Source organism: Meles meles, chromosome 4 (genome assembly GCF_922984935.1).
Source record: "Meles meles chromosome 4, mMelMel3.1 paternal haplotype, whole genome shotgun sequence".
NCBI lineage: Eukaryota > Metazoa > Chordata > Mammalia > Carnivora > Mustelidae > Meles > Meles meles.
In genome coordinates, this window is record NC_060069.1 from 103342399 (window position 1) to 103403808 (window position 61410).

Here is a 61410-nt window from a genome sequence, read left to right on the forward strand (position 1 = left end):
TGAAAACTTTCCAAAATCCTAAACAGCTCAGGGTGGGGAAGGGAAACAAAAATAGAGGAAAAAAATGAATCTCCAAACATGTAAAGATTTTGTTTGATGTTCTTTGAATGAGAACTGGAGTTAGAGTAAAGACAGTAGTCACTGGCCTTTCCCCACCCCTTCCACCTCTTGCCCCTCACCCCAACACCATAGATTTGTTTTAGGGGAGGGAGGAGTCTTAGGCATCTCCGATGTCCACTAATTTTTTTTTCTTTCCAGGAATCTTGTCTGCTGGTGTCTTCATCTAAGGGCTCTCTACCCCGTCAAATGAGATCGTTGTTTTGCTAACAAGTTTTGGGGTGGAAAAAAGTCTTGTGGATTTGTTTGTCATGTTAGTGTTTTTCCTCAACCTGAAACAAAACCAACTTCCCCATTCTGCCATACCCCTCTTTTCTCCTCTCTTTTTTACCAGAAGCAAGGTTCTGTAACCACACTGGGAGGAAGTGAGCTGGTCCAGGGTTCCCACTTCAGCAGAACACTAATGAGCGAGCATGAACTGACTCTGTTCAGGATGCTCGTGGCCTCACCCACTGTCTTTTACCTGTGGCAGAGGGAAGAAGGTCAAAGAAACATGTTGCTGGGGAGAAGGATAAATTAAGAGGCCAAACATAAAGAGCACTCATGAATGTAATTAAAAATTGGGTTTATACGTGTATCAATCCTATAAATACAAATTTTAGGAAAAAATTCTACATTTGCACATTTTCCCATCTGAAGACCATGTTAATATTCATGTCTGTAGTCACGTAATATGCTACTTTGCCTAGTTTTCCATTCAACCCTAATATTACTGCAGACTGAGATTATTTAAGATTATACCATTTGAGTTTTGACTTTTGAAATTAGGTATGTTTGCAAATGTGAAATAAACTGCCTTTTAAAATCCAGAAGTGAGGGGTGCCTGTATGGCTCAGTCAGTTGAGTGGCTGACTCTTGATTTCAGCTCAGGTCAGATCAGGATGTCAGGGTCATGAGATAGAGCCCCCATCAGGCTCTGCATTCAGCAGGGAGTCTGCCTGGGATTCTCTCCCTCTCTGTCTGCTCCTTCCTCCCCCTACAAAAAATATTAAATTAAAATACAATAAAATCCAGAAGTGAATGCCTTTCAGTCTGACACCCACATTGAGTATATCAAGGTTTCTGGGGGCACTTCTGAATAAGCCTCCACTCTCATCAGATTTCACCCCCGTCACATGGATATACTTGCCCACCTCTGTTCTCACCTGCTGCCCCTGGATGAAGCCCGACTGCTGTTTATACAATCTAGGGTGTGTTAATGGTAAGACCACATTCTGAAGGCTGACTGCCTGAGGTCATGGCATGGCTTTGCCACTTCCTGGCTGTGTGAATTTGGGCAAGTCACTTAGTTTCTCTGTGCACATTGCCTCATCTTTAATATAGGGTGTAATTTAGTCCTTATGTCATAAGGTTATTGTAAAGAATAAAATCAATTTATATGTGTAAAGTAACTAGAACAATGCCTGACAATGTTATGTGAATGTTAGCCACAATTACTCTTCAGTACTAGAGTTCATATTGTCTCTCTGTGAGCTCCTTCTGGGTCATTCCTCTCTGTGATAATCGGAACCCTTCCTGTTCCTTTTAATCTCAGATAAATCTCCTCTTTCCTATGAAACCATTGTGAGTACCATGTACTTAATCCATAGCATGTCTGTCTTTATTGTATAATGATTTTTTCCTTATGTACCTTTTATATGCCTCAATTAGACTAAAGTACTTAAGGACAATCATGCTCTTATATGAGTTTTTTAATTTCTTGTGTCCTGTACAGTCTTTTGCCCACATTAATCCTTAAGTACTTTTTGTTGCTTGTTCACTGGGACTAGTGAAAACAGTAACAAAGATTTGAAGAGAATATGGCATAAAAAATAAAAAAACTCTATTTTGGATATGCCAGCTCCTATTCTGACACTGAAGAATGCAGAATTTTCATCCTTTCTGAGTCGGAGAGCTGGGATGATCATAGTTTTCTTTGTCGATACCATGTGGGTTTTCTTTGAAATGTTATCTCTGAAACAGCATAGGAATTTTCATTTGTCTTCAAATTTATCTAATAAGAAAAAGATGCTGACATGCATTAGCCAATGCCATTCCAGTTTAACTTTTCTCTCAAAATAGTCTACACATCCCTCTGCAGAAAGTTCTGCCGGGCTTTGGCAGGAGTGTTGCCCAGCACCTGTCACCCCCCGTGATTATGTAGCGGGGAGGCACTCAACCTGGGCCAGTGTTCCTGCGGCTGGCCTCCTGCTGAGATTCTGGTAGCCAGATGGATGCATGCAGGTAGTGCAGAGGGAGGGCAGAGAGAGAGAGAGAAGCATGAAGGCGGTCTCATACTTTCTCAGGCTCAGGTGGAAGAGCCTGTCTAGGCTGGCTTAGCTTAAAGGATGTGGGTTTGTCCTGGGGTGAACTTGATGGGAAAAGTTTGCTCTAGTTCTGAACTCAGCTCTTAGAAACTCTTGCCAAATTAAACTCTGCTGAATGAAGAAATGAGTCAGTGAGTGACAGAGTGGACTTAAGAAAACCGATCTTGGTATAAGCCCTCAAACTGAAAATGTGAAAAAGAGTACGTTGGTCTGTGCAGCTATCCTAGTGGCCCTGGCCATACTTTGATATCCCCTGAGTTCTAGAATAAAATGGCATAAAAAATTATACAATCTTTCCACCTGGGTCTCTAAGCCTTATATCATCCTCTAACCCATTTCTAGAGTTATCTAAGGTGCAAACATGATCATGTGATATTCGCACTTTCAGTGGCTTTTTACCACACTCTGAAAATGTCCAAAGCCCTTGGCCCATCATGCAAAGTGCTCCGTGTTTTTCCCTCTGAATTTTTTTGTCATTTTGTCTATTGCTCTTCAATTCAATATTTAAAGCTCCATTTCTTTTTTTTTTTAGATTTTATTTTATTTATTTGACAGAGAGAGAGATCACAAGTAGGCAGAGAGGCAGGCAGAGAGAGAAGAGGACGCAGGCTCCCTGCAGAGCAGAGAGCCCGACGCGGGGCTCGATCCTAGGACCCTGAGATCATGACCTGAGCCGAAGGCAGTGGCTTAATCCACTGAGCCACCCAGGCGCTCCTAAAGCTCCATTTCTTGTCCTTTGACTACGGGAAGCTATTTGCTATCCTCCAATGTGTAAGACACTCTCAAGCCTCCTCACCTTTTCATAATTTGTTTCTCTGCCAGGCATGTCCACCAGCCTTTTCTCCCTGGCTACCATCGACTCATTCTTCAAGGACTAACTCAAGAGTTTCAAGAGTTCCCTCTTGAATGAATCTTTCTCTGATCCCCTTCTAAAGTATTTAGGGACTCTGCATATTCTCCCGCAACTTTTACCAATTTCTATTTTAACACATTTTATCTCTCTCCACACTGTGACCCACTCAAGGAAAAATATTTCATTGCACACATGAACATAATTCTGGCAGAAAGCTATTGTTGTTCCTACGTATAATTATGTGATTATAATATAGTATAATGATGATATTATGGATATTGAGTTAGTATTGCCTGAGCTTCCATTATAGACACCCCCCATTTTCTGAATTGTGCTGGTTTTGTAAACTCTTTAAGCCTCAATGTCTCCATCTATGAAAAAGAGAAAATAATCAGCCTCCTGTGAGTATTAAAAAGAAATTTGACTGTCAATGTCTTATCACAGCGCCTTGAACACAGTGTATATTCAATATTGTAGTGCAGACACAGATGAAGATAAAATTTTTGTTTTCTCTGCTTCAGCAAAAAAGAAGCTAGAAAAGCACTTTGAACTCAGGGAGGCCAACCTTATTTAGAAGGAGGTTGGGTGAGGGATGTTCTTTAGAATTACTGTGAATTCCTACCCTTAGAAGGGTAAAGGGATGGAGAAAAGGACAGAGGAAGACTGTACTGAAGCCCACACCCTGGGCTTAAAAGAAGGAAAAGGAGAATGGGGTTCTGGGTACTGGCAGACAGCTCAGCCAAACCTAACTCTGTGCTCCAGGTCTGCTATGCAGTTAGAGTGGGGTGAATCTGTACAAGGGAGAATAACTTATGTAAAAATGCTGGAATGGAGAACTAGCCCTATAACAAAATGCTGGGTGCATTCTGTCACAGCCAGCTTCTCCTCAGCTCTCAGTGTCTCACTACCCAGAGCTAGTGCAGCCAAGTGGGAGTGTTAGGCTGAAATGTACCTCACAGCCCAAAATACTCTTTTTTTTTTCTTGAATGAGAGAGAGTGCAAGCCAGGGGAGAGGCAAAGGGAGAGGGAGAGACTCTTAAGAAGGCTCATGCCCAGTGCACAGCCCTACATAGGCTTGATCTCACCACCCTGAGATCATAACCTGTGTCAAAATCAAGAGTTGGGCACTTAACCAGCTGAGCCACCCAGGTGCCCCTCAGGCCAAGAAACTATTTTACTGAACAAAATAGAGTCCAGGGTCTTGGATTGACTCCTATTACTGGTAGGTAGAAGGATGGGCTTCTTTATCAGGTCTCAGGATTGAAACTGGGTCATATTAGTTGTGTAAGGACACTTAAGGACACTTAGGAAGGGGTTGGGGACACTCCTATTATGATGTTGCCATTAGTTGTTAAATGAATGGACTCTATAAGGTGAGGTTGATTTTCAGTTCCCTGAGAGTATCCAAAATTGATGGATATACCACAGGCTATGCAGGACAGTCCACTGAAGTGTGGGAAGAAAATATTAGAACTTCTATTTGTAATTTTTAATATATTATAAAAATATATAGTGTTCACTTTAACATAGACAAGCCTCACAAAATGAATAAGTAGCATAAAAAAGATTTCTGCAAAAAACCCTCAAATCCCAAGAAAACAAAAGCGAAAATGAACTTTTGGGTCTTCATCAAGATCAAAAGCTTCTGCACAGCAAAGGAAACAGTCAACAAAACTAAAAGGCAACCCACAGAATGGGAGAAGATATTTGCAAATGACAGTACAGACAAAAGGTTGATATTCAGGATCTATAAAGAACTTTTCAAACTCAACACACACAAAACAGATAATCATATCAAAAAATGGGCAGAAGATATGAACAGACACTTCTCCAACGAAGACATACAAATGGCTATCAGACACATGAAAAAATGTTCATCATCACTAGCCATCAGGGAGATTCAAATTAAAACCACATTGAGATACCACCTGACACCAGTTAGAATGGCCAAAATTAGTAAGACAGGAAACAACGTGTGTTGGAGAGGATGTGGAGAAAGGGGAACCCTCTTACACTGTTGGTGGGAATGCAAGTTAGTGCAGCCACTTTGGAGAACAGTGTGGAGATTCCCGAAGAAATTAAGAATAGAGCTTCCCTATGACCCTGCAATTGCACTGCTGGGTATTTACCCCAAAGATACAGATGTAGTGAAAAGAAGGGCCATCTGTACCCCAGTGTTTATTGCAGCAATGGCTACGGTCGCCAAACTGTGGAAAGAACCAAGATGCCCTTCAATGGATGAATGGATAAGGAAGATGTGGTACATATACACAATGGAGTATTATGCCTCCATCAGAAAGGATGAATATCCAACTTTTGTAACAACATGGACGGGACTGGAAGAGATTATGCTGAGCGAAATATGTCAAGCAGAGAGAGTCAAGTATCATATGGTCTCATTTGTGGAGCATAACAAATAACATGAAGGACATGGGGAGATGGAGAGGAGAGGGAGTTGAGGGAAACTGGAAGGGGAGATGAACCATGAGAGACTATGGACTCTGAAAAACAACCAGAGGGTTTTGAAGGGGTGGGGGGGGTGGGAGGTTGAGGAACCAGGTGGTGGGTAATAGGGAGGGCACGTACTGCATGGAGCACTGGGTGTGATGCCAAAACAATGAACACTGTTATGCTGTAAATAAACAAATTAAAAAAAAAAAACCCAAATCCCCGAATCTCCACAATACTCCACATCTTAAAGATAATACTAACAGTATAAAAATAAACACGTCAAAACCGACACTCTTCTTATTTTTAGTTGTTAGAAGATAAACTGAAGGCATAGTAAAAATCTTTAGTTTATTTGAGCAGAACTTGATTTGAATCTGGCAGCATCTAATCTAGCAGACAGAAAGGAGATCTGAAGAGCAGTACAAAATGGGAGACTTTTGTAGGGAGAACAGAACAGGAACTAGGAAGTTGTACTGGCAAAAAGAGGGTTGGTTATTGCAGTTATTTTCCCTCAGGAAGTGGTGGGGGTCTATCAGGCAGATGACCTAACTGCGGCTAATCAAGAGATTCCAGATCCATTGGTTTAGATTCCATTCTGGGAAAGCTGAAACTGGAATTAAGTCTCAGTGTACTGAGGTGGGGATAAGGATAAGCAACTCCTTTTGGGGGTCTGTCTTCTTGTTTCCAACATAGTATAAACTTGTCAACCATGAAATTATATTAAAACGATGATTTAAGCAGATATGACAGTATGCTATATTATAGATATTTATAAATGTAAACTCAACGTCTTCTTTCAAGGTAAAGAAAGTATTTTAACAATGGGTGAGATGATAATTGCTTTTCAAAAGAACCCCATACTCTGAAAAATGCTTTATGAAAATGATGCTTCCATTAATAAGTGATCTTGTTGCTGAAAATGATTTCATCTTATCAGATCCTATTCTTTCCCTATACACCTACAAGATTAGAAAGTACTGCTTTCTGAACTGTTTTTTAAAGTTGTCCAAAAATGTTTGGTTTGTTTTGACCTTTTGCTTAAAATATATAAAAGCACAACACCTTGCAGTTCGCTCGCAAGAATAATTAATATCAGGACAAATGTTAATTTGCTAGTTAATTTCATTTTAGCAAAATCTTAATGATTTGACTATCTACTCAAATTCTAGAAAGAAGGAAGAGTGAACGAAAGTGCCCCCCCCCACTATTATTAGATAACTTTCAATGAAGCAAATGGAGTCCATCTCTAAGTTGGAAGATAATTTTGTGTCTACATCAAATAATTTTTTTCCTATCAGTTATGAAGCCACATAGGAAGTATGACCATACCGGTTATACTTTTTCTCCCAAATAAGAAATTTGAGCTACAAATGTGTGACCATTTTTCTTTCTGGGACTCCACATTTCTGGTGAATTTGCCTTCAGAAATAAAGAACTGGTCAGCATTCAGTTAAAAGTGAACATAAGGACTCAGATTCTAGGATTTCCTGTGGGTAAATCACTTAAATGAAAATTATTAAAACTAACATTTTATTTAATCTTCTGAGAACATCAGAATTTTAATGTACTAAAAATTACAACACACACACCCTTGGAATTAAAAGAAAAAAGGAAAAATTACACAGATACACTTGACTATGTCTTTTATTTAATAGGGTAACGGGGGCCAACACAGCAGGTAATCCAGAAATTGCTTCAGTTTCTAGGTAAACTACTTCTTGTCCACCTTTTCTCTGGAGCATTATGACTACAGATTGTAGCTCAAATGAATGCCAGTCCTTCTGACTATGGGCTGTCCTGATTACTGCCCCACTCACCTCCAGCTGTCTCCCAGATCTAACACACATTCCAGCAGAGTACTGGGGATGGGAAAGTAAAACATATCAGTTAGGATTAGGTTCATCTGTGAGAAAATAAACCACTTTTCCCTCCTCCCTCCCCCCACACAAAAAAAGTTACTTAAAAAAGATAGAAGTATCATTCCTTCATGTGAAATAATTTCGGAGAGAGTAAGTCCAGGAATGATGACAACCTCACAATCATCAAGGAAACAATCTTTCTCCAAGGTTCTGCTTCAACGTGATTAAGAGGTGATCCTTGTTCTTGGGGTTCAACATGGCTGCTAGAGCTCCAACCATCATAACAGCAGGATGGAGGAAAGGCAAAGGAGGGCTTTTTAATTAAGGAGAACATCTGAAGTGTCACACGATGCTTCTATTTATGTCATATGGCCCCAAATTAATGATGTGATCAGTCCTAGCTGAAAGGGAGAGTGAGCATGTGCATTTTTTTACTATAATCTAGGCTAAAATATGTATCTCTTATTACTAGAAAAGAGGGGAGTAAATATTAAAAGACAAGCATCAGTCTTTGTCATATCCCATTCCTTTCTTTAATTATTTCATGTTTTATAAATATGACAAAGTCCATCTCAGTTATGTAAATGGGGCCTTTTTATACTATGGAGTATATAATTCCTTTTATTCCATTTCCAATCGAATTTAAGTTACTGACCCAGAGGCCAAACTCCAGAAGTGTAAACTTCCATATGGCAATGATCTCTAAATGTGACTCACATCTTTGCTTCCATCCAAAGGTCAATGATTACCCAAACCATTTGTTTATTGATCCCACTATCCATCTTTTTATTTATTTGTTTGTTTTTAAAGATTTTATTTATATTTCTGTTTAAATTTTATATATATGTGTGTGTGTGTATAATGGAATATTACCCCCTCATCAAAAATGAAATCTTGCCATTTGTTCTGAAACAGAAGATATATACTTATTCATGGATATGTGGCCTCTATAATCAGGAATTTTCTAGAAGTTTTGAGAAGAAGGTCTAAGATTTTAGGAAAATATTAAAAATACTAAGAAGATAAGTTAGGAAGTTAGCAATGATAAAGAACTGGATTTAATAAGTATCAAATGAGAGGTGGCAGATTTTTTTTTAAGATTTTTTATTTATATATTTGACAGACAGTGATCACAAGTAGGCAGAGAGGCAGGCAGAGAGAGAGAGAGGAGGAAGCAGCCTCCCCACCGAGCAGAGAGCCTGATGTGGGGCTCGATCCCAAGACCCAAAGATTGTGACCTGAGCCAAAGGCAGAGGCTTAGGCTTTAACACACTGAGCCACCCGGGTGCCCCAGAGATGGCAGATATTTTAAATAGCTCACAAAATCTTTACAGAAGAACCTGAGATATCAAGATGATTTTTCAAAAATTTGGATTTGGACAAAAAGAAATTATTTTTAGCCAATACCAAGAGCCAGAAGCTTAACCAACTGTGCCAGCTAGGCGCTCCTACACTAAGAGACTCTTAATGATAGAGAACAAACTGACAGTGGAGGGAGGCAATGGAGATGAGCTAGACGGTTGATGGGTAATAAAGAGGGCACTTGTTGTGATGAGCACTGGGTGTTGTATATAAGTGATGAATCACTGAACTCTGCTCCAGAAACCAATATTGCACTGTATGTTAACTAAGTAAATTTAAAATAATTAATAATTAATTAATCATTTGGTGCAATTACTTAGAACACTCTATTTAGAAGGTGTGTTTTTATTGATTAATTTATTTTACAGTTTGCATTTCAATGTTCCTAACTCCCTTCACAGATGTCTCTTCCAAGGGGCCTTGGCTGTAAAACTGCCTGGCAACAAATTTGAAGTGAGACCATGAAAACAGTAGGAAGAAGACATGAGATATCTTTCCAATAGTTGTTTTCTTTTGCAGAGTTTGGGTTCACATAAATATTTTGCACCTCAAGTAGCCATGAGAACAGAAATTTTTACAAAAGATTCTGTGTGATGTCAGTTTTGGATCACTTTGAGAGTAATGGTTCCATCCAGGGATTTTTAGATGTTGCTAATCTCTTATGTTTTTAAAAGATCCATATCACAGTGATAGGAACATGCTGTGGGTAACAAGCAGGGCTCATGGGAATGATATTAGAGCACAAAACTTTGGCCTTAAGGTCTTTTGTTTTGATCCAATGCACTTTGTGAATGACTAACTGCATACCAGTAGTTTGGTAGTTGAGGTCTACACAGATATAAAGAAAAACACATTGTCACTAAAGGCACAGTAGGTATTAAAGATGCAAATTAGATCATGATTAGTAAAGATAGATTAACACAAATTTATAAAATATTAATAAACTGGATTCCTTCTTAGAAATCATGTTGAAACATTCTACCTTTCAAATAAAGGAGTTTCAGACTTGGCTTTCTAAATGTATGTTGAGAAAGAGAAGTCAAAGATATATATTGATCTTGCTATAAAAAGAAAACAAACATTTAAAATAATAATAATAATAGGCATTATTTAATTCTCATTTTTGCATATACACGTTAACAAAATACAAGTCATTTCGAGCCCAATGACTTGACCACTAACCACAGTATAAAAAAACTATAAAGAAGACTCAGAAAATTACAAAGTTGAAAGACTCCCTTTTGACTTTAGGCCTGAGGAATGTTGTTAAATTAGAAGAAAATCTTTCCCCAAATTTCATATAAAAAAAGGAGATTTGGACAATTCAATCATAGATTTTTCTTTTGAAATTCAAAAGATACAAAAATAAACCATTCTTTTTTTTAATTAACATATAATGTATTATTTGTTTCAGGGGTACAAGTCTGTGAATCAACAGTCTTACGCAAGTCACAGCACTCACCATAGCATATACAAGGCTCTAACAGTTTCCTTTGTAAAATAGAGGTAATAATAATGCTCGTCTCATCAGGCTATTCACGTGAGAAGTCCTGGCATGACGTGATTGCTCAATATAGATTCATTTTCTCTTTTCAAAGATAGTAATTAAAATGTAACTATGAATATTCATCTGGATCACTTAGGACAAAGTAAATTGTGATGGGAACTTATTTTTTACTTTTAGATCAAAACAATTTTTTTATTTCCAAAAAAGCAGAGAACTACAGTAGAGATAGAGAAATCCTTAGGAAATCATTTCCTCCCTTCCAAGAGTACACCCCCATCTACCTTCACATAATGATACCACTGGACTCTGTAATTGTGACTAATAAACTTACCCACTATTTTATAACTATGATGTCTATAATTAACAGAGATTAAATATTTAAGAGTTAAGGTAACCCTTGAAAATGTCTTTCTTCTTCTAGAATTACAGAGCAATTAAACGCAAAAAAAAAAAATAACTAAAGAAAGACTACTTAAAGGCACTTCATAGAAGACTGATGGTATGAAGGAAAATACATCATATTTATAATCACGAAAACTAGGTTTCCATTTCAGCTGCATGTATAAGCACTCTGTGCCCCAGAGACTAGATTTCCTTGCCTGTGAAATGGAGATGATACCTGCTGTGAGAATAAAATAGTGGACACAGAACATTCAGCCTACTGTTTATCTCATGGTACTCACTCCTTCCTTCATTCAGCAGTGTTTAATAAATTCTTATATTATGTCTGTCAATGTGCAAGGCACTGGAAATATAGACATAGTTCCTGCTCTTATGGAGATTACAATATGGTGGAAGAGGCAGCCATTAAGAATGACACAAATCATAGTTTGATAAATAAGTGGAAGTTAATTCTGACTAAAAATTAGTTCTTTTTCCCTTCTCCTCATTTATAATAAAGAGAACACTTGTTTTTTGTCCTTTCACTTGTAAGAATTAACTGAACTGATGAATGTGAATCCACTTTGGAAATTCTACAGCTTTCTACAAATGTCCATTACTATATTTGCAACAAAACTTGATCATGCATCCACTATCTGCAAGGCCCTGGGGCAAGTACGAAGATTAACTGGACACAGGTTCTGCCTGCCCCTTCTGGGGGAGGGTAGGACTACTGGGCACTGTGAGCTATAATTCTGGGCAGTACATCCTAAAAAATGCTTTGAGAGAACTTGAGGAAAGTAATTAGATATTTGGAGGCAGCAGAGCTGGGCTTGATTGAGAAGGCTTAGGGAGACTTTAAGGAGCAGGTATATTTGAACTGGCCTTGACAGGAAGCATTTGGATTTGAGGAGATCAGGAAAACAGAATAAGCAAAAGCACAGAAGCCGGAGAACAAGGGGCAACAAAGAAACAGTACATGGTGCTTTATGGCTAGACTGAAGGAAGTGTTATTGGAAGTACTTGGCAATTAAGAGTTTTGACAAGCAGATTGAGATCACAGCATAAAGGACCTAGAATGCGAAGCTATGGAGTATGACCTGTATTTTTGACAGCTGCAAGTCATGGAAGGAATTTGAGTAAGACAATAACATAACTGGAACTGTGAGTCAAGAAGAGTAATCATCCTATAATAGCATGTCAAAAGGAGTGTTATGACTTTTGATATAATTTTGCCGAAGGGCCTGGAGAGGAAGATTTTGAAGTCTTATATTTTGTCTTCTTGAAATCCAGGGTCTTGAAGCCATCAGAGTGAGAGTGGTCTAGGGAACTTGAAGTATTCTTATAGTTGTTGGCACTGACACAGAAAATAGGCTTCCTTTTCCAAAGAGTATGGAACTCTTAATATAGATCCAAAGAGCATTTTTGTTTGGTGAAAATAAAGCCCTCTTTGCAACCACATCTCTCATTTGCCTCAGCAGGCGTCACATTATCTATAATCACATTATCTATAATCTCATCTCATAGAAATAGACTAAAGAGACACCAGGAGGTTAAAAACAATTGCTCTAAAAACCAAGCTGCGATGACTCACCATTCTAAAAGGTATACACCAGACCCTGTTTCACACCCATTCAGGGCTGTGACTTTAGCATTCAGTAATGGCTGATCAGAGCAGTTTAATGAAATATCCCTGCTTCTGGAATTCCCATGGGCTGCGGCACAGAACAAGCTGACCCTGACCCTCTCCCTCCACACCCAAGAGCCTCTCAGAGCCAAAACAGCTGCAGGAGATGAGTGGCAGCTGGTCAGCCAATCAACAAACAGCTGGTGGATTACAGGCTCCATCTGTGACTATAGAGAGGTGATAGGGGAAGCCAAGTTGCCCTGCCCAGCTGGGTTCAGAACCTCTTGACTGAAAGAGAATAACAGATGTTCATTTAAAAAGTCCAACTACAACCCCCCCAAACATAATTTTACTGCACAAATACATGCCAGTGAATATTTGGAGAATAAGAACATTTTTTTGCCAGCCCTCACAGGGCGCTTGGAAGACAGACACAGAGAAAGGTCTACATATTTCTAATCTTTATCACATTTCCATGATGAACTCCAGAGAATGTGAGACACTGTCTTGGTATGTCCTACAGAGCTTGCAGGGCTTGCACTGGGTTTGTTTAGAGCTGGGGCAAACATGGGACTGGGCTTCTTATTCCCAAGGCAAGGAGAATTGATTAAGTAGGAGCAGGATAGGTAGCTATAGGCTTTGTAGTATTACTTTATATATAAGTTTTCACATTAAATAGACACATTTAGCATGAATTGACCAACGTAGAAAAAAAATGACACCAGGCCATCTACATAAGCTTTTAAAGAATTCAGAGTCCAAGATTTAAAATTCTCTTTATCCAGATAAGCAACTAGCAACTAGGGTTGTGCCTCGTGATGAACAGATTATGTAATAAAGAGAGACATCCAGAGGTTAAGCCCTTTCTCTCGATGATGAGCAAGAAAGTGGAAATCTCCAAGCCTGGAGAAGATCACCTGAAGGCCTGTTTTTCAGAAGATTTACCTTGCTGCCTTGGCCCAAAGATCAATGTGTTTATGGCCAACATGTGAAGTTATGAGTTCTGTAAAGGTCAAGAAGATGCCAGAAAGGTTTTAAAAAGGTTGTTTCGGCTGGTCTTTGGGCTCTAGTTTATATTTGTGGCTCTATCTTGTCTGAAACTGCCTCCAAAGTCTTTCTAGTTCAATTATAAGAAGGCCTGAACCTCCACTTCCATATCAGGTTTTCCTGATCTCTCCTGGAGGGCATTACTCTGTAATGAGGGAAGGAGAATATTGGCTTTTGGGTAAACTAGAGGTTTTGGGTATCCAGAATATTGATTCCCTAGTACTTCACTTGGGGTAAGTTAAATTTACTTTAAAGAACCAAATGATACCTGTGAGGATTGTGAGAGTAGAAATGGATTCCAATAGGCGCTCCAACTGATGTCCTGGATCCCAAAGCACTAGAGGTAGGTCAGGAGACCAAGATAGGGTTCATGGATTAGAGATTACAGGCAGAGTTGGGATAGACAGTTCAGAGTAAACACCTGAATCTCCGTATGCTGAATCACCTAAAAAATATCACCCATTGCCACCCATAACTGCATTCAGCAACTGAGATCCCAGGGCATGCTTCCTGCCTTGTGTAAATTGTTTTGGGTATAATTGATTAGTGGGATTATCTCAGATTTCTAAAGAAGCTTCTGACACAATAGGCATAGAATTTTTCCTTTTAAGTTGACATAACATCTTCTATTTCTACTGTGGACTTGTGTAGGGTGGGAAATAACTGCTTAAAAATTATTAACACAATGCCTCTCATGGTATATATTTTTTTTCAGGTTGCTTTAAGGAGGTCCCTTGGAAAATACACGAAGTCCTTACTGCTCAACAAAAATGTCATTCTGAGAAAAGACCACCAAAATTAATCCATCTCAACAAGTACTAAATGCCATAGCAAATGGATCAAAGTTTCTTTGCAACCTTATCTTGAAATCTGAGAGAAAAATATAAAGTTTACTTTATAGGTGTAACATATTGAGTTGCAATTGCAAATGTGGGCTACGTTCTTAAGACGATGAAAGAATGCCTCAGCCCTTGCTTTGGGACAGAGCACAATTTTCCCAACCAAAACTTGGTTGACAGAGTGGTTGACAGACCCAGTATCTGTCACTTCACAGTGGACTTTTATAACACAGTCCCAATGAGGATCACATTTTTAAGTTTATTCAATGGCTTTTCAATGGCTTAACTGATTTTCTGAAAGATCTATTTCTAAATAATTTTCATGCACAGTACAATCATTTTTATTTTACCCTTATTGATTTTGTCTTCTGCCAGATCCATTGCATGTAACTTCAGCAGTTCTTCACTATTTCTTGTTAGATAAAGATGCTAATTGATGGGCACAGTTGTTACATGGAGAAGAACTTTTGGGAACTAACTTTGTAAGTAGACAGTCCACTATTTTTGTGTTATTATGACACTTGCTTCTTTTCTACGTTTTTTCCTTAGACAACAATTCTGATGACAGGCATTTCATTCAAATATATATATATTTTTTCTCAAAAGCGAGCCAGGGGGGCGCCTGGGTGGCTCAGTGGGTTAAAGCCTCTGCCTTCGGCTCAGGTCATGATCTCAGGGTCCTGGGATCCAGCCCCTCTTCTGGCTCTCTGCTCAGCGGGGAGCCTGCTTCCTCCCCTCTCTCTGCCTGCTCTCTGCCTACTTGTGATCTCTGTCTGTCAAATAAATAAATAAAATCTTAAAAAAAAAAAAGTGAGCCAGGGAATTTACTTCAAGTCATACACAGTAATTATAGTAACCATAGACTCCAGACTCAAGGCAAACTATTCACCTGAGGTAGCCACTCTCCTAATGTTTGAATTTTCTGTGAGGGAACCTCTATTTTAACACTTTCTCCAACAGGATGCTTACTGCCTCCCCAGGCATCTCACTTCACATTTGAACAGCTCTTGTATTTATAACATTTTCCTTATAGTAAGCTGAAATCTTATCTAATATTTGGGCATATGAGAGTACAGCAGTAAGGATGCTGGAAAAAACAGTGGGGAAAAGGGAGGAAAAAGGTCAATAGGGTTATTTTTGCCATGGAGGCAAGTTGAGTTTGAATGGTTGGGGGAACAATTGAACTGACTTTACTGAATTTGAAAACACAGAAAAGAAATAGTTTTTTTAAGCATCTGTCAGACTTTCGTGCTCTGAATATCTATAGAAAAAATAGTTTGAAATCTGTCTTTAAGTACTTGTGTCTTTTCAATAAACTGCGTAAATATTAAACATTTAAACATAATAAAATATTTGTTTTTCAAAAGAAAAAACTTTTAAAAAATAAACTGTGGATTTATTGTTTTTATTTATTTTTTTTAATTTATTTGACAGACAGAGATCACAAGCAGGCAGAGAGGCAGGCAGGGGGGGGTGGGGAAGCAGGCACCCCGTGGAGCAGAGAGCCCGATGTGGGGCTCAATCCCAGGACTCTGGGATCATGACCTGAGCCGAAGGCAGAGGCTTTAACCCACTGAGCCACCCAGGCACCCCAACCTGTGGTTTTAGAATTTTTTTTCTCTATGTCCATCTATATTACTTACTGAGTCAGCAATGTTGATAATTTAGACACACTAGCTCACCACGAACAGGTGTACATGTGTCATGTTTTATTGCCTATTTTGAGACAACACTTAAAATAATTTAAAACTACCATATTTTAAAAATCAAAGGCATTATTTTATTTCTTTTTTTAAACTTTATTCTATTTTTTTTGCTAAGGAAATGTTGAAAAAGTAAAACAAGCCTGGGGGCATCACATTGCCTAATTTCAAGCTTTACTACAAAGTTGTGATCACCTAGACACATGGTAGTGGCACAAAAACAGACACATAGACCAGTGGAACAGAGTAGAGAGCCCAGATATGGATCCTCAACTCTATGGTCAAATAATCTTCGACAAAGCAAGAAAAAATATACAGTGGAAAAAATTCTCTTCAACAAATGGTGCTAGGAAAATTGGACAGCTATGGATAGAAGAATGAAACTGGACTATTCTCTTACACAGTACACAAAGATAAACTCGAAATGGATAAAAGACCTCAACATGAGGCAGGAATCTATCAAAATCCTAGAGGAGAACATGGGCAGTAACCTCTTCGACACTGGCCACAGCAAATTCTTTCAAGACATGTCTCCAAACGCAAAGGAAATAAAAGTGAAAATGAACTTTTGGGACTTTATCAAGATCAAAAGTTTCTGCACAGCAAAGGAAACAGTCAACAAAACAAAGAGGCAACCACGGAATGGGAGAAGATATTTGCAAATGACACTACAGAAATTATTTTATTTCTAAAAATAAAGTTAAAGGCATAATTTTCTTTCCTGCCTTTTTTCTTTTCTTAAGTTTTAAGTTATAGCCAGGTTAATTTAGGTCCAACAGGGCAAAAACAAATGATTTCCATCTTAATCCAAGTTTACACTCAGGAAAACTTTTACAATTACATTGTTAAAACCCTTAATTAATGGAATCACTGCTCAATTTCCAATGCAACTGCACTGCTCTTTAATTGAAGACAGAAGTTCTGGGGCTCTGCTTTCCCTTCCTACATGGGGATGTTCAACATTCAGTGGACCCCATAAGATGTGTCTGGGGAGTTTCATAGTTCCCTGCATTTTGTGCAGCTCACATTCTAACCATCTTCTTCTAAAGACTGTGGACCTGAAGGTCATGCATTTCTCTTGCTCCTCTAGGGTACCTTCACACTCATCTGTTGATTAAAGTTCAAAACCTTCTTTGCAGGAGGAAATCCCAGGGTCCCAAGCTCCACTCAGGTATTATACTGAGGGCCTACCGTCTCATAACCGCTTGAGGCTGATCCGACTTCACACCACCAACAGGTTTCCACCATTACTACTAAAATCAGTGCCCATCAGCAGGTTTTCAAAGTTACTGCTAGAATCAGTACCTATTTTTCAGCTCACTTCTAGACCAAGGGAGCCTTGAGTTTTCTCTCTAAAGTTCTTTGCTCACAGTTGAGGAATTTGCAGCAGGAATAAAACATTAATGTTTGAGGGAAATTATAGTGACAACCATTTAGGGGACAGATTAGAAGGAAGAGTCTGGTGGCCAGAAAACCAACTGGAGACTTTAGCCACTGTAGAGGTGAAAGCCAACAGAAGACACAATGTGTAAACACTACTCTGGCTTCTGATTTCATGACAGATTGGCCCAAAATACTTAATAAGTGAATCCTCTTCTAGTGTTTAACCATTTCTCTGTGTTTTGGGCCCTTAGCACTTTTGTCTGATCTTTTAGTTCCTTCCCACATCGTTCCAGTAGGCTGTCGTCTTAGGCTGGATGTTCTTGTGCAGTCACTGTTCCCCTCTGTCCTGATTAGCTGAGAGTTAGCACCGTGGTAAGCACATCGCACACATAAAAAAATAGCCATTTACAGTCCAATCCATAGAGACAGGGGTCAAATAGTAGTTTCCAGGGACTGAGAAAAGGCAGGCAACAGAGAGAAATCATTTAATAGGTAGAGTTGCAGTTTGGGAAGATGAAAAAGTTCTGGAGATGGATGGTGGTGATGGCTGCACAGCAATGGAATGCACTCGTGCTGCTCAACTGGACACTTAAATATCGTTAAAATGAAAAAAAATCGTTAACATGGATGTTATGCTGTCTATATTTTACCACAATGAACAAAGAAACAAAAGAATGAGAACTTCTGGGGCAAATCAATCTGGAATCTTGCCCTACTTCAAGATACTTTTTTGTGTGAGCTAACGAATACCCTGTTGTTTACAGCAATTAGCTATGGATTTCCTGTAAGTTGAACCATGAAGCACTCTAAAAAATCATTGTTAGAGAAAAATTGACCCTTTTATATAAAACATAACCGTTCTCACTTTTGGAGATGAAGAAACTGAGAGGTTCAGGGAGGTTGACAGCTTGCCCACGTCACACCATTAGTGAGCGCGAACCTCGGATTCCAATCTAAGGCTTGTCCACCTGAAAATTTTGTGCTGATGAAGATATGGAACCTCCAAATATGGGAGCTGGGAACTGCTTCCCAACCAGAAACGGGATTTTTTTTTTTTTTAATCTAAGCCCTTTCTCTTGTTTTCAATGCAGTTACTTACCAACATTTATTTGTACTGACTGAATTTCCTGATAGCTAATGCCAAGACTCCTGCTAAAATCCATCATCTCAAATTATTTGTAAAGGGACCACATGCTTTTATTTTTCATGCTTAACTTTTAAATAAAAATAACATTTAAAGCTTTGGAATATTACCTGTTAACATATTCAGAATGAATTTTGCTTTGAATTTTTAAACTCACTTTGAAGACCACATTGTATTTGATCTTTATTCCGGAATTCTTGCAACAGATTTTGGTTAAAAATATTTAAGTTATAACAATATAGTTTTTAAACAGAGATTTCTGGGGTGTGATTACAAACTAATGTGACTTTTTAGAAAACAGTAGAATCCAAATTCATATCATTGACATCAAAGCAAACATTTTGGGAAACTGTATATAGAGATATTTCAACTATCATTCACTGAAACACATAAGAAGTACTTATTCTATGTCAGGCACTCAAGAATTTTTGAAATTCCTTTTTTATATTTCTTCCAAAGCCAGTTAATGAATGATACAGAAAGCTTATTTATGTATTTACTTGAGAGAGAATAAGAGGGAGAACACAAAGGGAGTGGGAGAAGCAGACTCTCCACTGAGCAGAGAGCCTGCTGTGGGACTCAGTCCGAGGACCTAGAGATCATGACTTGAGCTGAAAGCAGATGCCTAACCGACTGAGCCACCCAGGTCCCCAGAAAACTTAATGTCTTTATAGTCATCTATTATTTTGACCACAGCCAGAAATACACAATTTTGTCATCTACCTTATTCAGTTGACTTGTCTTCTAGAGACTTCAGGCTATGACTAAAGCCCAACTCCAACTTCAGAGGTTGAAGAATTGACAAATTGGAGGATATGCTAAAGATTCCTTTACATGTAGCATACAGCTACTCTGGTAACGCTTGCACTTGGTAATATCTGATCACTCCATCTTAAATAGTACCTTTCTTCCTTCATTTGCTATTACTTTTCCCTATGTTGTTTTTCTCTATAGAGCTTATCTCTCACTGAGAATATGTGAGTCTCACGAGGGCAGAGACTTTTGTCTATTGCCATATTTCTGACACTGGAATAAGGCTCAACACACAAAAGGTGCTCCATCTACCGTGGGATTGAAGGAAGGAATAAAATGAGGATTTACATTACCTTACACAAATGTTTTGCTTCAATTTCATAATTCCATAATTCAGTGCAAGCATCAGGTTTCATTTTGATGACTTACAGTGCCATGTGCTCTGTTCCTACTATTATTATTCAATAAATGGAGATAAAGTGATTGTTTGGTTCATTAGCAGTGTAGATTCTTTTCTTCTGTTCTTTCCTACTTTAAGGTGATGAGTCATAGTTGGGTTGTTTTCTGAAACTTTGCTGTCTCTCCTTTTAACTATATTAGATCAGTACACATGTCCCATTTTTGTACCATAACTGCATGCAGGGTGCTAAGAATGCAAAATAAGTGTAGGGTTACTGCATGTTTTCAGAAGCTTAAAGATGTGCTTGGAAGGACAAGAGCCGGTATTTGAAGTACAAAACAATTAGAAGAGTGATGTTCTGCAGAATACCTTCTCAGAGAAAGGAGAACGGTTTGTGTGGGGACGTCTCAGAAAACACGGTGGAAGAGATGGTACAGAGCGTGGACATTGAAAAATGAGCTGAATGTGGGCACATGTGGTTAGGACCTGTAGAGAAAGGGTCAGAGGCAATATGTGATTCAAGCCGTGGAGCAGTGGAAAACAGCACATCCTCTTGTCTTCCTCCTACCACATCAGCTTCTCCTCCTCCACAACCTGGACTCCTCTTCTCATCTTTTAAATATTGTGTTTCAGGCCACAGGGCTCTTCCTCTCCATGTGTACTCCTTAAGTGATTTCTTCCAGCCTCATGCATGAAACAGCCTTCCAGATTTATAATTCTGGCCTCAGTCCTCCCTGACACCCAGACTCATGTACCAACTGCCAGCTTGACCTCTCTACCAGAGTGTCTAACACAATTTTCAAGCAAAACATTTGTCTTTTTCCCGAACTATTCATATCATCTCTGTCTTTAAAGTATATACCAAAGAGGATGGCATTTCCACACCCATACCCCTGCTAGCAGCCTAATGTAAGCTCCCACGCGGTTCACTTGCTCTAGTGCAATGTCTTCCTAGCTGGTCTTCCCGCTGCCTTTGTCCGTTCACCATGTAGTACCCATAGTGATTGCTTCAAATTATGTATCAGTTCTGGCCGCCTCCTTGTTTAAAATCCTTCGAACATTGCTCTTCCATGACAGACTTGTATAACAGAGTCTGCTTCAGTGCCTTGTACCTGCTATTCCCTTCACGTAGAATGTTCTTCCCCTCCCCCAGCACTTGGGTGTCTAGCTCTCCCAGCTTCACTTAAGACCATTATCCTTGGCATCTGTCTGAGATGGCCATCCTCCCTCCATCACTTTTTACACCCTTCTCTTTAAAAACAATCACTTCCAAGCACTTATCTGGTACAGGTGTATTTATTTTTTTATATTCTTATTGTCTGTTTCCTACCACTGGAATATAGTTTCCATGAGGTCAGGGAGTGTTTGTTCATTGCTATATCCCTTGTGACTAGAGCAATGTCTGGCACTGAATAAATATCTGTTGAGTGAATGAATTGCCATCTTATTGGTTAACCCCACTCTGTAAGGTAGTATTCTAGTGATGTGATAAAAACCCAGAGGGCAGGCTCAATGCCGAGAAATGGCAAGTGAAAGATGGGGCAATTCCAGCAGAGCAAGTGCAGCAGACAGAACCAAGATGGGGACTGGAAAAACAAGGATGAAGGACTGTCAGGTAATCAAATACCTCCTGCGACCCAGATTATCTTGGACTCTTGTAGACTTTAGTGGACTCTAAAGCCAATGAAACATACCAAACAGGATTTTCCAGTGCCATGCAGTAGCTGCCATGGGAAGCCTTTCTGGGGAAAAGCCTGCTCCAGGGATCAAAGAACCAGAGTCTCCAACAGGAATGGACTCCATGCATATTGGCTGCAGCCATCGTCAGCCCTGAATTTTTACATGAGAAAGTTGGCTGTGGAAATATAATTGATAATTATTTAGCTTCTCCAGTGGGCTGTGAACTTCTAAGGGGAAGAGACTTCCTGGTTCTGTATCATTCCCGATACAAAGTCTGCAATCTTGGCAAACATTTGAGAGAATAGCTGAAAGAAGAGCAAAAAAAAAAAAAAAAGGACCATTGGTCTCTTTTTGGCTATACCCACAGGTGTGCAGAGCAGCATAATTAGAATTTGCCTCTTTAAACCTGATTGATAGGAATTTTTTGCATGCATTGAATGGCCAGTGGCTAAGACTTTGAACACGTTACTGTCTATCCCTTCCCAACCCAGAACTAACCCCCACGCAGCAAACTGATAAGCCCACAAATTTAACCTCTTGCACAGATAGAATGGCAATCGACACAGATCTAAATTTCAAATCATTAACATTAAAGATTTAAAATGAGCCATTAGGTTATTCACATGGTTCCTTAATCTCTGCTAGGACAACATCTTTCAATTTGTTCTAATTAGGAGTTCAACATTCTCTTAACTAAGTAACCTTCCACTTGGGGGGGGAAGTGCCTTTATGCCCTCCTCCCCAGCAAATTCTAAAGTAATTAAAAATAAACAAATAAAAAAGAATATTTATAACTGTTCCCCAATAGTTTGGGCCATTATCCTGTCAAATATTTCTTATTTTTATTTATTTTAAATACACACATTTATCCATTTTGGATTAAACATGTGACCCTGTTAACATTCCAGGAACAATTTCAGAGTGTTTTTTTGGGAGGGATTACTCTTTCTCAGAGCCTCTCTGGGCTGGCAGCCTCCTGAATTAGCACACCGCTGGCTTTCCCTGGTCCCTGTTGTTTTTTTTCTGTCATTGTTTTGCCCCGTGAATAGTGAGAAAAGTAGAATTCTATTTCATTCTGAAGGACGTAATGTGGTCTTCATCCTTAAGACCGAACCTTTAATTAAGGTCTGCAAATGAAAAGGAAAAGCACATAGCAATCTTCAATGTATAATTCCGTATCTCTGCCACAAAGGTGTGATACAATGGCTCTGCTGTTTAGTCCCAAGTTGCTGAAGTCTCGGATCATGTGGGTCTGACCAGTTAACACACCTCCACCTCCTTCTGGATGCCTCCTTCCATTTATTCCAACTTCCATCAAATGGCTACTCCCACCCGTGTGTCTCTAATGTCTGTGTCATTCTGTTTTGTGCATTCATTTCCCTTCCTTCCTCCAAATCACTGTGCAGCCAGTGTCAGGCAGTTTCAACACTGTGAATTCCCAAGCTGGCATTTCTCAATTCTACTTTGAAATGTTATTCCTTTTACCTTTCTGACTCAACATCCATCTCTTCCAAATCTCTCTTCTCCGCTCATGGGTTAATGTCTCTTTTTTAAGTTACAAGGGAAAGAATGGAAAGATCTAAGAGGGAGATTTTTTAATACAGAACTCTTAAATCTTGGACTGGAAATTGAGAATCTTTACAAACCACGATAATGATTTATAGGAGTCTCTGACAAACTCATGCTTCTTCTTTTTTTTTTTTTTAAAGATTTTATTTATTTATTTGACAGAGAGAGATCACAAGTAGGCAGAGAGGCAAGCAGAGAGAGTGAGAGGGAAGCAGGCTCCCTGCCGAGCAGAGAGCCCGATGCGGGACTCGATTCCAGGACCCTGAGATCATGACCCGAGCCGAAGGCAGTGGCCCAAACCACTGAGCCACCCAGGCGCCCCCAAACTCATGCTTCTTAATTGCTCTTATTAAGTAAGTGCTTTATGGACTTCTGAGGTTTCAGGGAAGGCCTTCGGTACTGAGGTTGGAAAAATTCTGAACAGGCAGAGAAACCCCACTTTGCTAGTCTGTCTGAGCGGGGAATGGGGAATGCTGAGGAGACCTGGAGGTGGTGTAGTCCGCTCTCTCCCGCCTATGTGTTTAGTGCGCCATCTAGTGAGACTCACAGAAGGGAAGAAAGTCTGAGGGCTCCAGGAAGACACAAACAGCTCAGGGTTGGGCTGGCTTCCCCTCTGGGTCAAATTGGCACGGCAAAACGGACAGTATTGAACGCTACCAGCGCACAGGTGACAAATGTTGTGCACGTGGTCGGCAAGTTGGTGGAAGCCGTGGGATATTTAAAGAAAAGGATAAAAGACTTTAAGGACCTCTTAAGAAAGGAAAAAAGTACTGTTATACAATTATTCCAAAAAGTGGGACTCTAAAATTATAAGTGCTCCTGTTGAACGAACAAATAATACTTCTCTGTGAATACTAGAAACACAAAAAAGGAGTTGAAAGAAGAGAAAAAAGAGAAAGCATGGGAAGAAAATGAAAGAGGACAGGCTGGCAAAAGGCTTTCTAGGTAGTTTTAAACCTGGGCTCAAATTTCAGAGCTTATGATTTGTGTAATGGTAGGCAATTTATTTCAACTTATTAAGCTTCAAGATGTCCATCTATAAAATGGGTATCGTCCCACCTATCTCGTAAAGATGCTGTGAAGGATAGAGAAAGAAATATAGGAAAGCACCAAGCCCAGAGATGCATGAGAAGATGCTCAACAAGTGGTAGTGTTATTCGTGGGGAAAAGACAAAAGGAAAAGGGGAGGAAAGAAGCAGGCTCAGTAAAGGATAGCACGGAGCACACTGTGATGTGAGAAGGGAAATAACATCTAGGACTGTCCAACTTAGCCAAAGGCATCTATTTGATCAACTGAGCAGGTGAATCCCATGAGAGGGGATGTCTTCTCCAACTCTAGCGGACAGAAGTTCTCTGTCTGAAGTCCACCTTCGTTACTGTACTCACAAGTGTCAGAAAGAGCTCCACGGGAGCACCCTTCCTCTTGGCACCCCTTGGTCTTCAAGCTGTGGGTTGAAAAGCCTATACTCAACCCCCACACAGGTCTTTAATTCCATGCTGGGGTCTTATGTGAAGGAAAGGTAAATGTGACCAGTCAGAGATGGGGCTGGTCAATGGGTAGCAATTAGGAACCAGGTAAGGGTAGCCACTGTCATGGCCTAGCTCGAAGGAGCCTTCTGAAAATCCTGGTTCACCACTGTCTGTAACAATTAATACTGACTGAATGGTGCTCTTCAGACACTGGAAGAAATATCTGTATATCCTGAGTCACCTACTGTCACCATCAAAAGCTGATGCCCATGGCAGATCCAGGAGGTGGATACACAGAGTTGCCTCAGTCTCTCCTTTGGAACCTGATCTGTGACTTCTAAGGATTGCCTAAAACCCTCCAGACTCCTGAAATCTCTGGAGAGCACAATCCTGCACTGTTTCCCCATACTCCCTCACACATCCATGTCCTCTGAGGAAACTTCTAGCTTACCATCTCTAGCCAGAGCCCAGGGCTGGAGATCATAATGCTCTTCCCCAGATGTAATGACCAACTACAGTCTCAGAGGAACAGCAGCCCTCGCCTGCCATCTCTGACCTTTTCCCAGCTTCCTTCCATGCCAAGGAGAAAACTACAAACAAGAACTCAGTAATATGATCCCCAATTAGCATAAAATAAAAACAACCCAGTCATGTTTTCCATGGGCTTTTCCAACCTCAAACTAAACACATAAAACAGGGAGAAAGAGATAAAAATATACACACGGTACTATAAATATATATATCGTCCGTGGATGTACAGCCAAGCACCCTGACCCAAATGAGTATCTGTCTCTAGGAAAACCAAGCAGCCAGATAGAGAAATCTGAGAATTTTCTCTTCTCAGTGTGCAACGGGAGTCCAGACAGGAAGGGAAAGTATCCTGGTTCCTTGGTATAGAAGGGGTTAAGTCCTCAGCCATCCTATTCTAAAGTGATTTATGATGATGTGTAGTGTTTCAAAACTTTCCCCCACCCCAAAGAACAGCCCTCCCCTTCCCCACCAAGTCCACTCTCAATGTGCTAAAGTGGGAAGGAGGTGGTGTTTTGCTGATCTGTTAAATTCTTAGTGAAGTTTCCTTGATTTCCAGCGGCTGCTGCTGTTTGAGTTTGGTTTGGATCAAAACTGAGGTTGTCCTGGCATTTCTGGGACTGGGTCCAGGCAAGAGGAAGAAGAAAAAGAAGGAGAAGGAAAAGAGGAGAAAAAAAAAAGTGGGAAGAAATAAAGGAGGAGAGAAGCGCAGGAAAAGAAGAAAGTCCTTTTTCAACATCACATTCCTGTGTTTTGCCTCAGCCTGGAAAACATATTAATCCCAGGACTTTCACGCTCGGAAACAAAGGGACTCAGCCAGACTGTGGGGGAAAGGGTGATAAGAAGGATCCTGGAACTCTAAAGAGAGAAAGAGCAAGATTCAGGAACAGCTGGGACTTCACTTTCAGGGGCGCCCTGTGTTGCCGGCATAGGGGACTGCCACACACAGACACACGCACGCGAGCAGAAACTACAGACAAATGGAGAGGCAAAGACTCATAAGGACAGCTCCTTTCCCCTCATCCTACTTGTCAAGAAGGTGAAAGGACAGCCAGAAGAAAGAAGAAAGCAGCTCGGCCCTCAGATCAGGACAGGCTGTGGGTCCGTGGCGCCTTTGGGAGCTGGAGCTGCAGCACATCCCCCTTTGTACTGCTCAGCCGGGCGAAGGAGAAAGAGGCTTGGGAGGGAAAGTATTTCATCTAGGAAACTGTCCTGGGACCACACTTCAGATTGCCTTTTAAACCCTCTGCATTCCATCTCCATGAGCCACAATGTAAGTGTGTAATCCTTTCTGTCTTTGGTGTGTTTGTTTCTTTGTTGCTCCTTTGAAGAAATGAAATAGGAATGTTGTCACAATTAATATGCTCAGTGTGCCTTTTCTCTGGAGCATCAGAGAGCCGGGTGGAAACAGGGCAAGCATGCTGAATGGGGAACGGAGCTGGGTTTCCTACTTAATGTAACTGTCTCAGTTAAGCACTAACAAATTACAGGGGTTTAAAAGCAACAGGATCTCACCCTTTTTTCCATTCCCTGACCTCTTTGCTGCTTCTCTCACCACCCCTTCCCCCACCCCTTGGCCAAGATAGAGAAAGAGAAAATGCCCAGTTCTGTTTGCAGTTAAATGATTTTCTTCTTCTTCTTCTTTTTTTTTTTTCCACTCCCCCTGTCCCTTCTGTCTTTTGACCCTGCTGCCTTTCAAAGTGGATTGCACAATGACATGGAGAATGGGACTCAGTTTTACCATGCTGTTGGCAATGTGGCTGGTGTGTGGATCAGAACCCCACCTCCATGCCATGAATAGGGGGAGCCCCGGAGGGCGGAAAGCACCTCTGGTTTCCCCAGCCAACAGAAGGCCAGCTCGGCTTCTGAGGCACACAGGGAGGTCTCAGGGAATTGAGAGAACCACTCTGGAAGAACCAAACCTTCCACCTCTCCAAAGGAGGAGGAGTGTGCCGGTGTTGAGAGTAGCTCCCGCGACAACAGAGCCGCTGGCCCCCCAACGCATCACTGGGGCCCCAGTGAGACCTAAGCAAAGAACAGTAGCCCCGAGCTCTCCCCGTGACATGATCCGAGATGAGGGGTCCTCCGCTCGCTCAAGAATGTTGCGTTTCCCCTCTGGGTCCAGTTCTCCTAACATCCTCGCCAGCTTTGCGGGGAAGAACAGGGTGTGGGTCATCTCGGCCCCTCACTCCTCGGAGGGCTACTACCGCCTCATGATGAGCCTCCTGAAGGACGACGTGTACTGTGAGCTGGCGGAAAGGCACATCCAGCAGATCGTGCTGTTCCACCAGGCAGGCGAGGAAGGAGGCAAAGTGCGGAGGATCACCAGCGAGGGCCGGGTCCTGGAGCAGCCCCTGGACCCCAGCCTCATCCCGAAGCTGATGAGCTTCCTGAAGCTGGAGAAGGGGAAATTCGGCATGGTGCTATTGAAGAAGACGCTGCAGGTTGAGGAGCGCTACCCTTATCCCGTCAGGCTGGAGGCCCTGTATGAGATCATCGACCAAGGCCCCATTCGCAGGATTGAGAAAATCAGGCAGAAGGGTTTTGTCCAAAAATGCAAGGCCTCTGGGGTCGAGGGCCAGGTGGTGGAGGAGGGGAACAATGGTGGAGGGGCAGGAAAGCCGGTGGTGAGCGGTGAGAAGAGAAAAGAGGACCAGAGGAGAGCCCAAGTCCCACCAACCAGAGACACTCGGGTGAAGGTGCAGAGAAAGCCGGCCACTACCACGGCCGCCCCTCCCCCGCCTCCTCCAACCCCAAGGGCCACCACCCTGCCTCCTGCTGCAGTCCCAACAGTGACCCGGGCCACCTCTCGGGTGGTAACAGCAGCTGCAAGACTGACCACCACCACGGCCTTTCCCACCACCCAGAGGCCCTGGACTCACAAGGTACACCCCTCCTCAGATGCCCACAGGCTCCCGGGGACGGTGGAGGTGGCCCCTGCCAGAGAGCCCGTGGCCTCAGAGAATCTCTACCCTCAGCCCAGGAAGGATCAGCACAGGGAGAGGCTGCAGGCCACCAGGAGGCCCAGCAAGGCCACCAGCTTCGAGAGCTTCACGGCTGCCCCTCCCACCACCGTCTCAGAGCACAGCACAAGGGCAGGCGCCGGACGTTTCCGGGACAACCGCACAGACAGACGGGAGCATGGCCACCGGGACCCAAATGTGGTGCCAGGTCCTCACAAGCCAGCCAAGGGGAAACCTCCCAAAAAGAAAGCCCAGGACAAAATTCTTAGCAATGAGTATGAGAGTAAGTATGACCTCAGCAGGCCTACTGCCTCTCAGCTGGAGGAGGAGTTGCAGGTGGGGAATGTTCCCCCCCAAAAAGCAAAGGAATCGAAAAAGCATGAAAAGCTTGAGAAACCTGAGAAGGAGAAGAAAAAAAAGGTGAAAAATGAGAAAGCAGACAAGTTACTCAAAAGTGAAAAGCAGGTGAAGAAGGAGAAGGCTGAGAAAAAGAGCAGGCAGGAGAAAGAGAAGAGCAAGAAGAAAAAAGCAGGTAAAACAGAGCAGGAGGGCTACCTGAAACCCACCACCAAACACTTCGCTCAGAGTCCCAGGAAGTCTGTGACCGATCTGCTGGGGTCCTTTGAAGGCAAACGAAGGCTGCTTGTAAGTAATCTTCTCCCCAGCATTGTTCTGTGGGCTGAGGCAGGGCGTGCTAAAGTTTGCTTTGTTATTTTTCTTAAAATCGTGTTGCTGGATGGCAGACTGTGGCTGACTCTGTGCCATGTAAGGGAGATCAGGAGGTTTGTCCAGAAGGGGTAGCCAAGGCAGGTGCTTCTTTTGGTTTAGTGCTCTATGAACCTCAGTCCACACAAGTTTGTGACCCGAAGGTCCGGACTCAATGGTCGGGAGCTCTTAGACATAAACCCAGGGAAGCACATAAGCTCAGCTTCTTCCAAACCTGTCAGTATCCATCCCCCATCCTTACCTCTCTTCCAACAGATAGCTCTGGGTAGAGCTCTCTTTTACCAAGTTCAACGAATAAAAGAAGAACAAAGAATTTCCTAAAATGGCATGCATTGACTCTTGTCATGATTTAGGAAAAGGATGTGTCTCTTCATGAGCTTAGGAACTAGAACTATGTGTATGGGGAAATGGTAAAATTTCTCCTTTTTCTCCTAATTAGGTCTATATCAGAGTGGAAGCCTGAAAGAGGAAAGGAAGGCAGCCTGGGTGGGGAGTGGGTATGACTGGGCGTGGGGAAGTGTCCTTGTTGGCGTGACCCTCACCAATGCTTTTAAAACCAGGTGGTTGAAATCTTCTTTCCTTAAAGACTGCCTCCCCAATCACTGCCCAGCTTCCAGTAAGAGGCCAAAAAGACAGCATGAGGAACTGGGTTAATCGTTCCAATTTCCAATATGCTAGAGACAGATGTCAATTTCTCCTGAGCTTCTGTCAGACGTGTCCCTCTGTGAGTGTGTGTGTGTGCATGCGTGTGTGTGTGTGTATGTGTGAAAGGAGACAAACAAACCTTGTTCCCACTTTGCCTATGTTTCTGAAGCCACTGATACAGAGCAAGTCATAGATTCATCTCAGGAGCTCTCTCTTTTGGCCATTACTAGCCTCCATCCAAAGTATAACTAAAGAATCTAGTCAAGCCAAAGGAAGCCTTTGGACAGAAATAAATCCCATCCTAAATGTAAGGGCAGTTCTCATCAGCCATGTAAGAATGGCTTCTTTCCCTCTCCATGTCTCCTTGTGCCCTCTTTTAGGGCCCTTCCAAGATTTCTACCCTTTCTTAATGTTGTCATTTTACTCTAGGCTGTCAAGGAGGAGAAGATACAGCACAATCACTTCAGAGAAAAGGATCAGTAAATGAATGTCAGGCAGTGTGGGTCAAGAAAGATTTTTTCCTGATATGTGGGTGGAAAGGAGACACTTCATGCCTCTGAGGACAGCATTTGTCCTACTAAAGGCACAGGGTGACTGCACCCTGCATTATCACCCCCTCTCCCCAAGATATAGGCACTTTTCTCTCAAGGCATCTTGGGGCTTTTAATTTTTCCAATATGGTCTAAATTTGGACTAATGATCTGAGCAGAGAGGCTCTGGTGTCCATTTATCTTTAGTGGTTTCAAAAAGTTGAAATATGCATTTGAAATGTTACTCAGAGCAGAGTTCCTAGTGGTGTTTATTGTGGGTAGGGCATGTCCCCAAATTCTCTCAGCTGTTTCACAATGGTGCACCTATGCATTAGAACAAAATTTAAGTTTTCGTTGATTCTACAGGTTTGATTCTACAGGTGTGTGTATGTGTGTGTGTGTTGTTATGCATTTTTTGTTTATTTCACTCATTTTTAACCAGAGCCTTAAAGTATATAAATTAGCAGAGGAGAGGCTGTCTGTTAGAATAGTGTAACAGCTACTTGGTTATTTTCAGAGTACATAAATCTAAAGGAGAATATTTTAGGCAGAGCCAAAAGAGTCATTCATTTCAGAGTAGAATTCTACCTGGGACTTAAATGTCTGTTACAGAACATAAGGGAGCCAACTGCTCTCTTTGAGGTGTGGGCAAGTCTGCACAGTCTGCTCCTCCTGAGGACCCAGGACTTTGTCCAGCCTGCTAAAACACATCACCCAACCCTGGTTGTTTAACCAACAGGGCAGGCAAAGTTCTCTTCATGGGCAGGTTTTTTGCAGGGGGAAAAAAAATCATGGGTAAAATGTCGGGATTGTAATTGTGCACCCGTCTGGCAAATACTTCCATTGCCCCTGGTTTGTGAGTCCAAAGAAAGAGGTTTTCATACTCTATCCCTGATATTAGTCATGCCTTTCATTTCTCCCCTTTCGTTCTACTCCCTTAGTCAGGGATTTGAAAGCCCTGCTGGGTATTTTCTGCTTTAAATAGTATCCCTGATCATAAATTTCTAGCAAATGAAATTCAAACGACAGTCTCTGCTGATGTCATGTGAGGCAAACCAAAAACCAACTGGGGTGGCTCATGGCAGCATTGCTCTTTGGGGTTGGTGAGAGAACCAGGTTTGTTATTAGGAGGAAAGTACCAACAGGAGCAGTTCCATCTCACCATCCCACATGTGCCTAGCTGATGATCATATCAGAAATGTGTTTTTAGAAGAGCTAATATCTAAAATAGGCACTGATTAGAAAAGACAAGATGAAATAAACATGATATAATATCAACAGATGGAGAGAAAAGAAATCTGTTTCACCAGGCAGAGGGGAGACTTGGATTTCTGAGTAAAAGAGCTGGTTGGTGCCATTTATCTTTTCTCCACTTATTTTTCCTATTACACATGCTGATGTTATTCAGGAAGTGCAGGGATTCAATTAATATTCATTAAGGCTTCTCACTCTCCGAGCTATAAAATGAGGTCTGATGAGATATACCTCCAACTGGCCTCAACCGAACCCAGTGTGAGCAAACTGAAGTGAGGTTACATTCTAAAAAGTCACAAAGGACTTTTAGCTCCTCTTTCCATTTCTCAGTAACCAGCTACAATATATCATAAACCCCTAGGACTTTATATTTATTTATATCATTCTTTGGATGTGAAAACATCATGTAGCTCCTCCTTAACCCATTTTTCTTAGAGAAACAATGGTCACCATGGTGAAAAGCATCCGAGAGACCTTTCAAGGAGCTGCAGGTAGAAACAGGTGTCCTATTCTGAGGCCAGAGGTCAGTCCTTCAAGAGCACATCTTATAAGGTGCTTTGCCAAAGCTGTGTGGTTTAACTTTCATAACAACCCCATGAGGAAGGACTCATTAACTCCACTGTATAGTCAAGGAACGAAGCTTAGAGAGTTTGAGAAATTTCCTAAGGTGCGTAGTTAATACATGGCCAAGTCAGAATTAGAACTCAGGTCCCTTTGATTTTAAAATTCATACTCCAGCCACTCTGCCATTCTGCATCCTATGAGTATGAGCCTTCAGTGCACACATGCCATAAGGTGAAGGAGAAACTGAGAAATCATCCTGTTAGTTAATCAATTCGGACGTTTTAAAATTCACTTTTAACCTTAAATTACTCAGGTAAATGGTAAGGTCTATCAGTTGTCAATATTTTGTGCTAAGCAGCAGTGTAGAGTTTCCGACCTTATTGCCCAGCTGGTTCTCTGCACCTGAGCCCTCTGGCTTGCCTGGAGGCCGGTCGAGAATAATAGATTGACTCCCAGTTAACCTAACCCCTCAGACTGGTTGGTGTCAGTTTAGAGTTGACAACAGTAAGAATAGAGAAACACTGTTTATCATTAAAACATTGGACTATGTGGTGTAGAGCTGAAAAGCCATCATTTTGTGCCCTGAGATGGACCTACTTGTCACCTAGCAGAGGCTTCACACTGTGGAATTACATAGACTCAAGATCAAGTTAAGCACTCTGGAGACAATCTCCTGTAATTCAAGTAGGTTCTTATTTTTAACACTACCTCAGAAATTTGGATATTGAAACAACAATCTACTTATTTGGTTTAATTTTAGAAAAGTATATAAAGCTCTGCTTTACTAAGGCATACTACTAGCTTGAATGTTATTTTTCAGAAACTTGTAAAAATCTAGTGTTTAGAGCTTAACAGTGCTTAAAATAAGCTGAGACTTAAAATATCTTCCCTTTAGCATCTTCTCATTCTTGTTTGTTCCCTTCGCTTATGCAAACTGGCTTCATTACATTCTGAGGCTCCTTGTGCCAACACACCAGTTGGAACAGAAACATAAAATAGAACCACAACACAATTCTGAACCCATGATACATGCCCTGATTTATCACCACCAAACTGGAAAGAGGCCAAGTGTCAGACAATAATGTTTATTGAGAAGTTCTAGGATGCTCTTTTTAGGAAGAGAGGATTGGACATGGTTACCATTTTAAACACCGTTTGAAACACTGTCAAACTTTACAGCAAACGGGAAGGAGATGTCAGCACACAGGGAAAGAGTGGCTGAAATAGGTTCATATGACCAGCCTCTGCTACTGTCCCTGATGCTAACTCGAGCAGCAGATTAAATGCAAGGCGAAAAGGGTTGGTTCTCAGGGGTCATCTAGACATTCTTAAGCAGGGGGACACTGCTCCTCACCTCTGGCTGGAGTGAAATATGGAAACTAAGGAACATGGGCCAACATTTGAACAACAATTGAAAGGAGAATGTGACCATTGAGGGCTAGGAAAGATGTTAAGGAAAATGCTGCATTTGAAGACTTCTTACCTGTAGTTAAGGTGGAGGGGAGGGGAGAGCTTTTTGGGTGGAAAGGGTGATAGGGGCAAGACAGAGGAAGGAATGAGAGTCAACTCTTCAGAGGCAACATACACATATGGTGCTTATGTGCACACAGCGTATACACACACACACACACACACACACACACACACACACACACACACACACAATTTTTCCCCCTTGATTCTCACTCCTATTGCCAGGGAAGTTGTTCCATTATAAAGATGCAAAAGCCAAGGTTCAGAGAGTTAAGTGGCCTTGTTGAGATAGCCAGTGTTGAACTAAGAACAAATGCAGTCCCTCCCACTTTGACTACACTCACCCTTTCTCTGTGCCACTCTGCCCAGATTCCTTTCATTTCATAACAGAGACCAGTCTGGCTACAGGGTGAAGAGGTCATATAAGGGAGGAATCAGAGGAAATGTTAGCAAGAGAGAGCCTGGGGCCAGGTTGCAGGAGGGAGGAAGTGAGTCATGCAAAATAAATGTCACCTCAGGGGTAGGTTAAGGCATCCCTGGGCACAGGTCCTGAGGTGAAAATAAACATCAGGGTTCTTTATTTATTTATGTTGATTCCCACTGGGTAGCCAATGGCCTAGGGCTACTGTGTTCAGAGATACTGAGAGAAGCTGCAAGACCCGGGAGGATGAGCTTCTGAATGATTCTATGTTGTCTGAAGTCTCAGTTATTCACAGGAGGGAGAAACAGGCCAGAGGGAGCTGTGAGGACTCTTGAAATCCTGTCCTATCATGGTGTCCATGGCTGTAAAGGTCCATGGCCAAGTATGATAAGAATGAAATAGAATCTATGTATGGATTTGAAGTTGCAAAAGCAGGTAATTATCAGTCATCTGGCCTGTGGACAGCTGTGCCCTGGAGACTCCTCTAAGTACACTCTAAATACAGGCGCATCCTTCATTTAGAAAAGGGAATCCAAAGTCACTACCAGTAAAGCTTATCTTTGTTCCTGGCTATTTTGTGTTTTCACTTGAACATTCATTTATTTCAAAGTAGTGTGTTTGTGAGCAAAGAACGGCCTGGAAGAAAAACCTTAAACATACCAACTGAAAATAAAACACCAAGGTATGGGCCGCCATTAAAACCTGAAGAAATACATAAAAATGTCATAAAACCAATTAAAAACTAACAAACAAAGCAAAAATACCATCACCATATCCTTTTATAGCCATCTTAAATCTTTTTTAAGGCTAATTATGAATCGATGAATAAATTTGGGAAAATATTATTTTTCCTCTTGGGAAACTACATTTCTAAAATAAGCATGTTCTACCCACCCTGTCCACCTGAACAGGCATATAAACACAAAAATCAAAAATAAACAAGATCATGACCACTTAAATAAATATAAATAACAACCTTAAGGGGGAAAATAGCTACATCCCAGAAAAATCTTTGTTAATATCCTGCTCAAAAGTTATCGAACACATTTTGATTTCCACGAGGGATAGTGTTTTGTCTAGTGCAGGGAATTTTTAAAAGGGAAAGCCTTCAGGCACCAATAAACACATCTCTGACAGAGGATAAATAGCAGTTTCAAGCTGGGAGCGGATTTATTAACCGTTTCAATTAAGTGTTTGGAAGGGATTAACAACATGGCAACTCGCCCTCTGAAAAACGCCAAGCTAATAGTCCCAAACTTCAGAAATCTTTTATAAGGTTAGGTGGGTAAATAGAAAAGTGGCTGACAAATTTGAATATTGTCAGATTTGAGAAAGGGTATAGAGACTGGGCTCTAAGCCAAATGATGAGTTTGCAAAGGGTCATGCAGACAATAGTCTAGGGGGCTCTTTAGGGTCAGAGAGTTCAACAAAGACCTGCTCATCATCAGAATGAAATTCCACATCCTTCCACCTCCAGCGTGAATAGCACCATGCCCACACATTCGTAGGGTGTGGTACATAGTTCTGGTCTCTGCTCATGAAAAACCTGGTAAAACTGGAGAAGGCTCAGGAAAAGCCTACAAAAATAATCAAGGAAGTAGAAAAGCTTTTATATCCAGTTAGATGGAAACATTGAGACATTCTTAGAGCATTCAACAAGAGCCCTAAAAATGAAGGGTATCATCCTTTTATCCAAAACTATAAAGTCTTGCCTTCCTAGATGGTTCTGGTGACTGTCACATCTCTTTCTTTTGCTCCGTCTTTTCCTCTTTTTTCCCCAGAAGCCAGGGGTTGGCAGTGAGCTTCAAAGACACACAGGAGCTTGTTGAAAAATGCCAAGCCTGAATCATAGAAGGCTGAGCCGAAAGAGCAGAATCCACCCTGTTGGGGGTTCTCCAGTGTCAAAGAGGTCTGCCACAAACCCTGTACAGGCCCAGTATGACAATGAATATATTCTGTGTGACAAATCATAGGCCAAAAGGCCATCCTAAAAACTTTCTGCAAGATTGCCTATTAAAGTATGATTAAGAATGAAATAAGGGGGGTGCCTGGGTGGCTCAGTGGGTTGGGCTGCTGCCTTCGGCTCGGGTCGTGGTCTCGGAGTCCTGGGATCGAGTTCCGCGTCGGGCTCTCTGCTCGGCGGAGAGCCTGCTTCCCTTCCTCTCTCTCTACCTGCCTCTCTTGTGATTTCTCTCTGTCAAATAAATAAATAAAAATCTTAAAAAAAAAAAAAAGAATGAAATAAGGGGGGGCACCTGGGTGGCTCAGTGGGTTAAGCCACTGCCTTCGGCTCCGGTCATGATCTCAGGGTCCTGGAATCAAGTCCCGCATCGGGCTCTCTGCTCAGCAGGGAGCCTGCTTCCCTCTCTCTCTCTCTGCCTGCCTCTCTGTCTACTTGTGATCTCTGTCTGTCAAATAAATAAATAAATATCTTAAAAAAAAAAAAAGAATGAAATAAGGGGGTGCCTGGGTGGCTCAGTGGCTTAAAGCCTCTGCCTTTGGCTCAGGTCATGATCTCAGGGTCCTGGGATTGAGCCCCGCATTGGGCTCTTTGCTCAGCGGGGAGCCTGCTTCCTTCCTCTCTCTCTCTCTGCCTGTCTCTCTGCCTACTTGTGATCTCTGTCTGTCAAATAAATAAAATCTTTAAAAAAAAAAAGAATGAAATAGAATCTATGTATGGATTTGAAGTTACAAAGGCTATGAAGCTCTCTCAACCCTGTGGACATGAAACAAAAGAGTAGTAACCACTGAATTCACGAGAGCAGTCCATTAGGATAATAAAGCTCGAAAGGAAGGAAGGGGGATAGCACTTGCTAACAACGATTGCATGTCCAGTATTCACGTAACAGCCTTGCAAAATAAGTATTCCTGTGCAGAGTTCACAAATGAGAAAGCTAGGACACATGAAGACTAGTACTCAAGATAACTAGTGAGAATAGAAAACTCTAAGGTATCTGGAGCCATTTAAAAAGGGGGGGGGCTTTCCAAATGGCTTGTTTTGGCCCTAATTACGGTAGTTGTCCAATAGAACACTTTAGTTGACTTTAGTGTCCGTCACTACCGGCCCTCTCTTTCAAATTATCCCTTTGGACTTTGCCTCTGTGTACAACTATCACTGCGAATTAATATTTGCTTGCCTCTCCCATCTCTAGCTGATCACGGCTCCGAAGGCTGAGAACAACATGTATGTGCAGCAGCGAGATGAGTATCTGGAAAGTTTCTGCAAAATGGCCACCAGGAAAATCTCTGTGATCACCATCTTTGGCCCTGTTAACAACAGCACCATGAAAATCGACCACTTCCAGCTAGGTTCTCTTCAACATTTTAATCGCATTACTGTTTTTCTCATACCTAAGGTGGGGCAAACTTTATGGGAGAGGTCAGTGGGGAATTAAGAGGGTCATTCAGATATTCAGAGGGCTCTTTCCTGTGGTGACGAAGGTCAGTTTACCAGCCTATTTACATAACTATTCTGGATGGTTCTGGTGTAAGTTTTTGGCACGTTACAACGAAAAAAAAAATATGCAAGCATTCTACGGGTTGAAAGTCAATAAGGCAGAGAAAAACGAGAGAAGTAATACTGTGGTGGGAGAACCAGAAAGGTATGTAGACAGTTTCCTCTGGCTCCGGAGTCATCTAGTCTGTGAGTGATACCATCTGATCTTCTTGCAGCTTTCACGCTGCAGGTGACTCACTTACAGATGGGGACCTGCCAGACCTTTGGAAGCACTTGACTCTAGTCTAGCAAGCCTGGGAAGGGCAGAGAAAGGCTGTTCAGCTAAATGAAAAGTCACACTGAAAATATGGACTGAACTGCACCCAAGTCCTTTTGGAGAGCCGAAGAATTTGGCTGACTGTAGAGTTTTCACAATTTTTCATATTAATGGTGCGTGTGAGGCTCATGAGGCATACAGCTCAGTGCTGGGCAGCTGCCTAACTCCTTGCAGGTCTCATGGGAATGTTGCAAGACTTACTGTGAGTGGTTTGGTCACAGAGTCAGAAGCCCCAGATCTGATCCACCCAGTTTCTTCTATAATTATTACATCTCTGTTATGTTAGAAAAAAAAACACACACACACACACACAAAAAAAACCTTTTTCCCTTCATGCATTCTCTACTTTTTAATTTTTTTTATTTTAACTACAACAGAAATCCTTCATATTTCACATTTGTAGATCCTGCATATTTTTCATAAAATACATTTACTCAGAAAGAATATAAAACGTATTTCCCCATTAGTTAACATTTAACTTCAATACATATAACACATTATCTCACAGATTTTTCTGTCCTGTGATCTTGATGTAATAGAACACATAGCAGTCATAATTGTGTCATATAGTGCCAATTTGGTTTGGATATTGTCTAGCTTCTAATTCATATTTTAAAAAATTGTGGTAAAGAGGCACTTGGATGGCTCAGATGGTCAAGTGTCTGACTCTTGGTCCCAGATCAGGTCTTGTTCTCAGGGTCATGAGTTCAGGTCTCGTGTTGGGCTCCACACTGGGTGTGGAGCCTATTAAAAAAGAGAGAGAGAGAAAAAAAAAAAAAAAGAAAAGAAAAGATTGCAGTTAAAACATGTGATCCCAATTTTTTTTTTTTTTTTAACAGAGGGAGAGAGACGGAAATGTGGAGAGGTAGAGGGAGAGGGACAGAGAGAACCCTAAGCAGGCTCCATGCCCAGCACAAAACCTGACACTGGGTTTGATCTCACAACTCTGAGATCATGACCTGAGCTAAAATCAAGAGTAGGATGCCTAAGCTACTGAGCCACCTACGTGCCCTGAGCCCTATCCTTTAACTAATTTTTAAGTTTACAATACAGTATTGGTAATTATAGGCACAGTATTATATAGCAGGTCTCGAGAATTTATTCAAATATGAAGTTTCAGTTATGCATTCTCTATTTTTATGAGCTCACCTTTGCTCCAAAGGAAAATAAATACCTTCCTTTCCAATGTCCCACCATAAAACACTGTGGATGGGTGATTGGTTTGTGGACATCAATCCCTATGCTGTGTCTGTGTTTGGGAGGGAGTACAACAACAAAGCCCTTAACCACCACAACAATAATCATAAAAACAGAAGACACAAAAGAAGTTCTAGAGTCGGACCAGTTCAAATCCACAGTCCTAACTTATCTGTTGTGTGACTTTGGGCAAGTTGGTTCCTAAACCTCACCCTAGAAAATAATGAAATCTATTTCACAGGCTATGGTGAGGATTTAGTAAGCTAATGCCTATAAATATCTGTCATATAATAAATACTATTATATGATCTGGAGATCAATGAGCTGTCACAGGGACTAGAGCGCCTATAATTAAAAAGCACTTGGAACTGCTTTCTGCTGGTGACAGAATGTTGACAGGGAACCCTCACAACTGACCTTCCAGGTCACAAGGTGCATTATGATTCCTGGTAACAAAACCAAAGCCCAGAAGATTAAGACTGCAAAGCCACCTATTTAATGTTTAACTGAGATTCAGCCATTTACTTCTGGATTTTTCAAATAGTAGCAAGAGCCAGTGAGCTTAATTACAGTCCAGATGTCTAGAGAGGAAATAGGTATTCAGTCCAGCACAGAAACTGGTGCTGGCTGGTGATGAAAGGCCTCCCCTGCCAGGTGTTCCCAGTGTCAACTGTGTTGCCCACCAACCCTTACACAAAGAATCCTCATTCCTCATTTCAGAGAAGTTTGGAAAAATCATTATATGTTCTACTTCAGCCTCTATGTGGTCCCAATTGTTAAAAGCATCTGGTGCTGCCTTGGCAAATTTTTAGCATTAATCCTGCTGTTTTTTAGACATCTGGATTGAATATGGGCTGTAGAGGCATGAGGGGTTTTTTCCTGCCCTATTGGAAGTCAGGTATTGTGTGTTGGGTGTTTGCCTCTCACTGAATGTTAGCTTGGACATCATCTGGTGGGGGGGGGGGGCTTCATTTTTGATCTTCATTTAATTCCTGGAAGGCCTTTCTCTCCTTGTATTATGTCCCAGCTTACCCTCCTTATGGGAAAGGCTATAGAATTTTCAGCCAAGACTGGGAGCCAGCCATGGGAAAACAGGAATTGGCATGCACCATGGACTCAGTGAACCAAACTCTAGCCTTGACCAATTTTCAGCTGGAAATCTATCAGATGGCCTTACTTTCTTTAAAAATAAATCAAGCACTCCCTACTCTTCCAGACTTTTACTGGGCCCTAAAAAGAGAGACCCACATCCAACTACACTGTGGGCTGTACTCGCCAGCTGGTCCATTTTGCTAAATGTATTTGGACTATAGGTGATGGACCTACAAATACCTGGAAATTTACCTTAAGATTTCAGTCATTAGCCTAATGACTATGACTATGACACTCATGCCTGAGCAAATTACAATGCAGAATAAGCCCCTGTGGTTTTGCCATCCAAGATAATATTATACAGGAGAGTTTAGAAAGATACAACACGCAAAAGCATTATCTGTTGTTAGTGGTACTTAAAATATCAATTGGACAGAAAAAGTGGTTTACATATGAAGAGGATGGATTATAGACAAAGAGTTCCAGAGAGAAAAAAGTAGCTGGCTAAAGGCACTTTGCTGGGGCGCCTGTATGGTTTAGTCGGTTAAGCATCTGCCTTCAGCTCAGGTCATGATCCCAGGGTCCTGGGATTGAGCCTGGCATCAGTGGGGAGTCTGCTTCTCCTTCTCCCTCCCCCTCTGCCTCTCAACTTTGCTGATGCTCTCACTCTCTCTCTCATGCTCCCTCTCTCTGAATAAATTAAAAAAAATAATAATAAAGGCACTTTACTGCAGAATGGAAAGAGAAATATGGAGAAAACACAGGAAGTATGTTCTCTTAGAAAGATACAGGGATAAAAAAATATTTGACACTGATATCCAATCACCAGCTTTTAAGGGCTAGAACATATAGGACATTTTTATGGACAAAGGAAGTTCTTTGAAAGAAGAGGAGTTTGATGGTATTTGATGAAAAAGGGGGTGGAAAGTTGATGGGGATGTGGCTGGAATGTGACAACAGGACAGAAAGTGATTCCATAGTCAAACGAGTAAGGAAGTCATGGGTGAATTTCTAAAATACCTTTTATAGGTGAGAACAATAGACTCCATCTCAGCCTAAGTATTCTCTTTCTGTCTCTGATCCTGTTGAAGAGAATTGCTTCTTATGGACAAGCCTCACTGACTCCATAACAATGCAGAAATGTCACTTTCCCAGGGGAGCACCTGAAAATTTGACCCTTTGCCCCAACTCTTCCTTTCATCATGGTGACAAAGTCTGGAAGTTGCCTTCTCTAAACTCTGCCACCTTGTGCTAGGAAGCCAGGCTGCATGAGTGATCAGATTTCCAGATCCTGGCTGGCTGTCCCTCTCTGTTTATTCAGTCTCTGATTATCAATCACTGTGTGCCTTGGAAGCTGGCGAGCCTGCCCTCACCTTGTTCAGTCATCCCATTTCACTGCCCTCCTACCTCTCAAGTGTATCATGTCAAGATCCAGCCCTGATGATCAAGGGGCGAAAAGCAATTGATAAGTCAACCATACAAAACAAGTGCCTGAAGAATGTGGTGGAGGGTTAAGCTCTTCCAATGGCAGAAGAAATTTTTTATTTTTGTTTATTTATTTATTTTTTTTGCTGTCTCTAAGAATTGGCTAGCCTTGGGAGGGGCAGTCTCTCCCCATTCAGAAAGGGTTTTTAAGATGTCAAAAGATCATAATATATAGAAAATAAAAAATATGATTAATGCCATTATAAGACCTCATACATGAAAACCCAAATTTAGAAAATAAATCTATATGGTGAGTTTTCTCATATTACACTTAGACTTATTGTGTCACAGGCTCACAAGATAAAGGAGGTGCAAGGGTTTGATGGTGGCTTCTCTATAGAGACTCAGAATGGCTCACCTTCTTTACCCTTCACTACCTTTTTTTTTTTTTTAATATGACATTCTTCTCAGGGGAGAGATTTTATGATTATCAGATCTGTACCTAGTGTTTACGTGTGCCAGGCTACAGGATTTAGAAGGTGGTCAACGTCAGTCCCTATTGATGAATTGCTCATATCTAGTGGGAAGGCAGAGGCATAAACACTGGTTGCGATGCAAGGTGATAGGCATGATTGCAGAAATGTGTAAAAAAGTGTTGTGAGTGCACAGATGAGGTAGACACAGGTCGACAGGTAATTAGTTCCCATGTGGACAAGGATAGGAATAGCATTCCAGAAAGAGAAGGCATATTTCTAGAAACTGAAAATAGAGGCTGGAGCATAATATTTGGAAGAGTTAAGAGATCAGCTAGCTAAGATGGGCTGAGTCTAGGACAGAAATGGCCTTGGCCTTGCTAAGTCTAGGATTTGGATTTTATCCTGTCCTTGTTCTCTGTCCTTAGACTGCATAATAATCACCGAGAAAATGTGTTAAAATGCAGATTCCTGGGATGCCTGGGTGACACAGTGTCTGACTCTCGTTGTCCACTGGGGTCGTGATCTCGGTTTCGTGAGATCGAGCCCTGAGTCAGGCTCCAGGCTCAGGGTAGAGTCTGCTTGAGATTCTCTTTCCCTTTCCCACTGCCCCTCCTGCTCATGCTCTCTCTCAAATAAATTAATAAATAAATCTTTAAAAGAAATGCAGATTCCTGGGCCTCACCACTAGCCACTCGGATCCGATTGGTCTGGATCCAAGGATTGTAATGTCAACAGGTGCCCCAGGTGATGGTGATGAAAGTAGACAGTGGATCATGCTTTGAAAAACTGCTGGAGGACATAAACTCCTGAAGCAGCAGAGAGGCTGATGCTGTCCAGGGACATTGGTGGAATGCCTAAACTCAGGTAGGCCAGGTGGGAGGAGGAGATATACCATGAATACCAACAGAGGAGAAGCCATCATGGATGGAAGCTTTGGACATAATACCTGGTACACATTTGGTGATTAATAAGTTGTGGCTAGAGCTGAATTTTTCTGTGGGGTCATCACTGTCTGTAGTCGGACATGGAAGAACAAGGATGTGAAGGAATCTACCACTACCTGCAATTGGCCACTGACTTTTGGAATTGAGGTCCTTCAAGGATGGAAAGGCTAATGCCCCCCTTGCAGGACAGGTCCCCACCACCATGTAACAGAGTTCACGCTCCCTTCTGTCCCTCCTCAGTCACCTTAGGTCAGGAGCAATCTATTTGGGATAGACAAATCCCACCAAAAGGATCTGGGTCTGGGAATCCGTTTAATGGGATCAAGACCATGTGGACTGTTTATAGGATGTGTCCTAAAGAATGTTTGCTTCTAAACCCTGTGAATAAGGACTGGAGAGCTTTGGCAAAACTTGGATAAATATAACAAGAAGCCGGCAGATTTATGCTGCATTTCCAGCCTGAAGAGAGCCTCGTGCTCACCCAGTTCCATCTCAGCCCTGACTGAGAATGAATGCAAAGCATAACAGAGACCTGGGGCAGGGGAGGCAGCTGGAGCTGGGAGCTGGCCTCACCTGTACCTTGCTCAGAATTGGGCCAGAGGGGAGCTCTGGCGGAGAGTTGCGCCCATCCTTACAGCCACCGTTGATCAGTGCTTTCATTGTTTTGGGGGGTCAGATGCTCCTCCTTGACACAAACATTCATTTGGGATCTTAGATATTCTGTAGTCTGGAAATGTAAAGTGTTTTATGTTTGATGTCAGGTCAAAACGGTTTTAGAAAATATTTCAATTGAAAGGAAAAACCAGACCGTGAAAATTGGTTTCTTGCTATATCCCAGTTAGAGCCAAGTTTGGCTTAAATTTTGGTTGTAGGTCCAATCTATCCTTGAGTGGGACATATTTTGGTCAACAAGAGAGAATGCTGGAGAAGAGTGGGGTCATATTACCCAAGGCTTAACCTTCACTCTGTTATTAACTAGTGATGTGTACTTGAGCAAGTTGATCCCCTCGTGGGCTCTGTGATAGGTTTATCCTCTGGGAAAAAGACTCTGAGACTCTGAGATTTGCATGCACAGGAAGAATGGAAGTATTTTCAGGGATGATGCTTATGAGAGGTGAAGGATACAAGAGAACAGTGAGGAAATTTCAATTGTAGTGCAGTCGACTCCTTAGAGTGGTCCCCTTTGAGGCAAGGGGGACATCTTTTAGATCTGAATGTGGGTTGCCCCCTAGTAAGAGTGTGACTTGGGGCAAAGGCAGCTCTTTTCGAAGGAGAGTGATTTCCAGAGAGGGAGTCATCTGCTGAGCTCCACAGTGGCCTTGCTTCTGAAGGTGGGATCTGGACCACAAACCACAGGGTCTGCTTCAGTTCCTGTTTCATATGTTTCCAATATTTTTTTTTCTTAATAATGTGACTGGGTTGTGCCAGATAACATTTGCACCACTTCTCTATTGCCACAATAAGATTTTGTAATGAAAACCCGCATACTTCAGTGACATGTAATTATTAAACATTGAGTCACACATCTGTAAGGTTCTGCTCATCTGGGCGGGGCTTGGTGGGCCTCAGTGAGACTGGTCCATGTAGTGGCAGTCCTGCTGATTTTAGTTGGACTTGATCACTTGACGGGCCAACTGGTGTTGGCTGATCTGCAGTGGCCCTGTCTGGGCTGAGGCCAGGGTAAGTTAGTGTGGGTGTTGTTCTCATGGCCATGGTTAGCAATCCCAAATGTACAGGCCCAGTTCTATTCTATGGGTCATGTGTGCTGATATCAGCTAGCATTGGCCAAAGGAAGTTATATAGGTGACCCCAGAATCAGGAGGCAGGAAAGTTTAGCTCATTCACCTTAATGAGGAGCTACAGTTACTGAGCCAAGAGTCTAAGTATGGAGAGGGGTGGTGAAAAGGGGCCGTCTTTGAAATCTGCTACAACCTCAAACTTCCTTCCATCTGATTATCCATTCAGTGGTTTTTGTAACTTCCTCTGTTAGGTAGCTATAATGGTCTAATTTTAATTTTAATTAGGAGCTTGAACTCCAACCAAGTTACTTATCTCTGAATCCAGGGCCCAGCATAGACTTAGCTCAGGGTACTGACAACAAATATTTTGTTGAATAAACAAAAGCAAAAATGACTGTATATTGGGAATTAAAAATGGTGATCCCTGGGGCACCTGGGTGGCTCAGTGGGTTAAGCCGCTGCCTTCAGCTCAGGTCATGATCTCAGGGTCCTGGGATTGAGTTCCGCATCGGGCTCCCTGCTTAGCAGGGAGCCTGCTTCCCTCTCTCTCCTCTGCCTGCCTCTCTGTCTACTTGTGATCTCTCTCTGTCAAATAAATAAATAAAATATTTAAAAAAAATGGTGATCCCTAGGTTCTAGATAAAACTTGGTTTTTTGGGACGCCTGGGTGGCTCAGTTGGTTAAGCAGCTGCCTTTGGCTCAGGTCATGATCCCGGTGTCCTGGGATCGAGTCCCACATCGGGTTCCTTGCTGGGCGGGGAACCTGCTTCTCCCTCTGCCTCTGCCTGCCACTCTGTCTGCCTGTGTTCACTCTCTCTCTCTTTCTCTAACAAATAAATAAATAAAATCTTTTTTTAAAAAAAAGAAACAAAACTTGGTTTGTCAGGTTTTAGAATAATCAGTTATTAAAAACATTTTTGAAATCAGTTTTTAATGATTTACTTTATTTTTATTATTAAGTATAAACTATGTTCCTTGTTAAATTTTAACTACTATAGCCATGTGTGGAATAAACAGTGAACGCTTCCACCTTACCTTTTCCATTTCCTAGAGGCAGCCGTCGTTACCAGCCAGTTGTCCTTCTGGACATTCTCTGGTGTCTATTCCTGTGCAGATGTGTTTTTTTGTTTGTTTGTTTTATTTCCTTTTAACCAAGAATAACATCTACTATGCATTTTTTTTCAGCAACTTGTTTTTTTTTGCCCAACGAGACATATTAAACAAAAACCAACACGAATCTGGCAATTCTTTTTCATCACTTTGTAATTAATTAATGGCAGCAAAAATGTGCATTTAAAAATAGTTTATATGCATGAAGCATGTCATTTTTCATTTTGCAGACAGTGGTTGGTCCTCATATAAGCTATCAGCTCCCACGCCTTTGAACCTCCTCCATGAAGAACTGTCCCAATCTCAGGGAGGAAAATTGATTCTTTCTCTTTGTGTTTTGATCTTTGGGGGAAATCAAGTTCCTTGTTGGTATACTCTCAGTGATCCTCATCAAATAAATTAAAGTGACAGTTAACTTGTAATCATCTCCTTTTTATCCATTAAAGAGTAATGGTCTATGGTACTCAAGCTCTATAAGCTCTGTATTTGCAAGGCTGTGGTTGTTTCTACTATGATATTACTCATTGGATAGTAATGTGGATAGTAACTTGTAGTCTTTTCACTAATAGACCTATTATCACATATTTGCTAACTTTAATTTTTTCACCTTTTTTTAAGGACAGGGGATTATTTTGGAGAGGAACATTTTTTAAAGGGTGAGGGAAACACTGGGATGTAAAGGGAAGGAAGTAACATTTTCATCTCAGAAATGTGAAAATCATTTCCAGAGACATAGGAGTTGCCATGTTCATACTTCTCATCAACCTAGTGACATCTTCAAGAACGATTTCAAATTATAGTAATTTATTTTTAGGATTTAATGTTAAAAAATACATAATGGTTAAAAACTACCATACATTTAGTAACACTTGGCTGGAAATGGTATTCACTTACAACATTTGTATTATGAAAAGCCCTACATTTCTGGAGTTAAAATGAACCTGTGGCCAGGCTTGAACATAGGGTTATTTTTCTCTATAGCAACAACATAGTTCACTGAGTCCCAAAGTGATTCTTTAATAAAAGTGAAGGAGAGACACAGATTTTAGACTCAACTAAATAAATAAAACTAAAATAAATTTAAAAACTCCTTGGTGAGGTAGGGTGATGACTCATTCCCAGGGTAGAATTGGCAGTCATCTTCCAGGGATGACTCAGCTGCCTTCACTCTCACTTTGTGCCTTCTGATTCACTACGACCAAGGTAGGCAGAGGTGGGGCTTGATCATCTGAAGAAGACTGTCTTTCAAAATTAGTTTATTCATTTATTTCTGAATTTACTTATCCACTTGGGAAACTTTTGTTCAAACAGAATGTTAGTTGAATGTGTGCAATTAATGAAAGCTGTTCTAATTAACTCAGGATGGAGACCCGGAGCCATCACCCATTCGCTTCCCACTTATTTCTGTCTTGTCACACCTATATTTACTCATTTCATTTGCCTTAAGATAATGAAAAACCCATGCGAGTGGTGGATGATGAGGACTTGATAGACCAGCATCTCATTGGTGAGCTGAGGAAAGAGTACGGAATGACCTATAATGACTTCTTCATGGTGCTCACAGATGTGGACTTGAGAGTCAAGGTATGGGTTTCTATTTTAGGTGATACAGTTCTATTCCTTTGAATACAACTCGGAATTTTTTTGCCAGTGAATCGATTAGACATATGAATAGGGACAAATTATTTTATAAGTGGGAAGGTTTGGGAATGGTTCAGATATTCCACATTACCCTATAGAATGTGTGCCTAGAAATGCAATTTATGGAAAGAGCGTGGTTGGATGGCCTCCTGTGGCCCAGTGGTTTGACTCAGACCAAATTCAGTGTGAAGCATTCATCAGACACTGGTTGAATAGCTATGATTTGCCAGGTGCAAGGGATAAAAGGTGAAGAGTATTTGGCTTCTTCCTTCAGGAAAGCCAGATTGAACATGACCTACTCTGGAAGGGCCTAGAAGTTTACCTTCTGATTCAACATGAACAAGACAGCAGGGTTTTATACCTACTTTCTTCTTATGCTTAGGGACAGAAGTTCTGAGCCATGAAAAACTGTGCCATGTAGTAACATTAATAATAATTATAAAAATAGTAGCAAAAATATCTAACTTCATTAAGTGTTTTCTACATGACAGGCACTCACCTCAACACTTTACAATCCCTACCCCAAACTTCGAGATAAATAACAAGTATTACTTTTATTTCCCAGAAGAAAAAGAGGGTCCCAGAGTGGTTAAGTAACTTGCCTAAGTTCACCCAGTTAGCGTTGCGCTTCCTACCCATACGGATGAGCTCCAGATCGTATCTCTGAACTATTCTTTTACACCAGTAGCGTACCATGCTTACGTGAAAATCATCAGGGAAAAGGTCACCAGGGCTACTAGAATAGCTGATCCATCCTGCAGTATTCTTCTGGATCTGGAGAGCGGTCCATTTATTAATCCATTCCTCACTGGTGTTGCCCCACCTCTAAGGCTGGGCTAGATGGGTCCAAAAGCCTCTGCCAGCTTTCACATTGTAGTTTACTCAATTCCCACTGGAAGCATAGCTCCAGTCCAGGTCCAGACTTCTCTCTAGTTTATGCTGCCTATGCTCAGCCAGCCCTCAAATCCATCTTAGGTTGCTGTTGTAAGTCCAGACAGCTAGGATCCAAGAAACTGAATGGCATTATCTTGAAGTTGGATTCCAACTTTTTTCTAAGAATACATATATGAACATGACCTAATTTTAAGTGACGCTTGCTCAATAAACAGTCTCTGGGAATCACAAAGAGTGTATATAGAGTCCTGATGGTCAAAGAACAGTCCTCCGCATAGTGCAAAATTACCATTATAGTTCACGTCAGATGTTCTAAAAAGTTATTCCATTCCCGTGTTAGTTACAGTATTTCTTACCTTCTCTCCAGTTGTGCAGTAAATAGGAATCAGTTTAGTCCCAGAGATAGGGAAGCAAACCTAAGATACATGTAATGAGGAAGGCATGGACCCTTTTCCAACAAACGTATGCAATTAAGAAATTCTCATAAAAGGTAAGGGACAGTTGGTTCATGGATTCTGAACCTCAAAGCATCAGCAGAGGTACTTTTGTTTTTGTTTTTTTTTGTTTTTTTTTTAAAGATTTTATTTATTTATTTGACAGAGAGAGAGGTCACAAGTAGGCAGAGAGGCAGGCAGAGAGAGAGGAGGAAGCAGGCTCCCTACAGAGCAGAGAGCCCGATGCGGGGCTCGATGCCAGGACCCTGAGATCATGACCTGAGCCGAAGGCAGCGGCTTAATCCACTGAGCCACCCAGGCACCCCATAGCAGAGGTACTTTTGAAGAAGAGAGTTTAGTTTATGAATCAATGTACCCTCCGGGCTTTGATTTCTCCAGTGCTCTCCTGAGTTCTCCCAGGCTCTCTACCCTTCAAACAGAGGGAAAAAACACCCTTATACATTATATGCTTTCTATTCTTTCTGAAACAGCAATACTATGAAGTGCCTATATCAATGAAGTCTGTGTTTGATTTGATCGATACATTCCAGTCCCGTATCAAAGACATGGAAAAGCAGAAGAAGGAGGGCATTGCTTGCAAGGAAGACAAGAAGCAGTCATTGGAGAACTTCCTATCCAGGTACCACATCTTTGGAGACCCTGAGGAGGCAGGTGGGAAGGTGTTCTGGGTGCGCTAATAAAAAGGTCAAGGAAACACAAAGTAGACCTGCGTGCAGACCCTCCCTGGTGAAATGTCTGTCTGCTTCATAGGCCCTGGCCATAGGGCTTAGTCTTTTCCTGTTGAAAGGGCTCTGGTCATAATGTTGACTGGGGTCAGCTCCAAGCTTGATTGTTGATTTGGTGGCTTTGGATAGGTCTTTTCTTTCTGCTCCTCTTGGGGCACAGAATAGAGAATTCTGACCTGGAAGGTTTTATTTATTCCACCAGTGAATTTAGAGGGCTTTGTATACAGCGTTTTTATTTTACATGTTTACTTATTAGGTCACTCTGGTTCCGAACAGGATTTGGAACACTCGCCTTGATTTTCTGCTTCTTTCTAACTCTTCAGAAAACAACAAAAACCCCCTCTAGGACCTCAAAAGGAGAAATCCTCTTGACCCCGCTCCCTGATTCCCCGAGGAGTAGGGTTTATTGAAAACCATTGTATGAAAATTTCAATAAATGCATGGAGAAGATTGTTTTAAAAAATTTCCCTACTTTCTTCCTTCTCCATCACTTCCCTCATGCTGGATAAAAATTCTATAGGGCTTTTGGGGATCTAGAAGGTGAAAACTGCAGAAATTCCTCCCACAACAAATAAAGGCACAGAAATCTCAGTGTAACATCTCCTCTCCTCACCTCCCACACCTAGTTGTACTGTGTGCCAAGACACTCCAGAAATGGAGCAAGAACTTACTTGGAGACTCATTAACTTGGAAACTGTTAACTTCCTGCGTATTCTCCATTCGTGAGTTGGAAAATCAAGAATGCTATGACTAGTAAGTGGATAGATCATCTGAATTCCTCTAGATTCAGGAGGCTTGGGTCTCCTAAAAGAGAACATCACGATGTGTAAAGAGCATAGGACTTCTTGTTCATCCAAGTTTGGGAACTGCAATTTACTAGTTATGTTGATTTCTCTATGCTTCTCAATTAACCTGCCTTAAAAATCTCACCCATAAAGGAGAATATTAGCGAGTAGACCTGACTACAGTCTACATCCCAAGGTTGCTGGGATCACTTTTTTTTTTCTTTGAGAGAGTGAAATGTACTGTAGCCGGGGAGGGGCAGAGGGAAAGGGAGAGAGAAAATCTTAAGCAGGCTCCACACCCAGCAAAAAGCCCAATAGGGGGCTCCATCTTATGACCCTGAGATTATGACCTGAGCCAAAATCAACGGTCGGACACCTAACTGAGCCATCCAGGTGCCCCAAGTGACCACTTTTTATGTGCTCACGTCTGTGCCAAGCACTTCATCTTCCTTTCGAACTTTAATCTTTATGAACAACCTTAGGATCTGAATACTGTAACTATGGCTGTGATGCAGATGGGACAACTGAGGCTAATGTAGATTAAGTAACTAACTTTCTGTCAACATTGAGCTAGTGCCAGCTCTAGGACTCAGTGGTCCCAGGAGAATCTGGCTCCTAAAGTTCACATTCTTATCTGATACTCCTTTTGAAAATATAATGTGAATTATGTTTAGTCTTGGAGCCAGAAGCCCAGAGTTTGAAGCAAAGGGAGACATCCCTAAAACCACAGGATTTCAGAACTGAAAGGAACTTGAGGTTCTTCCTTCATTCAAATTTTCAGGGCAGTGCAAGCATCTGGACTGAAGACAAAGGGGTGGGCCTTTATAAGGACTTAAGGTTCAACTTAGTCTTCAAGCCAGTCTCTTGGCTAAGAAAGGGCTCTAACACTCCACAGGGCAGATGGCTCTTTGTCTAGTCTTGGGGGCACAGAAACATCAGCTTCTGGTCCAAGGTCATCCCTCTCGATGGCACTGACTTACAGGATTGATGAGAAAAGCTTTCTGTTGCTCTTGAGGTGTTTTTCTTCCTTTTCCTTCCTTCCCCTGCCCTCCCCTTCCTTCTCCCCCACCCCTCCCACCTTTCTTCCTTCCTTCCCCCTCTCTGTTCCCTCCCTCCCTCCCTTCCTTCCCTACCTCTTTCCTTCCTCCCTTCCTTCCTTTCTTCCTTACTCCCTTCCTCCCTCCCTTCCTTCCTTCCTTCCTCCCTCCCTCCCTCCCTTCCTTCCTCCCTCCTTCCTTGCTCCCTGATTCCCTGAGGAGTAGCGTTTATTGAAAACCATTGTATGAAAATTTCAATAAATGCATGGAGAAGATTGCTTTAAAAAATTTCCCTACTTTCTTCCTTCTCCATCACTCCCTCCTTCCTCCCTCCCTTCCTTCCTTCCTCCCTCTCTCCCTCCCTTCCTTCCTTCCTTCCTTCCTTCCTTCCTTCCACCTTTCTTTTGGCAGACAAGGTTCTTAGAAGTTCACTTTTGATTTTCACAATTAGAGTCAAATATATCCAAGTAATAAATTTAAGACCACAGTTCTCTCTTAAACTTTTTAGTTAGGCTTTTAAATTGTATTATTCTATTTATAACCTAGCAAACTTTAGCTATCAGTTTTAAGGGGCTTGAATAATGTTTGATCTTGCTTACAAATGCCATAATTAAACAATTTTATTATTTCAAACATTCATTTTTACATTTAATATGTATTTTTGAATTGTTTGACATAAACAAACAAAACCTTGCTGAGTACTTAAATGATCCAGTAATCTTGTAAATACAGTGAATCCAACATTTTCTCAGATATTCCAGTAATTGCATGTGACATAAAACCACACATCTGAGCCAATCACTCAATTACACATTCTAATCATAGTCTTAGGGTTGTCATTTTATTAAATCAAATTCTCTTAAGTTTCACAATAATATAAATTATGTATATAAAGACCAGGATCCTTCTTAGAAATATAGATTATCACTATGATTCTTTGAAAACCTTCCCTTCTTAGTTCTAAATTTTCCAGGACTAAAAGATGCTTACCTGCTGAACCAACCCTGTAAACTCAGGTCGCCTGTCCTCAATAGCAAACAGTTACCACCCATTTCATTATTGTTATTTACAGCCAAGGATTTGGGTCAGCCAGGAGACCTGCAGCTATAGACATTCTGAGAGATTTTTCTTACCATCTCCAGGCAGGCTGTCTTTTTATAATTACGGTGTCATGGGTTTCAAACCTTGACAGGAAAGCTTGACATTATCTCAATTTCGATCATATACAAATCTTGCAGCATTCATTCTGGTTGATCACACATCCGAATCTGGCCTATCTTTGATTTTTAAGACTTGTATGCACATTTTTCATCTAAAACCTTTTGTACTGGGCAGGACACTATGATATGTAAATGTATTTTCCTTCAATTGTCAGAGCCTTATATGTATTCAGTACTATGTCAGGAAAAGGCATCTGCTGCAGATACTCAGAATGGATGCAATGATCATTTGGATGTCCTATAACTGTGCATGATTTGTGGTCGCGACTCATGCAATCACTGTGCTGATAATTATCATTGATCTTAAAAGTCAAAGCTGAATCGTATATTATTACCTAGGGGCATGAGTAGATTCCCGAGTTAGATTCCTGGTATCTTCATGTATTAGCTGTGTGACCTTGGGCTGATGACTTAACTTCTCCAGGTTTTAGTTTTTCATTTGCAAAATGTGAATAAATACATGTACCTATTCTTAAGATTGTTGTGAAAGGTAAATTCAGTACTAGAGGTAATGATGGGGGATGGGGCATCTGGGTGGTTCAGTCCATTAAGCGCCTGCTTTAGCTCAGGTCATGATCCTGGAGTCCTGGGATGGAGCCCTGCATCTGATGCCCTGCTTAGCGGGGACCCTGCTTCTACGTCACCCTCTGCCATTTCTGCTCCCCCCGATTTCTGCTCTATGGCTCTCTCTATCTCTCTGTCAAATGAATAAATAAAATCTTTTTTAAAAAAAAAGACAAGCAAAAATAAGGGTAATGATGGAACACAGGTTAGTGCAAAGTGAGTAATCAACGAATGCTGGCTATTGGTAGTGTTAGGACCAGTTATTCAGCTCCTCATTAGAAAACTTTTTCATGAAGGGAGAGATCGGAGGAGATACAGTAAACACCTCAGGATTGAAACCAGGCAGAGAGAACGGAAAAAAAATTTTTTTTAAATAGAAGTTCTATAAATAAGTGAATATCCAATCGGAATTTTCCTTCACATATGCTGAGTTGTTGGTGAGTCTACACAGCCTGGTTTTAGCTGACCAGACTCTGAAGCCGGTCTGGTCTTCAGTGACACTCATCTGGTTCAGGCTATAATTACGTTCCTCTGAGACAGAAGCCCCAAAGAGTGGGCAAATGCACACTAATTTGGGAGTGCCAGTTAAGAGAAGCAAACACACACACAGCTCATAGAATTTTTATTTACTGATACGTTAAAGTGACAGGAGAACAATTTGTCCAAAATAAGGATCTGGGCCACACGGACATCTCTTGTTACACGCTGTGGAAGTTATTTCCTTCAGTGTTGCAAGCTGGAGCCTCATATCTTAACGTGAAGGTCCGTGGGAGAAAGAATCATTCCTTAGGGGAAATGACCTTTGCCTGGTTGTGTCTGCGACAGGGAGTCTCAGATCCTGTCCCTGTCTAATCAGGACAGCATCCAGTGGTGCACACCGGTAAACAAGCCAAAATATACCTCACCCAAAATAGCTCCTTCGAGGATACCCTACAGCTCTGTGTGAGGCCAGGAAGGCTGGCCTGGTTTGGATGCTGGCTGGGGGCCAGATGGGGGCGGGGCAGTGCTGGGCTGGCATGCCTCCTAAGGAAGCAGGGAGGGTACAGGAGACCCATGTTTGTGATCCAACAGCAGTCACTGTTCCCTTTCCCAGGAGGCCTTGGACAGTCTCAGACATTCCTCTCCCCTCCTCCATGCTAAATACATTCATCTCCCTATTCTCAGTGGACATTTTAGTTTTTCTTTCCCTTTGAAGAGGAGCAAGCAGAGGAAGCAAATGTAATGTCACAGCTAGCAGTTTTTGGCAAGCCTTGCTACAGGCATCCATTGAGAGGTTGTATTTCATCAGACTATCATTTTCTCTCATTCACCAAACCACTATTCCCCCAAGAGGCCATTTTCTTTGGGGTTGAAAACTCTCATGTTCACTGTGAGGCTAGAATGGGCACAGGGAGAGAAGTCGTGAATATAATCAACTGGCTTCCAGCTCAGCGAGGGTACTAACATCCCCCAGTTGTCTTCACAGAAGGCAGAACGCAAAACCCCTCCTCCAGTGAAAGGGGAATTGGAGACAACTCCATACTGTTAGCCCTTGGATGCATACCCTCTCCTTCCTGTCTCCTGAGGGACCCTGACTGCATCAGCCAAGCACCAGGATCTCCGAGGGTGGTAGACTAGAGAAACCATTAGTACCAACTGTTTGATTTACTAGTTTGGCAAATTACTTCTCTTCTCTAAGCCCCATTTTGTCATCCATCAAATGAAGACAATAGGCTGTGCCTTCACTGACCTCTAATGATTTCTGTGTAGATGAATGTGAGCTATGAAATGATACACAAAGGATTAAATACCTTCATATGGCATTTGGTAGATAAATGTCTGAGGTCTCTTCATAGACAACATCCTCCATCTAGAAGCCCACAGAGCAAGCCACTATCTATATCCCTGCCCTCATGTGGACAACTTACACTGATGGGTTTTAATTCAATTCTTAGGTGTTATGAGCTCTTTGAAGTAGATGCTATTTTTTGTTCTAGAGGTAAGGAAAAAAACTGAGACTTGGATGAACTCAGTGACACGCTCAAGGAACCCAAAAAGTTAGCAGTGATAAAACATGAACTCAGGTTATAAGACAAAAGTTTTCTACTACCCTACAGTGTCAGAGCAGAAACGGGTTTACTGTATTATATGCTGAAATCCCCCATCCCACTTTGCAGGAGGGCTCTATAATGTTGGTTCTCTTGCTGGTAGGCTACCTTTTAGAACTTGCATTTGCCGGTGGATGAACCACTGGCTACCGAAAAAGATACCTAGGGCTTTGTTTTTCCAGGAATCCTCCCTGACTCTTTGAACCACTTCCCCATTTTCCTTCTTCCTGTCACTGTCACCCTGTCACTGTCATCTACGTTAAATTTAGTTCTCTTTTTCTACTCTGTTTCTGTCTGTACATTTGATTCTTGACCCCCTCCAAGCCCTAGTGAACTCTATTAGAACTTGAGTTTTCTTCAGCTCTTCTGATTCCCTCTTTCTGTGGTTAAAATATAACATACCATTTTGGCCAGTCTTCATGGCATCTGAGGACCTCATGTCTCCCCAAGTGACCCTACTGGGTGTGGTGGCCAGACTCATGCCTCTGCTTCATGCAAATGCCACAGTAGGCAGACCATGAAGTTATAACAGAAAAACTGCAAGAAATGTGGAAATGCAGTTTAATGGCTTTGTGGAACTATGAGATATTTCTAAGGGCCAGTGTTTTTTTATTCCTGGGCATAGGCAAACCCGACAGCCAGAGTGACTGCTTTCTTACATTAGCCTCTATTGTTCGAAGCAGTAATCACAGCCTCCTGTTTTTTCCAGGTTCCGATGGAGGAGGCGGTTGCTGGTGATCTCTGCCCCTAATGATGAAGACTGGGCCTATTCACAACAGCTCTCGGCCCTCAGTGGCCAGGCCTGCAATTTTGGTGAGTGGGAAGCCTCGTCATCACTGTTTTCCCATACCACCCTCTTCCTGGTCAATTCTAAAATGGAACATAGAAGCTTAGATCATCCAAATATTCCTCAGGCCAGACTGGAGATTCCCAGACACTTACTCAGTTGTAGTGAGCATAAAGTTGCTTTCAGACTGGAGGCTTCATCAAATGCAGGGCTTTGGGGGGGTTTTGTTGTGTTTTGTTTTTCCTCAATATTCTCCCCTCTGGGGTTCTTCACGGAAGTGTTTGAAAATACCTACTGTTTTACTTTCAGTGATCTGTATTACGTGCCTTCTGGTTTATTTGGGGTTTTGTGTTTTTTGGTTTTGGTTTTGTTTTTGTTTTAAACTTGTCTCAACATCATAAAACTCAGGTATCATCATTTACTTAGGTAATACTTAGCTACAAACCCTGGGTCCTTCTCCGTAGGTTAAATGTCTTTTGTAAAACGGGAATGGCTTTTAGAATTAATATATTAATGGAAGCATACTGGACTACATTGCTATTCCCTTAAAAAGGATTTTGTTCTATAATTGAACAGAAAATACAGCAAGATCTATCAAACAGAATCTTATTTTAGGACAAGTAGGTCAAAGAGAAACAGTTTATTTATTTATTTATTTTGTAGTGAACTACTCAGTGTTTTAAAAACTAACATTTGCTTTCTTTACCAAAATTATTATCCTAGTGACCTAAAGTATCATTTTGAATAGGGATGGATACAAAGGAAAATGCATAGTACACAGAACTTACTACTAAGATCAGTGGTGAAGCAAGGAGCTAAGGGCAGTTTCAAAACTGGAATTTACAATTGAAATCTCATTTAAAATGTACTTCTACAGAGGAAGAATTTTGACAGTCATTGGTGGAGGGGGAGTATCTAGAAGCCACAGACTTTAAAAATTCCATTCCTAACTGGCTTACAGATGAATCAGCATTATTTTGATACTTCTGCTAGGAAGAAGAATCATTTATTAGTTATAAAACTTTACTTAATTTATTTTTAAAAATGGGGGTATAAGTTTTGTAAAGCATTAACAGAGCCTGGGTCTTTACTATGACTCAGTATCTGTAAATTTAAATACATTTTAGTTTTAAGATATGAAATAATAACTCAAAAGAGGCAGAAAACAAGCTCATAACAGTAAAAACAACTAGAAAATTCATGAGTATTTTATGTATAGTCCTACTATCAAAGTTAATAAATAACGACTTTATATCAATATCTAAGGGTTTGGTTTTTGTTTTTTTTTTTTGTATTTTAAGTATATTTTAAACTATTTGTAGCAACCAATGTTGCTAGGTAAGGCAGAAGTTTAGAGCGGTTAATAGCCCTTCACAATAAGAATGTAAATAAAATCATGGCTTACTTCAGCTGTCTAAAGACAGTTTTGGAAGAGTTACTAGGTGATGTTTCATTTAATCTCTGCACACAGAACCTAAATCACATTAGTGCAAGCAAACCCTTTTGCAATATACAGGAAATGTAAACAAGTCCTATTTTCCAGGAATAATTAAATTCATGATCTTCCCTTTTGAAAACATGACTCAAGGACATGGAGAACAGAATGCTTCACTTCTCTGGGACAAGAGCAAAGACCACAAACTTTTTTTTTTTTTGGATAGCCTTTTGCTAGGATTTTAGCCCCTCCTTAAAACAGCCTCAAGCCATGGCAACTGTCAGTTTTCTCCTCTGAACAATAAACTCCATCTATATTCGTATTATTAGGTCCAAGTTATGATCCTGAATAGATTGGCATTTTGTCCAACACCACGAAATCTTGATATGATGAATTGACAGCCCCCTTGTCCTCCAGTGTTCTTTTCTCCTGAATCCCTTCGTGTGCACTTCATCCTCAAAAGAATTCCAACAAGCTACCAAGGCATGACCTTCTCTCCTTTCCTGAAACTTTAGCTGAGGGTGGGAAGCACGCTGTGCTTACTTAAGTGCTTCTCCTTTGAATCCTCTAAGTAAGTGGTAAGAACCTGCCCTTTACACTGAAAAACTTTTGTGCAAGAAAGCTGGAAATATTCCTTTAACAATCACACTGGATAGGTTCTGCTTTTTTCTCCAAGAGATAGTTGAATTAGCCCAGTAAACATCCTCTGCCTAAACTGTTATAACCTCAGGCATGACTTTTTTTCAGCACTCGAATGAGCTCAGATTATCCCAGATATTTAAATATTCCGATGGCTTCATTTTTGTTTTGTTATTTAATAGAACCACAGTTTAAGAGTAAATTCTTCTATTTCCATCTACAAACAGAGCAAAACTAAAAAAAAAAAAAAATCTGACACTGTTATTAATCCTAAATCTGAAATTAGTTCTTTTTCAAGGTTTTAAATGTATTTAAATGACTTTTTATTAAAAAAATGGAATATTTTGCCTAATCAAGTTATGTTCTTTTTAATGTAGAGATTCCTAATTGTCAGCTATTGGCCTTTGAAGGTAAAAGATGATTTACCAACGTTATGGTTTTCTTTTTCCTTCCAGGTCTGCGCCACATAACCATTCTGAAACTTTTAGGGGTTGGAGAGGAAGTTGGGGGAGTTTTAGAACTGTTCCCAATTAATGGTAAAGTGTTGTTCTTTTAAAACATTAAGAACTACGGTTAAGTTAAATTAAATTATATTAAACGGTATGCAAGCAGTGAGGGGCCTTTAAGGTGAACGCAGTTCACTGAATTCATCCACCTCGTGTGTGCGCACGAGAGCATGTGCACACAAATGGGAAACAGGATGCACTCATTAATATTGTTTTTAATAGAAAATCATAAGTGGCAGTCCAAGTATCCATTTTCTTAGCTAGACTAATGCTGTTTGTCTGCATAGGACTTTATGATTTACAAAGCATTTTTATCTATGCCACCTCATTTAATTCCCACAATAATATTATGAAGCTCATGGATCGTGTCTTACTAATCCCCTTTTAATACATGGGCTCAGTACAGAAAGGCTCAGAGAAGCTGAAAGTAGATGACTTGTGACTCAAGTTTTCAGAAAGCAAATCAGTTCTTCCTTGCAAGATCAAGTTCTTCACCAGAGATAGTGGCATAAACCCCTTGGCACTGAAAGCTTCAGTACCCTCCTCCTCACCCTAACCCTTTTCACTGACCATAATAGTTTAAATACATGTATCCACATCTTAGGTAATTGGTATTTTCCCCTTTGAGAATTTTTTTTTGTTGTTATAAGATTTCGTTCTAAAAAAAGCATCAAAAGGAAAGCCAAATTTGCAAAGAAGTAACTAAGCTAATTGGAAATAAACTTAGAAATATCAACAATATAATCTTTGCTCGTGATAAACTTGAAAGAAGTTGATCTTGCCAGAATTAAATTGAAGGACTGGTTTTATATTTTGTAACATTCCTATAAAAAAGATACCACATGTCCCAAAGTTTGACACTAATAATGTTGTAGAACATCAGAGACATTTAATTTCTAGTGGAAAAAGTTCAGCAACCTTCTTTAATTGGATTTTGAACCAAAGGACTCATGGGTCCTCTCTCTATTCTCATAGTGATTTCTTCTCATTTTGATCTTTGCTTGAGGGCTGACTGTTCAATGCACTAACAACTTTTCTAACCCTGTTCTAGGGAGTTCTGTTGTGGAGCGAGAAGATATACCAGCCCATTTGGTGAAAGACATCCGGAACTATTTTCAAGTGAGCCCGGAGTACTTCTCCATGCTTCTTGTTGGAAAAGATGGAAATGTCAAATCCTGGTATCCTTCCCCAATGTGGTCCATGGTGATTGTGTATGATTTAATTGATTCCATGCAACTCCGGAGACAGGAAATGGCCATTCAGCAGTCACTTGGAATGCGCTGCCCAGAAGATGAGTACGCAGGCTACGGTTACCATAGCTACCACCAAGGATACCAGGATGGTTATCAGGATGACTACCGTCATCATGAGAGTTACCACCATGGATACCCTTACTGAAGAGAAATGTGTAACCTTAGCTCCAGCCACTTTCCCCCGCCGTTGTTAAAGCCACAAGTGGCCAGCTATGTGAAGGAGTTTTTCCACACTGCCTACATTCCCTGCCCTTTTCTTTCTATGTTCTTTCAAAATTAAATAAATAGCAAACTTTTGCCTACTCATGAGTTGTTATTAAAACCTTAAATCATAAAGATGTTTAAAAGAATGCTCCAGTTCTCTAACTGGAGGGAATCTGGTGCTGAATGGATAATTCCCTTTTCTTATATGATAGATACTATTTGGAATACAAAATTCTATTTAAAAGTATTTACACTTCTCATTTACTTTTTTAAAAATATTCATTGGTAAGTAAAACTGATAAAATTAAAGATCACAGCACAGATGTTTTCAGGAAACATCTGAACACATATAACAGAGGAAATAGCTTCTTAACACTTTCGGAAATATCAGTCTAGAAATGATTGAGATGGCTTTGCTTTATATTGTGAGTTTCTTTCACAAGGCTTGATACCATAGGAATCCCGTGGGTTTGGCCACCAAAGCCAGGAAAAGCACCAAACCCAGCTTTGCTATCATGGCCATTTCCTGCCCTGTTTTTCTTATCTTATTGTCTTTTCAGAGATAGATCAGAGAGCCAGGAAAATGAATCCCTACATCATCACCAGAATCTGGCACTGCAGCTGGAGATGATACTTTCGGAATTTTGGCTGGTGCCATGGAATTGCTGGCACAGAGAAACGTGACCCTTCACACCTAGCACCTCTCTACTTACTCATTAATAGACCTATTACCATAATGGCATCTTAGAAAAGAAAATTACAAAGAAGGAGATTATATCCAAGGGTTCTTTCTGTTTTCAGAGGTAAATATTACTGAGTTACAATGGACAGAAGTGTAGCTGGAGGGCAAAATACAAACTTTATCCCTGAAAAAGAGGATATGGCAATTCAAACTAAATACGCTCCCTTTCTCCCTCCCTTTTCCCCTTCCTTCTTTCCTACTTTTCTTTTTTTCAACAAACAAACGAACAAACACCAAGTAATACTACCAACAAATATCTTGAACTTGCCCTGGGCAGTCAGTCTGATTCCCAGGCCTTTAGCATCCTAATGGTGCCAGCCTCTATCAATAATGGGGCTGCTTATTTGTTTTCTCCTCTTATTAATAATTAATTCTCCAAATCATCTTGGTATTGGTTATTAACTCTAACAAGCATAGATATTAATAACTGTATTCAAGCCACATGTGAACATTAGCTCTTATCTGTGCCTATTTGCACAAATTTGTTTTTATATCCTCTGGACTTTGTTATACATAATTATATTGTAAAAGTGGAATTTGTAGCTCAATAAACTTGAGAAATTCCTTATTTTGCCCTTCATTCTCCATGAAGACCATTCATTCTCACCTGTTTCATAGGCAACTGAGGTCCAGACAGTTCAAGTGATTTTAGAACGTAGTTCCCTTATTGGGTAAATTATACTCCCATTCTCACCCCCTTCCATCCTGAGAAGCTTTCTCCATCTCACTTTTTAGAAGAGTCTATACCAGCTGCTCAAAGTGTGCTGGTGAGAGAACCGGGATGATGTAATTGCTCTTAGATTACCAAGGTGATGGATAGCTTAAAATCACCAATAAAAATAAAAATGGATTTCATTACCATTGCTTCTGAAATTATGTAGGGATGATTTCTAAGTAAGAGGTCCAAAGAATCTCAAGTTCAGGAAATATAATAATGAGGGAGTTTCATCTTCCAAGGAAACCAAACAGATAATAGAAAATTTACTTATAGAATAATATGAATAAGGTTCTAGCTTCTGCAACCAAAGAAAGACAACACTTTTTCATAACCCAAGATGACTTTTCACTGGCACTGCAATAATAATTAGCAATGTGTCTGAACTCTCTTTCCTCCTGTGAGTAGGG

The 61410-nt window shown here is 41.1% G+C and overlaps 1 protein-coding gene across 1 annotated transcript; it reads left to right on the forward strand.

The window, feature by feature from the left end:
* Window positions 1-25454: 25454 nt before the first annotated feature.
* CCDC80 (coiled-coil domain containing 80) lies at window positions 25455-59641 on the forward strand. The gene is made up of 8 exons (XM_046003521.1): window positions 25455-26252; window positions 26681-28587; window positions 36708-36864; window positions 46759-46895; window positions 48772-48920; window positions 55429-55532; window positions 58036-58116; window positions 59138-59641. The coding sequence occupies exons 2-8, from the start codon at window positions 26692-26694 to the stop codon at window positions 59482-59484; spliced, it is 2871 nt and encodes a 956-aa protein (XP_045859477.1). The 5' UTR covers window positions 25455-26252; window positions 26681-26691; the 3' UTR covers window positions 59485-59641.
* The last annotated feature ends 1769 nt before the right edge of the window (window positions 59642-61410 follow it).

Bases quoted from the DNA above. Each gene is read 5' to 3' on its own strand.
- CCDC80 (XM_046003521.1), top strand. From the start codon at position 26,692: ATGACATGGAGAATGGGACTCAGTTTTACCATGCTGTTGGCAATGTGG. The intron at 48,921-55,428 runs GTACCACATCTT...TGTTTTTTCCAG, and splicing joins TTGGAGAACTTCCTATCCAG to GTTCCGATGGAGGAGGCGGT. The intron at 58,117-59,137 runs GTAAAGTGTTGT...ACCCTGTTCTAG, and splicing joins AGAACTGTTCCCAATTAATG to GGAGTTCTGTTGTGGAGCGA.